Here is a 72,089-nt window from a genome sequence, read left to right as displayed (position 1 = left end):
TAAGTTATTCCTGTAATGAACTTGCAGGCTTAAAAGCATTGGTGAAGGGGCAAGAAAGGTGGTTCTGAGGTTAAGAGACCTGATGCTCTTCCAAAGGACCTAAGTTTTGTTCCTAGTGTCCATGTGACATGGCTCACAGTGACCTTCTGTAACTCCAACTCCACGGAATCTAACACATCTAGTCTCCATGGGAACCCATGCTCACAAGCATATACCTATCAGTAGACATAACCACCTACTTAAAAATCAAAATAATAAGAATAAATCTTTTTTAACCATTGGTATCTAATCTGGTTCCAATTTAGCATAATTATAAGGTATTTTGAAGACATTACTATAGGAGCATTTCTGCTGCAATCACTGTCTTCATTACCAAGTATTGTACCTCATTGTCATGTACCATGAGCTACCCCAACACCACCCATGAAAGTAATTGCTTTCTTTCTATTGAAACTATATCATCATCATCATCATCATCATCATCATCATCCTCAGAGGCAGGATCTAATGGAGGCAAGGCTGATCTTGAGCTCTCAAGTGGTTGAGGTTAGCCTCTAACTCTTGATTCTTCTTATTTATCTTTCCAAGTGCTGGTGTTACAAATATGTTCCATCATTTCTGGCCCTCATTTTGTCATGATTGCTCTGATTAGAAACAAGTAGTCTTTTAATTGAAATTTAGGATTTCTCTCTTCAAAAGTTTTATACTTTGAAAGTAGCCTTGTTTCTTTCCTTATATTGAAAAATAGTTATTTTTTCTGACATAACAATCCTGATTATGGTTTCTCCTCCCTCTATTCGTCCCAGATCCTTTCCACATCTCCTCCCATCTGGAGCCACTCCTTTCCTCTCTCTCATTAGAAAATAAACACGCCGTCCATGTGTGTCTCCTTTAAAATTCTGGTTATTATCTGCTTTATATCTAATATCCATTTAAGAGTGACTTATGGAAGCAGATGTAGTAATCCACTGCCAAGCCCTGAGCTGAGCTGATGGAATTCAGTTGAAGAGAGGGAGGAGGGATTATATGAGCAAGGGAAGTCAAGATCTTGATTGGGAAAATCAGAGACAGCTGACCTGATCTACTGCGAACTCGTGGATTCTGGACTGACAGCTGGGGACAGAAATTAGCCCACTAAATGTGGGTGAAAGTTATGTGGCATGATCTGCTGCAGGGGGGCCTTCTAACAGTGGGACCAGGACTTATCCCCAGTGCATGAACTGGCTTTTTGGAGCCCATTCCATATGGTGGGACACCTTGCTCACTCTTGATACAGGGAGGCAGAGCTTAGACCTTCCTCAACTTGGTATGCCAGACTTTTGTTGACTCGCAAGTGAGGCCTTACCCCCTCTGAGGAGTGAGAGGGAGTGGGATGGGGGAGTGGGGGGAAAGATGAAGGTGAAGGAAAGGGAAACTGGGGTTGGTATGTAAAATGAAAAAAATTATATTAAATTACTTTAGAAAGAAAACAAATATGCTTGTGATGGATAATAAAATAAATACCAACATGCCAGATTTGGACAAGAGAAATGAACAGAAGGAGAAGAGCCCAATAGAAGACACAAGAATAGAAACCCACTGGTTAACACACTCAGGTATCCCATAAAAATGCTAGACTGGAGCCGTAACATGCAGAGGACCTGGTGCAGATCCATGCAGGCCCTGTGCACGGTGCTTCAGTCTCTGTGAGTTCATAGGAAGCAGAAAGGGTGTAGAAAAAGAGGGGTGGAGGAGAAGAAAGGGCTTCCTCTCCAAAATTGTAAAGTCTTAATTGTATTGCTGAACTGAAAGTCACTTGCTAGCTTGTAAACACCTGCTTATGTAGTTTTGTGAGAGCCTAAAAGGATCTTTGTAGATCCATAGTCAGTTAGCTGAACTGAAAGCTTGGGTGATAGGGTAATAGTTCTACAAGAACTGATAATTTTCTCAATACCTCTGCTACTGTTACTAATTTTTAAGTGAATTCATGTCTGTATATCATGGAATTTTTGTGTTAAGAACAGTCTTTGGCATTTACTAAGAACTCAATAAATGTCATATTGTTGTTGTTATTAGTGTTATTATATTGTTTTACAAATGGATTTCTAGAAATGGAAACTTCCACAAGCACATACATCTTAGAAGGAAAAAAATATTGATTTTAAACTTCTGTTATTTGGTACAGTACAATTTGGTATACTTACTATGCAAAGGTTGTAGTTATAATTTTTCATTTTTTCCTAATGTGTAATTCATCTTTTACATCAACTATAGCTACAATTCCAACAGCCCATGCTATTTTCCAAGAATCTTATTGCACTCATCTTGGCTTAAGCATCTAGTCAAAACCACAGGGGAATATACTTCTCCCTTAAGCATGCTGAGCACAGTCCATTAAAGTAAAGATATCAAGAGAAAGAAAATTCAATAACAAGTTCTGTAATTGAGACATTATTATGGTAAAATGATTCACAAGATGTCTGAGTCTCTCAAAACTTCTTAAGAATTATTCTAGAATATTAGTGCTAACCCCACAGGAAGTTTTTCCTGTGAAACAATTCTTGAGTGATCCAGCTCTATTACTGAAGGATGATGTCTTTCTCACTTATCACTTATTCCCCACGCTCCATTCAATGCCTGCAAATCATCTGAATTCAAAAATCAGCTGTTAATAAATAAAGGAATGCTCACTGCTGCAAGAATTCACTGCTCTCTGTATATAGATTCTCTTTTGTCTGTTTTTATATATTTAATGTAAATATAATTATAAGTTATTTGAGATGAAACTTTTTAAATCTAAATTAGAAACAAGCTTGTTTTGCTTGTCAGTCCCAGTTCCCTCTCTCTCCCCCTCCTGCCCTGAACCCTACTGACTCCCTATCCCATCCCATTTATGCTCACCAGGGAGGGTGAGACCTTCCATGGGGAATCTTCAATGTCTGCCATATCATTTGGAGCAGGATATAGGCCCTCCCCTGTGTGTTTAGGCTATGAGAATATCCCTCTATTCAGAAAGGGCTCCCAAAGTCCATTTGTATACTAGGGATAAATACTGATCCACTACCAGAGGACACATAGATTGCCCAGACTTCCAAACTGACATCCGCATTCAGGGCTTCTGGGTTGGTTCTATGTTGGTTTCTCAGCTATCTGTCTGGGGTCCATGAGATCCCCCTTGTTCAGTCCAGCTGTTTCTACATCTTTTTCCAGCCTGGTCCTGACCCCTTTGTTTATCACTCCTCCCTCTCTGCAACTGGATTCCTGTGACGCCATGGGGGTAGGACGCCGGGAACTATTCTCCGGTAAGAAACATACTTAGATTAACAATTATGGGGTAATTACTTAAGGCAGAGCTAGCCAGTTAGAAACAAGCAAGGCCAACAGCTTCATAATTAATACAGCGTCTTGTGTGTTATTTGGGGACTACATCGCGGCAGAGCCCAGGCGGATGATGGGAGATAAACCAAAGCAGCTAGCAAGAAAAAGGCTTCTCTTAACAGAATGGTGGCAGCGGTGGGATCAGGAGCGGGATTGAATTTCCACACAAAACAACAAAAGCTTTAAAGGAATTTTAGAAGCAGAAGAACAGAGAGAAGCACAGATTTTGGCAGCAGCATTTTTCTCAGGTGTGCTCTGTTTTGCTATCGACAAGCCGAGATTCACGTGACTCGCTTACCGGAGTCTTCCTGACTCGGCATAAAAAAAAAAAAAAACCAGCAAGGTTGTTTTAAGAGACTCTACTAACGATTGAAAGGTGTGTACGTACAGCTGGAAGTGGCAGCTTTTGCTGGATGTCAGCATGGACTGAGGCGGTAAGCTGCAATCACACTTACGCCCGCCATCTTGAAACGGCAGTTTAAAACAGCTGCGGTTTTAACAGATAAGACACGTGGCCAGAAAAACGTAAAGATTTACAGTAAAGTCAGACTTGGATGAACAAACCTCTAAAGGTTTACAGTGTGTTTAAAAATATACGTGAGACTGAGAGAGAAAATGAAACGACAAAGTGGTAAATAAATAAAAAAGCCGGCTGTGGTGGCACACGCTGGTAGGAATTGCTCCAGAGGCAGAGGCAGGCAGGTTTCCAAAGAGAAACCCTGTCTCAGAGAAAAATAGATAAAAGTGAAAGAAATAAAGTAATAATAGATAAATAAATAAGCCACGTAAAGATGGAAAATACACAGAGAGTCTGGATACTGTACGCTATTATGTTTTTCAGTTTTTTCATTGCTAAGGAAGGAACAACTAAAGTACACTTGATTATAAATGCTGCTGAATTAATTCAACTTCTATCTTTTGAAAATGCCTTAACTTCAAAATTTAAGTATAAGGATATGTTACTCGGAAAAGGAGATTTTATTTATGTTTCTACAGAAAATGAAAAGCTGAAGATTCCTTCCAGGCTTCTGTGGTTTCACGAACCAAGACCCCCGGAAGCAGTGGACCAGGTGTTCCAACAACTGAAACAGCTAAGATGATGGAGCTTTACAGACCACGAAAATAAGGACTTATACAGGTTTCTGAGTTTTGTCATGATCCCCATGGTATAAACAGCGCCCCCTTCCAGCAGGAAGCAGTTTGGAATGAGCGACGTCCCAATTCCCACCTTGTTTATAAATCTTTGTTTTCATTTAAATGGGATTGTTTATAATTGGCTAGTGATCACAGCCAATCTTTTTTAATGGTAAAAAAGGGAATTATGTTATGGGTATTGTTTTTCATTTATTGATACAAATTCAAGGTCAATTTTGTGATATGTATATTTCTCCTCTTGATTAAGTATTGTGCTTATACTGATCTTTTAAAACGTAATGCATAATTGAATACAGACTATAGTTACTTATAACAGAATTTATAATTAGGTAAGTTAGGTTTTCTAGATATATAGAGATAATATTTGAGACAGATAGATAGTCTTCAAACCTTTCAAAGACCTTCAGAAAATGACATTTAAAAATGGTTTAGGGTTTTTCTTGACAATGAGAAATGTCTGCTCCTGGCAGCACCAATTACATCTGAGAGGAAGATGGGCATCGAAGAAACTCGTTATGGAGTTTGCTTTCAACATGGCAAGATTAGCCATTTGGGCAAGAAACTGCTCCTGCCTAGACTGACTGTTGTTGTATAATCTGGACATGCAGGACCCACAGGAAAGTGACTGCTGAACTCAGTCTTACAGGGTTCCTGCTTCATGGAAGAGTCTAGAAGACGTTCTGCAGGACACAGAGAAATGACTGACAGACTGCCAATGCAGATGGACAGTTTGAAATTTCCTGCTTTGCTGAGAAGTGTTCCAGACACATTGTGGCCTATGGGCTGAAGATGGATGCCCCAACGTTACAGAGGAACTTCGGGTGACTGTCCAGGCAGTAAGATGTCTCTGTCAATCCTAGTGTTTATATATTATCCTTCTGTGGTCTTTGATGGAGTTGAAGACAGATAGTTATAATTATAGTTTTCCTTAGTTATGATAAAAGATAAGCTACATATAGGACTTTGGACTCACAAGGATGGGATGGATGATATTTTCTTTAAATCTTGCTAAAATATTGTAACTATGTTCTTACTTGATAACTGTTCTGTCATATACAATTTGACTATGTTAAAATTAAGACCTTTCTTTTGTTTAAACAGAAAAGAGGAGATGTTGGGGAAGTCCTGTTATTTGCCTGTGCATTTGTCAATAAAGTACTGTCTGGCCAATAGAAAACCTAGATAGGAGGGACTAGGAGTCGAGGAGGATTCTGGGAAGGGGAAACACAAGAGAGTCAACATGTGACGCCATGGGGGTAGGACGCCGGGAACTATTCTCCGGTAAGAAACATACTTAGATTAACAATATGGGGTAATTACTTAAGGCAGAGCTAGCCAGTTAGAAACAAGCAAGGCCAACAGCTTCATAATTAATACAGCGTCTTGTGTGTTATTTGGGGACTACATCGCGGCAGAGCCCAGGTGGATGATGGGAGATAAACCAAAGCAGCTAGCAAGAAAAAGGCTTCTCTTAACACATTCCATGAGTTCAGTTCAGTGTTTAGCGGTGGGTGTCTGCTTCTGCTTCCATCAACCACTAGTTGAAGGCTCTAGGATGGCATATAAGGTAGTCATCAATCTCATTATCAGAGAAGGTCATGTAAGGTAACTTCTCTACTACTGCCTAGAATGTTAGTTGTGGTCTTCCTTGTAGATCTCTGGACATTTCCTTAGAGCCATATTTCTCTTTAAGCCTATAATGGTTCTCTCTATTATGGTATCTCTTTCCTTGCTCTCCTCTATTCTTCCCCTGACTCAATCTTCCAGTACCCTCATGTCCTCCTTTCCCCTCCTCTTCTCCCATTTTCTTTCTCGTAACTCCCTTTCTCCTCCCCTCATGCTCCCAATTAACTCAGTAGATCTTGTCCCTTTCCACTTCTCCAGGAGACCATGTATGTCTTTCTTAGGCTATCCATAGTCTGCCAGCATCTTTTGTCTGTTAACCAGAATTCACTGACTATGATTCCTCCAAATTGTGGAACTGATATTCAACTCTGCCTTCTTCTGGCAACTAGTTCAAACCAGGACACTAATTCAACACCAGAAAACTTGAACCCAAAACTAAATAGGTTCTCTGTTTGCATGTTTCATGAGTCAAGAGAATGTTAAGGTGTAGACTCCTAAGTGAAAAAGCACTGGGATGCATCAAAAGAAACTAAAATGTGTCATCCACATAGACTGCATGAAGGAGAACCTGGGAAGCTTGTAGTCCTTAAGAACAAATGGAGAAGGTAAATCCTGGGAAAGTCAAGAATGTTAGGGAAGAATGAGAACAGACGTGTCTGGGTCCATAGAGACAGATGTTGAGACAAATCAGAGGATCCCAGCGCTCCTAGGGAACTGGAATAGACATGGGGAGGCTCTTGTAAATGAGGTTCTGGATGGTGGCTTTGTGATGAGCTTCCTTTAAGTATTTATTGTGTTCACCTGATGTGCTCTGAATTCAGAATGTGCCTCAGAGGCTCACATGTTTGAAAACCTGGTCTACAGTTGGTTGTACGATTTGGGAATTTGGAGGAACTTTAAAAGGTGAAACCGCATTAGAGGAAGTGCGTCAGGAGGTCGGCAGCTCTATAGCCTGGCCTAATGCCTGCTTACTCTCTGTAACCACCTATCCTCCTGCTCTGCAGCCATCCATTCCTTGTCCCAAGCCATGTCCTCTGTATCACAATGGAACAATCCTTTCAAAATATGCTTATTAACCCCTTCCTTCCTTAAATAGCTTCTTGTCGGATACTTTCTTACAGCAATAACAAAATTAACTAAGAAATTACTATATAATTTTCTACCTTTTGTTTCTAAGTAAAACCACTGGTTACAGGTTCATCTGTCCATTGCAAAGCAATGGATGGCACTTTCTCGTGTCTAGCTTCTCGTAGTGTAAAGCTGCACCATGGCAGTCTCTGAAGCAACTGGCTAAGTTAACTATTTCAGGGTGTCTCCTACAGTCACAACCACTTCAGGCAATCTTCACAACTCCAGTCAACCAACCTGGTCTATGGAGTCAGCATCTCAGGCAATGCAAGCTATCTGTGTATTTTAGAAAACTCTGCAACTATTCTAACAAAAGATGGGGAGCTGAGTGTCCCCTCAGGATCCCAACAAGAAGCCAGTGATTGGTGGAACTGAAATTTGTACTCATTGTGTAGATTGACCCTAATCCACTGCTTTAAGTGCATGACATTCCAATCAAAACACCTTATGTGGGCTACATATCTAGGGCAGAGTGACAGTGGTGTGAAGGCAGATTAAGGAAGTTCATGTGTCTGAATAAAAGAATAACAGATATTTGTTTGGGGACCACTAACTCAATGAAGATAAATAGCCACTGCAGTCCTCTGCTCCTGAAAGTGCAGGATGCTGTGATGCAGGATTCTCAGCCCACCAATCAAGAAAGAGAGCAAGACCCCTCCTCTTCCTTATAAGGGATCACATTCCCACACAAAGCCACACCCTAAGACTGTTACCTCAAATCTGTTGGTGGAACAAGTTGCCACTACAGTGGTGTGTCATCAGCTATGTCACCAGCTGTGATAGAGCCATTAAAGGGCACCAGAGGGTGATTGAAAATATTGGCATTCAAGTTAATCAAGTTCATCTAACACAGAGGTGGGAAGGGATGGGAAGCTAAGACTGTAGGGACTATCAAGAAACTGCGAAGTCTCTTCCCCTGAAAAGCTCCTGGGAGCTGTGAAGTCTTGAGGCACAGGGGTCAAACACCCTGCTGCTACAAAGGCTAAAGCCCATTGGTTATAGTGGTTGTCCCACTAGCTGGATATGTAGAGTGTTTGCTGTCTCAAGTTGCTGCTTAGAACCCTGTATTGCATTAACTATTAAATCTTGGGCAACTAGCACTCAGATCCCAGAACAATCAATGCGGCTAGGAGTCTCTGGCTTTGCGGTGGCTTAAATGAGAATGGTCCTTTTAGGCTCATCATAAGTGAATGCTTGGTCACCAAGCACTGAGTGGCACTATATGGAAGAATTAGGAGGTGTGGCCTTGTTGGAGGAAGTGTGTCACTGGGGGAATGGCTTTAATGTTTCAAAAAGCACTTTTTAAGCCTAGACTCTTTCTTTCTGTTGCCTGCAGATCTGGATGTAGCACTGCAGCAATATTTCAATCTGCCATGATGCCATGCTACCCTCCATGATGATAATGGATTAAGCCTCTGAAAGTCTAACAAGTCCCCAGTTAAAGGCTTTCTCTCATGATAGTTGCTGTGGTCATGGTGTCTCTTCACAGCAATATATCAGTGTCTAAGCTAGCCTTCTAAGGTCTGTATCATAAATGTATGACTCTGAAAGCTTAAAAGCAAAAGTCCCTGAGTTGACCATCCCAGCCACAGCCTTCAGAACTCAATGCCCAGGATCAGAAAAAGCGTCAGAAGACATCTTCTTGGGTTCCTTATCATTTCTAATCAAGTAGAGCAAAAATACCAACCTTCTCATTCTCAGCACCTTAATGACTGGTTTTCTAATTGGATTCCTCCCTCTAAAACATGATGTAATTTCATTGTCTGTCCAGGTGTAGACACCGTTTGGTAGGTGATAAGAATTGCTGCATTGTTAAGCATTGTGCTAGAAAGTCCATTGTAGGCATTTGGTCTGTGGACCTGAAATATAGGTCACACCCCTTTAGGTGGGGCTTCAGGCACATGGAAGCAGAAAGAGAGGAGCTTGAGGTGTGGTTTTCCTTTGCCTGCTCTTTCTGGTAGGTCAGTGGATCAGGTAGGAAGAGCAGGGAAAGCCTCTGCAGTTCTTTGTATTTTTCTGTGTAATTTTCCCCAGTAACACCAGTTTATCATTTATCATGGGTAGTGATATAATTACATCCTTGCCTTCAGTCCATATGACTAGATATTTCAGGAGACTACATATTCCACACAGAATTCCAGGACATTACTTCTTTCTTTAAAATAACACTGGTTTATCTTAGGGACCAAGAGGAAGCAGTAACATGACAATGCTGCATGACTATAGAGAATCATTTACTTCTGTTTATGTTTTCACTTTTAATTCAGGCCCCATTACTTCTTGTCATTTCCCTTTTGTGTGTTTCTGCCATTTCCAGCAAATTGGCCCTGAAACTCAACACAGAGTGCAATAAATACATCCCACTTCCTGCAAAATCTCTTTAGCAGTTTCTTTTCTTCTAATTCAACTTCTTTTTGTTGGTAGTGGAAGCCAGTAGTGGGATGCATGCATACATGTGTATACTTTTTGACTGCCACTTATAATTTCTAATGTCCTGCTTCAGTTAAATTTTTCTTCAAGTAGATTCTCCTCCTTACTATCTTTTATCTTTATTAGTACATGTACTGGCTAGCCGTATGTGTCAATTTGACACAAGCTAGAGTCATCAGTGAGGAAGGAGCTTCAGTTGAGGAAATACCTCAGTGAGATCTCGCTGTAAGGCATTTCCTCATTGGTTATCAATAGGGAGGCTCCAGCCCATGATGGATGGTGCCATTCCTAGGCTATCGTTTCTGGGTTCTATAAGAAGGTAGGCTGAGCAAGCCATGGGATGCAAGCCTCCATGACCTCTGCATCAGCTCCTGCATTCAGGATCCTGCCCTATTTGAGTTCCTGTACTGATTTCCTTCAGTGATAAACAGCAATGCACTAAAGTATAAGCCTAATAAACACTTTCCTCCCCAACTTGCTTTTTGATCATGGTATTTCATCACAGCAATAGAAGTCCTAAATAAGACAGCATATGAATCTTATTATATTTATAACTTTGTTTCCCCAAATTATTCTTTAACTTGGTAATGTTTTTGTATTCAGCCAAATAATAACACATAGTCTGTCATCCAAGTCTTAGTAAAAATCATGTCTCTAATATTCTGCTGAATTTGATTGCTCCTTTATATCTAAATTGTTTAGGAAAGCCTTTTACATTTAGTTTTCCTATCACTCGTTTCTGCTTTTAACCAAAGTGTGCATTGCCTTAAACCATATTGATTCAATGTTCACATAGCCTATGAGACAGAAACTTGAACCTCAATAAGGTAACATCATATTACTTTGTATGCCTCATCCTTTATCTTCTAGGGCATGTACCTCACGGGAAAGTCAATATAGGATCACAATACTTTTCAGTTTAGAAATATTGAAAATCTGTGCAATATATTGTTTGGTTTAAAAAGATTGTTTTTACTATGACTAACTTTTTTTCTCAAGACCATATTTCATTTTCTAATAAATTTTTATTTAAATTATAAACACTCTTATTTTACATACCAATCCCAGTTCCCTCTCCTTCCTGTCCTCCCATGGCACACACCATTCCGTATCTCATCCCCCATTCACTTCCCATGGAGAGTGAGGCCTCCCATGGGGGTCATCAAAGTCTGACACATAATTTGGGGCAGGATCTAAGCCCTCCCCCATTTATCTAGGCTGAGAGAGTATCCTTCCGCAGGGATTGGGGTCCCAAAGCCCATTTGTGCACTAGGGATAAATACTGGTTCTACTTCCAGAGACCAATAGACTGCCCAGGCCTCCCAACTGACACCCACATTCAGGGGGCCTGGTTTGGTCTTATGCTCTTCCCCAACTGTCAGAGTGGGTCCCTGAGTTCCCACTTGCTCAGGTCAGCTGTTTCTGTGTGTTTCCCCACCATGACCTCGAACTCACAGAGATCTGTCTGCCTCTGTCTCCTGAGTGCTGGGATTAAAGGCATGGAGCTCCAACACCATCTGATTCCAACTCTTTCCTAAAGTAGGATTCGTTTTTTTCTCTTTCTTAGCCTTTATGAATTACCTCCATTCTGGAAATAATTGATAGGGACCTTCAATAGTTGTAAAGAGTTCTTCAAATGTGACAAGACATTGGGACCTGGGCAAAAGAATATATAATATAGCTAAAGTGTTAGTGCAGTCTTCATATAGGCCAAAATATTTACCAGCAGCCACTACTTGTCACCAGTACAAGTGACCAACTTTCACACCCAGTGGAACATAGACAACAACCAGCAAGTGAAGACGAAAAATACAAAGGTAACTTCTGAAGTCTTTTCCAAGTGATCTACCAAATCCTTTCTTGTCTGTGATCCCTCTTTGTGCATATTTACTCAGCTTATCTTTGGGATGAAAGACTTTTGTATATCCCTTTATTCTTTATATAAACGGCTTCCCACTCTGTTTTGTGTGCATACGCAGCTGTTCAAGGGATTCCACTAAACCTCTGAGAACAAAGATGTCAAATTTCTCTCATAAATAATGGCCAAGAAGAAGTCAAGATATTTAAATCCTGCACACCGCCCACTTGGCCAGATGTTACCCTTGATTACTTCCAATATATTCGTGTTTACTATGACTTAAGTGTACATGTTACAAAATACAAACACATGCCTTAAAAGTCAGCTCAAGTCTTTTAAATCGTGGAATTAAATTAGAGATTTCTTAGTTAGCCCAGTCACTTTGTTACTCTGGCCTCCAAATAACATGAAATCAAATTATTACAGGGTTGTAGAAGATTTACCTATTAATGGGAGTTTAAAAAGAAGTGAGAAAACCAGTAACTGTAGTCCAGGCATCTTACAGAAAATTGTTTGGGGATTTAAGAAATTTTTCTTGATCTATATGATCTAACAGTATGAAGCCAATTTTACTACTTCAAAAATAGTGTATTTAAAGTATGTTTGTTTCTTAAATAAATACAATATGCAGAATACTAACGAAAGAGAATATACAGTTAAAGAATGATATCAAAAATGGCTCTTTTGATTTCAAGATATTGTAGTGACAAATAACCTGTAATAAAGGAAAGACTTTAAATTTATTATGACACTATTACCTTTCTACTTTCATGAGCTAACATTGTCTGTGGAAGTGTGTGTGTGTGTGTGTGTGTGTGTGTGTGTATGTGTGTGTGTGTGCATGTGGTATGAATATGTATATATGCTATATTTAAATCTTACATATTAAATACTAAAGCCAGTAGAAAAGCAAGAATGTCAGTGATATTTTCAAAGGTGCAGTTTTTATGTAACTACACTAGGAACTCTACATATGTATACACTATGACCCATAAAGTTGGATTAGCAATATAGGCAGCACAATGTTTGAATATGCAATGTGTTATTCATTAAAACACATGTATAGGAACTGCATTTCAGGGCATAATAAATTTGAATAGCAAGTTAATGTCTCTAAATGAAAGTATAATCTTCATAGTTTATTTTGGGAATTCTAACTATTTAAGAGTAAAATATTTAGGTCATCTGCATCTGTGGGTTTCACCAGCCTGATCTTGATTCCTTTGCTCATCACTCCTCTTTGCAACTGGGTTTCAGGAGTTCAATTCAGTTTGGGGAACACATGGACCCCAAAGTGATGACTGAGAGGCCAGCAGGAGACTGATCCAGACACCCCCCTACACCGAACCTGGGTGTCAGTGAAGAGGCCTCAGCAATCTGTGGGATATTGGAGAGTAGAGCAGTGTTTATTCCTGGCATACAAATGGACTCTGGGAACCCATTTCACATGGAGGGATGCTCTCTCAGCCTGGATACATGAGGGAGGACCTAGGCCCTGCCTGGGATGATATGACAGACTCTGAAAATCCCTTATGGAAGCCCTTGCCCTCCCTGGGGAGCAGAGGAGGGATAGAGTGGGGTGGGAGATTGGGAGGATTGAGGGATTGGGAGAGGGAGCTGAGAGTGACATGTGTAAAAAGTTAAATAAAAAACAAGAAAAAAAGAGTAAAATATTCCAGAACTCAGAATAAATCGAAAAATGGATGTATTATTAAATATACTGACATATTTGTAAGGCATTAATTCTGAGTAGGAATTTTTCTTTGTTTTATCAACTGTATTGTTGCAAAAATCTTCACTAAGTGGGAGGCACTAGGAAACCTAACTGTCATTACAAATGTACTCTCCTATTTAACCAATTATTAATGTTAACCAAATTGCTATTTAAAAAGCAGTCTCTAAACACATGCCAGGAGAGTAAGCCCACCATTGCCACTGCCTGGAGCATCAGGACACACATGCTAGATGACCCAACAGACCCAGGATAGAACCACACACAAAAGGAAGAGGAAAAAAAATCTCCAATAATGGTGCTTAGCAATATTCTGCCGTACACACAAATTGATGTTTAGCCCAATTGTCATCAGAGAGGCTGCATCAAGTAACTGATGGAAACAGGTACAGACCCACAGTCAAACATTAGATAGAGTTCCAGGAATCCTGCAGAGAGGGAAGAGAGAGGATTGTGGGAGCCAGATGGGTCAAGGATGCCAAAAGACAACTCACAGCATCAACTAACCTGGTCTCATAGGGACTAGCAGAAACTGAACAGACACTCAGGGAGCCCGCATGAGACTTACCAAAGCAATCTGCATGTATGTTACCGTTGTGCAGCTTGGTCCTCTTGTGGAACTCGTATCAGCGGGAACAGGTGCTATCTCAGACTCTTTTACTGACCTTTGGGACCCTACTTCTCATACAGGGTTGCCTTGCCCACCTTAACACATGGTGGGGTGCATCGTCTTACTGCAACTTGATATGCCATGTTTGTTGATATTCATGGAAGGTCTACCCTTTCCCGAACAGGAATGGAGGAGAGGTGGATTGGGTGGTTGGAACAGGGGGTAGGGTGGGAGGAGAATTTGGAGGAGAGGAGGGAAACTGTGGCTGGGATGCAATGTAAATTAAAAAAATAGTAAGGAAAAAAGTAGTCTCTAATCCTCACATCTATGTTTTAAATATTCCTACATGTAGAAATTCAAATAAAGATACTGGCACCACCTTCATGTCCCATAAATTCATTGAAATCACCTAACTCGTATATATAACAACTAGAAGAATTGGAACCAGAAACCCTTAAGAGGATTTATTCAATTTTAGAAGTGGAAGAAATCATCTCTAGTGTCATATATCTCTCCCCATATTTCCTTCTCAACTCTAAAGACCTTTCAAAAGAGTAATGGAAACCTACTACTATAAATGCCTACTATATACATACACATAAATTAAAATTTTTAAAGGGATAAGTCTATTAAAAGGCAACAATGCCACTACTAGGAACCATGGTCCAAGACATAAAAGTTCTAATGCAGAAATAGATTACCTATTTTGCAGTTGTCAGCCTCAGGTCACACAAATCTTCAAAAAATACATTCTATTGGCAGTTCTCATTTTTATGCTACAGTGCTTTATGATGCTCTCTCAGCCTGGACTCTTGGGGGAGGGCCTAAGTCCTGCCCTGAACTAAATGGAAGACTCTGGATATCCCCTATGGAGAAGGGAATAGGGATAGGGTGGGAAGCTGCAGGGGAGGGTGTGGCACTGGAGGACGTTAATTCGAGGGAGCTGGGATTGGCATGTGAAGCAAGCTTGTTTTTAATTTAAAATGTAATAAATAACAATGATAATTTTTAAAAAATATCCTATTGCTGAAGCACCACATGTTTAAGTCATAGAACATGGTACATTCAAGATGGTACTGACCTGGAAACTTCATTCCTACCAGCTATCTTTCATAGTTTGGTAAGGTGTTATTTACACTGTTGGGACAGGGTAATATTCTTACCCAGCTGTGAATAACCCTAAATATGTCCATAGGTGTAATAGTCACATGAATGTCATGAAAGTAATCAACAACTTTCTGATTGGATTGAAGTACAGCCAAGTACTTATAGCTAGAAAGGTCATGGGACATATATAGAGAACTTACTACTGTTATTCTGCTAAGTGGACATGCCACTAAATGGACTCTTATTCATAGATTAATATATTTCTCTATATTCATAGATTAATATATTTCACATTCTCATAAAAACATGGATGCACACACACAAAATATGGGTAAATGGTGATAAACACAAAGAAACACAATTGGCCAATTTCTAGTAAATAAGAGACTGTTACATGTTACATAAACACAGCATCTTGTCAGAGGACCTCCTCCTTCACAGTCTCAGTAATGATTGTGTTGCAGGAAGCAGAAAGAGTTTAAGAGCTAGAGGTGGTAGATGACTACAAAGAAACAGTTTATTCTGGATGAAGGTCAGTGGGACCTATGACGTCAAAGTGTTTGTGACATTATACACAAGACTGGTACAACCTAAAGCCAGACCAAGGCCAATTATCGAGGGTGAGGTGGGCACAAAAGTCCTTCCCCTGGTAGAGGATGAGAGTCTAAGAGAGAAGAGACTCACTCTTTTTTAAGAATGTAGTCCCTCATAAGTCTTCCATTCTCAAGTAGGAGATCACAAATTCAAGTACATTTGATGTGGGAAGTCCTGTGATTATGTCAATAAAGCACTGTTGGGCCAATAGGGAACCAAGATAGGTGGGACTAGGAGTCCAGGAGGACTCTGGGTAGGAGAAACACAGAGAGTCAAGATGTAACGCCATGGGGTAGGAAGCCTGGAAACTTCTCTGGTAAGAGACATACTTAGATTAACAATATGGGGTAATTACTTAAGTCAGAGCTAGCCAGTAAGAAACAAGCAAGGCCAACAGCTTCATAATTAATATAGCCTCCTGTGTGTTTATTTGGGGACTACAACGTGGCAGAGCCCAGGCGACTGGCGGGTGATAAACCAAAACTGCTAACAAGAAAAAAGCTTCTCTTTACATACATTGATTCAAAAAAAAAACAGTGATGGAAAGAGAAGGAAAGAAGAAGAGGATCAGAGGCACTTGGTTGTAATCTTTGCCTTAAATTTCACACCACTGTTTTGTCACAAGCATTTGCTATTTTAATAATGTGCGTAAACATGGAAATTCTTAGAATGTTCATATTCAGTAGCATGAAAATATACAAACATTATTTTTGAAGAGCTTACACAGGCTCTACCTGCAAACCCACTGCCCAACTGTACAATTGCCCTGTCTCTGAGCATGACAGGATGTCTGAGATGAAGAACATTCATTTTCTGGATCGGGCCTCTTCAAAGGACCTCATGAACTGTGCTATTGCTCTAGGCTGTTCTGGTTCCCTTGGTCCATGTGGATGTCCACAGTCTGTGCTGCTACCAGAGGCCACGTTGATGTCCTTGGTCCATGCTGCCATCAGGGTCCATTTGTTGTTTCTCTGTGTGGTTCATGCTCCCATCTAAGGCAATCATGACCAAGGCGTCGTGGTGATGTCTGTGGATCATGCTAATGCTGGATTCCATGGTGCTGTCTGTGGTATGGACTGAGACCAAACTGATGTTCATGGTCCTTTTTACCACCAGAGGACAAATGGATGTTCAAAGCCAGGGCTGCCACCTATGGCTATATTGATGCTCTTGGAATATTCTGCCTCTGGAGGCCATGTTGATGTCCATGGTGTGTGCTTCTGTCAAGGGACATGTTTGTGTCCTTGGCCTGTGATGCAACTGAGGACCACAATGGTGCCTAAAGTAAGTGCTACAGCCCAGGGCCATGTTGATGTCTGTGGTCTGTTATGCCACTGGAGTCCATGCTCAAGTGGTCCATGCTGCTGCTTACTGTAAAGGGCAATGAAGGTTTTCTTTTTTTCTCTCTTTTTTATTATTTTAATTTTAAATACCTTGTTTTACATGTCAATCCCAGTTCCCTCTCCCTCCCCTCCTCCCGCACTCTCCCACCATCCCCTCCAGCCTCCCAACCTATCCCCACTTTCTTCCACAAAGGGAATATCTAGAGTGTCATTTCACTCAGGGCAGTGTCCAGGCACTCCCCTAAGAGTCCACGCTGAGAGAGCATCCCTCTTTGTGTTATGGACACACGAAGTCTGTTTGTATGCCAGGGATAAACACTGATCCACTGCCCAGGGCCCCATAGGTTGCCCAGGCCTCCTCAATGACATTCAGGGGGTCTGGATCAGTCCCATGCTGGCCTCCCAGCTGTAGGTCTGGGGTACAAGAGCTCTCCCCTATTCAGATCAGCTGTCCCTGCTGGCTTTGCCAGCCCATTCTTTGCCAATTTGTTCATCACTCCTTTCTCTCTGTCACTGGGTTCCTTGGGTTCAGTTCAGTGATTAGTTGTGTGTTTGCCTCTGCTTCCATCAGTCACTGGATGAAGGCTCCAGGATGGTTATAGACATCAAGTTCATTATCAGGAATGGGCATTAGAGGTGGTCTCTCCACTATTGCTTAGCTTGCCAGTTGGTGTCATCCCTTTAGATAACTAGAGGTCACACTGGTGCCTGGTCTGTCTTCTAACCTATGATTCCCTCTTCCCCCTATTCTACCTCCCACTCAACCTTCCTGTTCCCCCATGACCTACTCTCTCTTCCTCTTCTCCTTCTCTCTTATTCCCAGTTTTCACTCCCCACCCCACCCCTCGCCATGTTCCCCATCTGTTCAGAGGATCTTGCCTCATTCCTCTTCTCTGGGGTACCATGCATATCTCCTCTGTCAGTGGAGGTGCAGACTGGCTTTGTGACTGGGTTACCTCACTCAGGATGGTTTCTTCTAGTGCCATCCATTTACCTGCGGACTTCAAGATTCCATTGTTTTTTTCTGCTGAGTAATACTCCATTGTGTAAATGTACCACATTTTCTCTATCCACTCTTCAGTTGAGGGGCATCTAGGTTGCTTCCAGGTTCTGGCTATTACAAATAATGCTGCTATGAGCATAGTGGTGCAGATGCCCTTGTTGTATGAATTTGCCTCTTTTGGATATATGCCTAAGAGTAGAATAGCTGGTTCTTGTGGTAGATTGATTCCCATTTTCCTGAGGAATCTCCATACTGATTTCCAAAGTGGCTGTAAAAGTTGGCATTCCCACCAGTAGTGGAGGAGTTTTCCCCTCTCTCCATAAGTTGTCTTCGGTGTTTTTTATTTTAGCCATTCTGACAGGAGTAAGATGGTATCTTAAAGTTGTTTTGATTCGTATTTCCCTGATGGCTATGGATGTTGAACACTTTCTTACGTGTCTCTCAGCCATTTTAGACTCCTCTAGTGAGAATTCCCTATTTAGTTATGTATAAACCTTTTAATTGTATCCTTTGGTGTTTTGGAGACTTGCTTCTTGTAAATTTTGGAGATTAGCCCTCTGTCAGATGTGGGATTAGTTAATTTCTTTTCCCATTCTATGGACTGCCTTTTTGTCTTGTTGACTGTGTCCTTTGCCTTACAGAAGCTTTTTAGTTTCAGGTGGTCCCATTTGTTAATTGTCAATCTCAGTGTCTGTGTTACTGCACTGGTGTTACATTCAGAAAGTGGTCTCCTGTACCAACTCGTTGAAAAGTGTCTCCCACTTTCTCTTCTAAGAGCTTCAGTGTGGTTGGATTTATGTTGAGATCCTTTATTCATTTGGACTTAAGTTTGGTGCATGGTAATAAACATGGATCTATCTGCAGTCTTCTGCATACCATTAACCAGTTATGCCAGCACAATTTGTTGAAGATGCTTTCTTTTTTTTTTCCATTGTATAGCTTTAGCTTCTTTGTCAAAACTCAAGTGTTCATAGGTGTGTGGGTTAAAATCAGGGTTTTCAATTCGGTTCCATTGGTCTACCTGCCTATTTTTGTGCCAATACCAAGCTGTTTTCAGGACTATAGCTCTATAATAGAGCTTGAAGTCAGGTATGCTGATGCCTCCTCCTGAAGTTCCTTTATTGTATAGGGTTGTTTTGGCTAATCTGGGCCTTTTGTTTTCCATATAAAATTGATTATTGTTCTTTCAAGGTCTGTGAATAATTGTGCCAGAATTTTGATAGGGATTGCATTGAATCTGTAGACTGCTTTTGGCAAGATTGCCATTTTTATTATGTTGATCCTCCCAATCCAAGAGCATGGGAGATCTTTCCATTTTCTGGTATTTTCTTTTGCAATGGTATCAATGACTGCAGTCTCACAGTTTAGAATGAGAGATATGGACGCTTCTGTGACAAGCTCATTCCCCCAACCACACCCCCTACAAAATTAGTCTAGACAGGAAGCCTGCTTGTATGATGAGGGAAAGATGTGTGTCCATTTGTTTGGCAAACTATAAATGATCCATCAGGGCTTGCCATTCTACAAATTCTGGTGCAAGCTCTTCCAAATAGCCATGGCTGGCAATATGCTTTCAGGAGCCCTGGCAATGCGCTGTAGCGGTTTAGATAGTTATTGCAAGGTCTCTGTGTAGTGTTCAGAATGGCTGATACAGGCAGAAGGGTAACCAGCATGGATTAGCAGTCACTTTACTCACAGCAGCACCCATAGTAAGAGAAAAATTCAATGGCTGCTAACTAGAAAGTGAAATTCTTTCATACCCCTTGTCTTTTTTTGTCTACAGTAAAATGAACATCACAAAGAGTGCTTATAGATACAAGTTGAAGAAGGTATTATTGATATCAACAGTGCTATTAATCGATTTTAAGAGAGCATTTCAGCTGCCCAGGGGGAGGTGGACCTCTGATCATTCTCATGAGTACATGTATGTATGTATGCTGTGGAGTTACACATGGAAATGTTTATGTAGTGAACTCAGATAGAGCTGTCATTATCAGTGGTCTTTCCATAAAATTATGAATACCTGTCAATGTGTGACACACCAATTCCTTATATTATGATGAAGACAAGTTGAGTGTAGATTCTAATAAGGAGTTGCAGGCCATATTTTCTAAGAGAGCTGTGATTATCTCTGCTGTGGGGAAAGACTGGAACTATGTACCTTAGCTTAAAGCCATAGGAGGAGCCTTAAGTGTAGGTTTTGTAAGGCTTGCTGCATGTGACCTAGAACTAAGGAAGAGGTGCAGTTTGTGTATGCCGGTCTTCCCAAAAATCTGAGAATAGGGGAAAAAAACTATATAGGTCTGTATAAATGAGTATGTGATGGTAGTCAATTAGGTTCATCTGTATTTTCAAAGTTTGTCAGAAAAAAGTACAGTGATATTCCTTGTATTTATGAGAAGTGTCCCACTTGAGGTACATTTCAAAAGATCCAGTTAATTGAATTATGAAAGCACAGCAGATAAAACAAATGCAAGTTTTTAGGTTTATTGTTAGGTCTCATGTATGTGCTTGTCCTGTTGAGCTAAGCATTAAACAACAATAAGTAATAAACAAATAAAAGAAATATCCAGTAAAGCCTCAGAGTTTTAATAATTCCATGGAAAATTCCAAAAGAGATATGCTAAGCTGGAAAGGCCATGCATTAAATTCCATCACTTCCAGTTAGATATAAACTTTTTGTGCTTAATCAACTCTTTCTACTATAGTCATTGATTCAATGACAGAAAGTTATCATTATAGTCAATTAAACCATCCCTAATACATTGGGTAAATTGGGGGAAAAGCTTTCAAGAGAGAAGGACTTTTATCTGATTTTAAGCTTTAATAATTAATCCAAACCACACAGTAATTACAAACAAGTCTTAATTTAGTGATTGGAAAAAATACAGAAATAAGAATTTCCTGAAAGTTATTAAAATGATCAGTCTTTTAATGTATGGGCATAGAGTACTGACTGGAAGAAATAAGTCTGAGGCAAGTGCTGTAGAAAGAGTAAGCTGCTTTCATGCAATTCAATGAAGAACAGTTTGTATTTGAACACAATTTTACAATGTACAATATTTGGTATTTCTTTATGATCAAGGTGGTATTTTCCAAATTTCCCTGTTATAGTTTTACATTTTCTCCTTGATGATTAACATTATGTCTTGGAGAGTTATTTTGAAACCATGATTGTATCTTTAGCCATTGACTTTTATATCCATAGACGATTTTTTCTGAATCAGTTTTTATTATAATTTTTAATCCTGATTTTTTATTATAAATAATTACTTTCTCCAATCTTCCATTAACAAATTTATTTGTTTAGCTCAGTACCTTAATCATTAATTTGTCCCCACTCTTGTCTTGTGCCTATGTAAGAAGATCCCTATATTTTATTACTTTACATTTTTTATTACACAAAACAAGATATATGATAGATTATGCTTTTGTTGTATTTAGCTTTTCCACTTAATTCTTTATTCAAGATATTACTCCTTAGGAATTCTTAATAATTTCACAATTCTTTAGGTAAGTAAATAACAGTCCATTTTATAAATATCTATACCTATATATTCATCTATATGTGTGTATTTTGTGTGTGAGTGTCACCGTTTATTTAACTACCATTATTTGGGCAGCTATGTATACATTTTTCCAACATAATATTTTAATTGAGTATTTGGAAATGTCACATAATGACTCTCAATCAGATTTTCTTCCCAGTCCTCCCATGCTCAACCTCCCACTGTTGTGATCTGCCCACCAAAAAAAAGGAAGAAAAAGAAAAAAATATACCAAGTTCAATTTGTTTTGCCTAAATATTCCCTGGAGCATAGTTAAATTCTAAATAGCCAGTCCTTTACAGGAAACTGATTCCTTCCCCACCCCTACCCCCATCAGAAGTCATCAACAGAGAAGAGCTACACTTCAGCATCCTTACCACCATTTTTAAGAATTTATAGAATGGCAAGCCCTGATGGATCATTTGTAGTTTGCCAAACAAATGGACACACATCTTTCCCTCATCATACAAGAAGGCTGTTCAGGCCCACTGGAGGGTTACCAGGGTGACACACCACCTTCTACTTTCCACCATACCTGAGGTCTGCACGGGAACCATGCTATATGATACTACTGGCCACTGCTCCCTCCTTCTACCACCACCACTTGCTCCTTGGGGGCACTGAAAAAAATCAAACCCACCAAAGACCATCATTTCAGAAGCTTCTCACTTTGTCGCAGTCTCCACCTATGCAACAAAAGAAAAGCCCCAGCCAGCTGAGGGGAAACAGATGAAGAATATTTGCAGCCTCTGTGCTTTGTGGACAAGACAGAAGCAAACAAAAGTGTCATCCTGTGTAGAAGGTCCAAACATTTAAACATTACCTCCATGAGTCTTCGTACGGCTACACAACATACTGAGCTGCCATCTTCTATAGAGGGATCAGTAGACAGACTTGGTCATGAAATTACTTCAATGTGGTAGCAGTTTAGCATAAGGTTTCTACGTGCCTTTCTGTGAAGGCATGTCATGACTTTTTCAATTTGGACAATATCCTGAACAAAGCAAAGGTGTTTTTAAATCCCACCACACTGGAGAAGGACTCCTAGAGGAAGTAGGAAATGTATTTGAGGTTGAAGCTTTGCACATTCTTAACACCGATGACGGACAACAGGATACAATTTAAATCAGAGTTTAGTAAAACACCAGGGGTCAAGACCATGTTGGGGAAACCCACAGGAACAGCTTACCTGAGCAAGTGGGATACACAGACTCCAGACTGATGGCTGGAGAACTTGCATGAAACTGAACTAGGCCTCCTGAATGTGGGTGACAGTTGGGGGGCTTAGGCAGCTTATAGGGCCTCTGGCGGTGGAACCAGTATTTATCCCCAGTGCATGAACAGGCTTTTTGGAGCCCATTCCCTATGGAGGGATACCTTGCTCAAGCCTAGATACAAGGGGGAAGGCCCCAAATGATGTGACAGACTTTGATGATCCCCCATGTAAGGCCTCACCCTGTCTGAGGAGTGGATGGGGGAGGGGAGTGTGAGGATAGGAAGGAGAGCGAATTGGGATTGGTATGTAAAATAGGATTGTTTTAAAAATAATAAAATAAATAAAAACACCATGTCTATAAATAGTATTTATGATGTTAGTTATGTAGATAAAATATTATATAAAGATAACAGCTACTTTTTAAAAAGAAGTCCACTGGTGAATTAAAAATTCAAATGGCTTCTTTGTTAAACAATCCAGTCTGAAATTAGCGATATAATAACATGTGAAGAAATCATTTATAATGGCAAGATGAGCCCTTCCCAAAAACTATAGAGTTATTTGTTGTTCTCAAGAATTTCAGTGCAAAGAAAAAATCTAAAGATAATGGGAATTGCTCATGTTCTTTTGCATCCAGAGGAGGCATATCTCAATTTACTGATATGAAATTGCTGTCACTTGCTCTTCAAAAGGAGAGCAAAGGAAGGAAGGGGCCTTATGGTACTCATTGGTCTACAGTGAACCATCTCCAATCCATTGCCCTAAACTTTAAAGTTTCTCTTCACATATCCCTTGTTGTTCGAAGTTACTGTTATATTAACCATGAGTTAATAAATAGATCATTTAAAATACATTTAGGATTTCTGGAAACACTCAAGATAAGAATGTCTTGAAAAAGTTATACTGGTAATTAAACAGAAAGGAAATAAAACTCAGACACATTAAATGGCTGTTACAATTACAATAAACACAATTATAATAAATGCAACTTAATTTCACTTATCCAAACTGTATCACCATGCAATTTATGGTATTTAGAATACTGTTAATAATTTCCAAATGATTTCTTTATCAAAGGGGTTTTTGTTCCCTCTGCTATAAATGCCATTGCAATTTTGGTGCCCCAAAGATGTAACATTTCTCTTGAGGAAGAAACACCCCCTGCAGTGTTCTCACAGATTGAGGTTGATTATGTGTGCTTGCCTGGAGAAAAGCTGTGATGAAAATGAAAACCAGGGTTAAGCTTACAAAACCTTTGGAATACTCTCTTGAGGTCATGCAGAACTAGGAAAGTGCTTCAAAGTCTTCCAGATTTCAATATATTAAGAGCAAAGATACAAAATGTTTGATACACTGTTTATGTGGCAAAGGAGTTCAAAGGGAATATGGGGGTCAGAGTGAGAAATGGTGGTGGAGAAGAGGATGAAAGAATCTCACAAGTGTGTATGAAATGTCACCAAAACCATGCCAAACTATTGATATTCACTGATAAAATATTCAGGGCCACATAATGAAGCACATTGTGTTCATTTGAACAACAGAGAAGAAGCAATTCTGAATCAACATATACAATTTCAGAGAAGCTCGTTTGTATATTTTGTCATGAAGAGATGCATTGATTTCAGCTTTGACATAGAATAAGAATATAATAAATTATCAAAGCAGCGATAAACAAAAATTAATGATCTAAATAAAATATGTAATGAATTCTACAAAGAAATAATCATAAATAAGCAATCCATAGAGATGGAGAATTAAATGACAGGTGGGACAGCTTGCTTCAGAACTTTGTCACAGAAAGTACATAATAGGATCTAGAATTGCATGTTAACACCATAAGAAGACTGTCTTGTTATGTGCACAAATTTAACACAACCATATATGCTAGGAACTGTGGAAGTAATTTGTAAATTGAATGAATTCTAACATTGCCATGCCACTGTGAGAAAAGAATTTCAGAGAACGAATTTGTAACTCACATTTTGTATTTAAAAATAGTTCAACATTAGCTGATGTGTTATATCATGACTGTAATCCTCCTTCTGCTTGGGAGGCTAAGGTAAGAAAATCCAAATTTCGAAGTTAGCCTGGGATATATAATGGGTTCCAGCCTATAGATTAGGACTATGTTAAAAGCCATTGCAATCAAACAATGCCGAAACGTTTCAGCATTTCACATAGGAACTAATGAGTTTCAAGGTAATGTCTAAGGCAATATTCTGGAGAATATAGCTTGTATCCAGTATTCCTTTGACTTAATGTATAAGCTCTTTAAAAACCCTCCTAGCCTCATATTTCCTAGCGATGGTAATGGGCTTTCTACACTGACATGTAACTGTATTTCTTCAACATACTGTCAAAACATCTAAGTCACAGGTTTCTTCAGTCTCTAACCTGTTGTATATGTATTTTACATTCCTCATGCCCAAAGAATGCAAAATTCTTTGCTAATGTTTTAAGATGTGTTCTCTAAAATCCACTGTATCCGAGTTTGACATCAGAGCTCAAATTCACCAAGTAAAGAAAGGTTTTGTCTTGTTTTGTTTTTTAAAAACATGCATGCTTTACTTCCTATAAACTGGAGGCATTTTTTCCTAAAAAATTAAGGCACACCATGTTCCTTGTTTGGCTTGACGAGTTTACAACAGCCTAGATATAATACTCTACACACTTGCAGTGGGCAGTTATACAGTTAGAGTTAACCTAGCCTTCTTGAGGCTTTGGAAGGCTCTGACACACCAGTTCCTCTCACCATAAACTTATGTGAAGCTCATTTTTGTATTTTATCTCAAATGTGTATGCTATTCTAATAACACAATTTGGCAGCAAATACTGACACTGCTCCTCAGGTAGCCATAATGAAGCCTTCAGGCTGTCAGATCTTCTCAATCATGTCTTCTATATATTTTTCCTTTTCCACCACTGCTAGCATTTTCCTTACAGGGAATTTTACATCTTTATTTTAAATTAAATTTTTCTGCAAAGGATATCCCATGCATATTTTAAATTAATTAGCTTTCCTTCCTCTTTCATCTGTTTTTAATACTAAGAAATGATTAAAGTTGATGATGCAACTGGTGGTCCTAGATGTTGCATCGGATTGGCTCATGCAGGCTAAGCAGGTGAGCAATTTCTCATTCCTGATGATGTCATTAGGCGAAAGGCATGAAACGCACTTAAAAACCTGAGTCAGGATCTCATCTCTAAACAGAATTCATTTCCTTCAGCTAAGGATACTCCACACTCAAAGCTGGAAAATAAAAAGGTTTGACGGCAAAGATTGGATGGCTGCTCCCCTGATATCTAGTAAACTCTGAAGATGACTTTTGTTATTCCCACCATCAAGTTCGGAAAGTAGCTTATGAAAGAGGTTAAAGCTTCCTTCTGTGACTACAGATTAGATGCTCTAACCCTTCCTCTTCCTCTGGTTGGTCCCCCTCTCCAAGCCATTCACTTCTGATTAGGCCTTCAGAGCTAGAGTAGGGTATGGAATACACCCACGCTGGGACAACGTGTAAGTGTACAAACTGAAGTATGGCTGGTATGGGTTGCAAATGGGTTTGAGAATGCAGGCTGAATGTTGACTCCTAAAAGTAATGTATGTATCACAGCTCTGGAAACCTGTAAACAAGAACCTATTAGTTAAGAGTTATATCAGACTCATAGACCAAAAATCCTGAAGAAAGATTATTCTGGATTGTCTGAGCAGGTGCTAAGCCAAAAGACATTGTCCTGTGAGGAACAACAGAGAAAGTGTAGCTAGAAAAGGAGGGAGATGAGCCTGTGAAGACAGCAATGATGGAAGTCACACACCAGAGCCACAAGCAGACTAATGTCCGGAGCCTGGAACAAAGGGCAAATTCTCTCCTACAGTCGTAGGGACAAAGTGTAGTCCATGAACATCTTATTTGTATTTCTAAACTCCAGAAATCTGAACTAATAAACCTCTGCATCTTAAATCACCACATTATGGTAGTTTACTACATTTTCCCTAAGAAATTTTAGGTGCTAGACCTTATTGCTAGGTGTATACATGTGTTTCCAAAGGGCCTATTAAATAAGTAAGAGCAATGATTTTCTTAAACTATATAATTCTGTTGTACTGTATAGTTACTACCCAGAATCAAATTTTCATTTTTTAAAGATTGCTAAGGTAGAACAGAAATACTAAATTTTTTCCAATTAAATTAAATTTCCATATGTATAATGGAGTTATTTTTAGAAATGCATGGAATTTATTTATTTATATAAATAAAACTATCAGTGAATGGATACGCATGAGGCACTTTCTCAATTTCTAAAGAAATATCAGTCATTGATAAATACTCCATACTTTCCATAAAAATCCCATTGCTTTCTGAATATTTAAGTTAATTCTATGACTTCTAGTTAGATTTTTGGTGGTGTTGGTGGTGGTCGTGGTGGTGGCAGTGGTTGGTTGGTTGTTCTAATTATTTTATTTTAGAAGCACTCTTATTTACATATCCCCCCATTCCCTCGTCCTCCCATCCTCACATGCTCCCCACCATCCCCTCCAACCTACCCCACATCCACTCCCCAAAGATAGTGAGGTCCTCCATGGGGAACCATCAAAGTCCCTCACATCATTTGAGGGAGGGTTCAGACCTCTTTCTTGTATCTGGGTTGCAATGGTACCCCTCCATAGGGAATGGGCAGCCAAAGTCCATTTGTTCACTAGGGATAAACACTGAATCCACTGTCAGAGGTCCCATAGACTGCCCTGGTCTCATAGCTGGCACCCACATTCATAAGGGTTGGTTTCGTCCAATGCTGGTTCTCCAGCTTTACGACTCGGGTCTACGTGCTCTCACTAGGTCAGGTCAACTGTTTTTGTGGGTTTCTCCAGCACAGTCTTGCCTCCTCCTTCTCTGCAATTAAATTCCAGGAGTATGGCTCAATGTTTAGCTGTGGGTGTCTGTTTCTGCTTCGATCAGATCTGCTTGGGTCAAGGCTCTAGGAATAGTAATGAAGGTAGTCTCAATCAAGGCATCTCCGTTCTAGCCCTCCTCTATTCCTCCCTTCTCAGTTCCCCTGTTATCTCCTATTCTCCTCCCCCTCACCTTCGCTCTTTTTCCCCTTCCCACCTGCCTTCTCTCACCCACCCCATGCTCCCAATTTGCTCAGGGGTTCTTGTCCCCCTCACCTTCTTTGGGGGACCATGCCTTCTTCTCTTTGGGTCTTCTTTGTTTCCTAGTTTTTCTAATGGTGTGGATTATAGGCTGGTAGTCCTTTGCTCTACTTCTAATATCCATGTATAAATGTACCACATTTTCTCCATCCATTCTTTGGTTGAAGGCCATCTAGGTTGCTTCCAGTTTCTGACTATTAAAAACAAAGTTGCTATATACATAGCAGAACATATGTCCTTGTTGTATGATGTGCATTCTTTGTGTATATGCCATGAGAGGACTTGCTGGATCTTGAGGTAGACTTTTTCTCATTTTCCTTAGAAACCACCATACTGATTTCCAAAGTTGTCTTACAAGTTTGCACTCCCACCAGCAATGGAGGAGTGTTCCTCTTTCTCCACATCCTCTCCAGCATAGACTATCATTGGTGTTTTTTATTTTATTCATTCTACTTGGTGTAAGATGGTATCTCAGAGTTGTATTGAGTTGCATTTCCCTGATAGCTAAAGATGTTGAGCAATTTCTTAAGTGTCTCTCAGCCATTTTGGATTCCTCTACTGAGTATGCTCTATTTAGTTCTGCACCCCACTTTTTAATTGGGTTGTTTGCTGTTTTGGTGGCTAGCTTCTTGACTTCATTGTATATTTTGGAAATCAGCCCTCTGTTAGATGTGGAGGTGGGGAAGATCTTTTCCCATTCTGTGGGCTGCTGTTTTGTCTTGTTGACTGTGTACTTTGCCTTATAGAAGCTTTTCAGTTTCAGAAGGTCCCATTTATTAATTGTTGATGTCAATCTCTGTGCTACTGGTGTTATGCTCAGGAAGCAGACATCTGTCTAATTCATTCAAGGGTACCTCCCACTTTCTCTTCTAAGAGTTTCAGTGTGGCTGGATTTATGTTGAGGTCTTTGAACTATTTGCACTTAAGTTTTGTGCATAGCGATAGATATGGATCTATCTGCAATCTTATACATGACCACATCGGGTATACCAGCACCATTCATGGAAGATGCTTTCTTGTTTCCATTGTATAACTTTAGCTTCTTTGTCAAAAATCAGGTGTTTGTAGGTATGTGCGTTAGTATCAGGATTTTCAATTCGATTCCATTGGTCTACCTGTCTACATTTGTGACAATACCAAGCTGTTTTATGGACTATGAATCTATGATAGAGCTTGAAGTCATAGATGATAATGCCTCCGGAAGTTGATTAATGGTACAGGGCTGTTTTAGCTATCATGCATTTTTGTTTTTCCATATTGTTCTTTCAAGGTCTGTGAAGAATTGAGTTGGGATTTTGATGGGGATTGAATTGAATCTGTAGATTGCTTTTGGCAAGATTGTCATTTTTACTATGTTGATCCTACCTATCCAAGAGCATGGAACATCTTTTCATTTTCTGGTATCTTCTTTAATTTCTTTCTTTAAATACTCAAAGTTCTTGCAATACAAGTCTTTCATTTGTTTGGATAGTGTTACCCCAAAATAGTTTATGTTGTTTGTGGCTATTGTAAAGGTTGACATTTCTCTGATTCTTTCTCAGCCCATTTATTGTTTACATATAATAGGCCTATTGATTTTTTTGAGTTATTGTTGTATCCTGCGACTTTGCTGAAGGTATTTATCAGCTGTAAGAGTTCCTGTGTGGAGTTTTTGAGTCACTTATGTAAACTATCGTATCATATGCAAATAGTGAAATTTCGACCTCTTCCTTTCTGATCTGTATTCCCTTGATCTCTTTTGTTGTCTTATTATTGCTCTAACTAGAACTTCAAGTACAATATATTGAAGAGATACGGAGAGAGTGGAAAGTCTTGTCTTTCTCCGGATTTTAGAGGAATAGCATTGAGTTTCTGTCCATTTAGTTTGATGTTGGCTGTTGGTTTGCTGTTTTTTGCTTTTATTATGCTTATGTATGTTCCTGTTATCCCTAATCTTTCCAAGACCTTTATCGTGAAGGGGTGTTAGATTTTGTCAAAGGTTTTTTTTTAGCCTCTAGTGAGATGATCATGTAGTTTTTATTTTGCAGTTTGTTTGTATGATGGATTACATTAATGGATTTTTGTGTATTGAACCATCCCTGCATCCCTGGGATGAAGCCTACTTGATCACATTGTATAATTTTTGTGATGTGTGCTTTGAGTTGATTTGCAAGTATTTTGTTAAGTATTTTTGTATCAGTGTTCATGAGGGATATTGGTCTGAAGTTCTCTTTCTTAGCTGTGTCTTCGTGTGGTTTGGGTACCAAGGTAATTGTAGCCTCATAAAAAGAGTTTGGCAATGTCCCTTCTGCTTCTGTAATGTGGGACAATTTGAGGAGCACTAGTGTTAGCTATTCTTTGAGTCTGGTAGAATTTTGCACAGTAAGCATCTGGCCCTGGGTATTTTATGTTTGGGAGATTTTGTTGGTTGCTTCTATTTCATTAGTAGTCTATCTGTTCTTGATTTAATTTTGGTAACTTATATCTATCCAGAAAATTGTCCATTTCATTTAGATTTTCAAATTTTGTAGAGTACAGGTTTTCAAAGTATGACCTGATGATTCGCTGGATTTCCTCAGTTTCCATTGTTATGTCCCACTTTTCATTTCTGATTCTGTTAATTAGCATGCTCTCTTTCTGCTTTTTCGTTAGTTTGGGTAAAGGTTTGTATATCTTGTTGATTTTCTCAAAGAGCCAGCTCTTTGTTTCATTGATTCTTTGAATTGTTTTCCTAGTTTCTACTTTGTTGATTTTAGCCCTCATTTTGATTATTTCCTGGCATCTACTCCTCCAGGGTGAGTTTGCTTCTTTTTGTTCTAGAGCTCTCAGTTGTGCTGATAATTCTCTGTGTAACTATTCCCCGATTTCTTCATGTGTGCACTTAGTGCTATGAATTTTTCTCTTTATACAGCTTTGAAAGTCTCTCATAAGTTTGGGTATGTTGTGTCTGCATTCTCATTGAATTCTAAGAAGTCTTTAATTTCTTCATTGACCCAGGAATTATACAATTAGGCATTGTTCAATTTCCATGAGTTTGTAGGGTTTCTGCATTTTGTGTTGTTGTTGAATTCTAACTTTAGAACATGGTAATCTGATAAGATACAGGGGGTTATTCCAATTTTTTGTGTCTGTTGATGTTTGCTATGTTGCTGAGTATGTGGTCCATTTTAGAGAAAGTTCCAGGTATATTCTTTTGTGTTTGGATGGAATGTTCTACAGATGTCTGTTAATCCCAATTGGCTCATAACTTCTGTTAGTTCCTTTGTGTCTTTGTTAAGTTTCTGTCTAGTGGTCCTGTCCACTAGTAAGAGTGGGGTGAAGTCTCCCATTATAAGTATGTGAGGTTTTATGTGTGATTTGAGGTTTAGTAATGTTTCTTTTACGAATGTGGGTTCCTTTGTATTTGGGACATAGATGTTCAGAATTGAGACTTAGTCTTGATGGAGTTTTCCTGTGATGAATATGAAGTGCCATTCTTTATCTCTTTTTTTTTAGGAAGGCATTTTTATACTTTTAAATTTTTGACAAATGGGCTTTCTGTAAAGGTTTTCATCAGAATACTAGAAATGCAAAGCCACAATAAGCAGCAGTATTTAAAGACATATTCACACTCATATACTACATAACACTGGGTAGCACTGGGGACCCGCGCTCTTTTTTAAGCTGCAGAACTGTTAGTAGCTTCTCCCATTTCTTCCATCAGGGATTCTTGTGTGGGATTTTCAGCACTTTTCCCACACATCAAATATTCCCCACCTGGGTTTTGAGATGCAGGTTCCTGGACCAGCAGGCCAGATGTGTTTATTACCATCTTGCTTTTAGCTCTTAGGACATAGGCTTCCTGGGGTTTTGTTTTCTTTTGACAGACCTGGAGCATGTCTTGGAAACCACTGCGAAAATTTTCATTAAAGAAACCATAAATGATGGGGTTGACACTGCTGTTGCAAAAGGCAAGCCAGTGGGCGAAAGGGTAGATATAAATGTTGATGACACGCAGTTTATTAGGAGACAGGTCGGCATAGTCTGAAAGCATCATCAGAGTCCACAGGGGCAGCCAGGAAAGGAAGGCCACAATAAGCAGCATCTTGATGACTTTCTGTTTCTTCTTGGATACATGCCACTGCTCCTGGCGCTGCTTGCCCATGCAGTGTGCTGAAGTCTTGAAGAGGGAAGCCCCAATCCTTGCATACATGACCACAATGAGGGAGAGGGGAGCCAGGTAGATGGTGGCAAATAGCACAGTGGTGTAGATCCTCCTCATTTCCTGCTTTGGCCAGTCCTCCCGACACCAGTACACCGTGCTGGTTTTGTTGTGGGAGCCGAGTCTCACACAGTAGTATTTTTCTTCTTGTACATGTAACATTACTGCAGATGGAGACATAATGGCACCGGCCAGGCCCCAGATGATCACAAGAGTGACAAAGGCTGTCTTGACTGTGAGCTTTGGCTTAAAGGGGTAGACGACACACCAGAAGCTGTCCACAGCTATTGCAACCAAGGTGAAGACTGAGGCTGAAACTGATATGCCCTGCACCAGCCCACTGATCTTGCACATGTTGCTTCCAAATGGCCATCCTGCTATGATGTTGTCCAGCAATGTGATGCATGCAGAATATTCCAACCAACAAATCACTTATCGCCAGGTTTAAGATGAAGAAATTAGTGACAGTGTGTATGTGTTTGTTCCTTATTATAATGAAGCAAACTATAGTATTTCCCACCGTGCACAGGAAAAAGATCAGGAAGTAGGAACTAATGAAGATCGCTGCCACTTGAGGCTGGTGAAGATAATAGTTCACATAGGTGATGTTGATATCCGAATACCAGTGATGCTGTGTGTCATTGCTGCTCCAGGTGTGACTCCTGATTTCTGAAGAGCATTCTTTATCTCTTTTGATTTTAGTTTGAAGTCTAATCTGTTAGATATTAGGATTGCTACACAAGCTTGTTTCTTGGGTTCATTTGATTGGAAAATCTTTTCCTAACCCTTTACTCTGAGGGAATATCTGTCTTTGAATTTGAGGTATATTTCTTGAAAGCAGCAGAAGTATGGATTCTGTATTCATTTCCATTCTGTTAGCCTTTTCTTTTTATAGGCAAGTTAAGATCATTTTCACTGAGGGATATTAATGATTGTTGATTCTTGTTTGTTTTGAATTTGTTGTTGATGGTGTTAGGATTCCTCCCCACCCCCCTGCTTTTTTTATTTTGGTGTTTGGAAAAGTGGGATTACATATTGGCTATATTTTTGTGAATATAGTTATCATCATTGGGTTGGAGTTTTCCTTCCAGTACTTTCTTCTCCTTCTATACCTATTATTCTTAGGTTTGGCCTTTTCATGGTGGCCCATATTTCCTGGATATTTTGTGTTAGGGATTTGTTAAACATGATATTTTCTTTGGTCGATGACAGTATTTCCTCTTGTGAATCTTCAACACCTGAGAGTCTCTCTTCCATCTCTTGTATTCTATTGGTTATACTTACATCTGTACTTCCTGATCATTTACCCAGATTTTTGATTTCGAGCATCCCCTCATTCTGTGTTTTCTTTGTTGTTTTTATTTCAGCTTTCAAGCCTTGAACTGTTTGAATTGTTTCATTCACTTGTTTGGTTGCTTTTTCTTGTTTTTTTTTTAATATCCTTTAACAGATTGATTTATTTCTTGAATTTTTTTTGGTTTGTCTTTTCCTCCATTTCATGTAATTTTGTTTGTTTTTTGTTCTGTTTCTTTGAGGGATTTTCCCGTTTCCTTTTTAAGGGTCTCTATCATCTTCATAATATAGCTTTTAAGGTTCTTCTCTTCTGCTTCATCTATGTTGGGCTTTTCAGGTTTTGTTGGTTTGGAGTCCCTAGATTCTGGCAGTGTTTTATTGGTCTTTCTGTTGTTGAGTGTGTTCTTATACTATCGTCTTCCCATGGGTGCAGGTGGGGTCTCTTCCTCTCCTCTAGTCTCCCTGTGGTATTTATTGGTGGACCAATACTTCAGTATCTGAGCTCTGGATGATCTGATCTCTCCTGGTGTTTTCCTCAGTCAAGCAGAGGGCAGAGAGCAGAGGGGGAGGGCATACAGGGGCCAAGAGTGAGGTGTGGCCAGATTCAGTGTTGTCCATTCTGCTTGGGGCTGGTCCACTCTGTTCCAGAACCAGTGCCAGGAAGATCCAAGGAGTTGGGGATATGGGGAGTTGGACCCCTAGCAGAGCCCACACTCACCTTAAGCAGAGTGTAGGCCAACACTGAGCAGTTGTTTTAATTTTTATTTGTTTGTTTTTCTAATAAACTTTAAATTAAACCAAAAGCAAACAAGGATAGTGTTTATAATGTACATTTTATAGGTTCTAAAACATAGAATAGCAGAATAATATTTACAATGTGGGGGAAGGAGGCTAATTAGTATTTAATTTGAATCTCAAGTCTGTTTTCATTTAGTCATTAATGGAAAAATGCTTCCTCCTTCTAAATCCCTATGTGTTAACTATTAATACAGCACCCCAGGTCAATGAAGCAACACCAACTCATAAATCAGAAACAACAGATAAAACTGCAACAAGGATAGCAAAATGACATGTGTCCACATTGATGGCATACCCTCAACACACAGAGTGAGGGCAAACAAAAGAAAATGAGCCTTTTCCACCTAGAAGAAAAATATGGAATCATGTCAGTAGAGCATGTGTTTAGTGAAGTATATCCCTACACAAACCTTTCATCTCAGTTTGTCTTCTCAAGAGAAGTTTAAGAAGTATTTATCCTGCTAAATCAAAGACTCACACTTGCATTTTATAGTATTACATTCATCTTTTAAATGTGAGCTTTGGATATCAGCATATATGGCTATTTGTATGAATATATTCATCCGAATTATTGCTAGGGGAAATATCTGGACTGCATTTTTTTGAGATTTATTGAATGTAACTTCTTCACGGTGTGAGTTACAGGCACTGATGTGAGGTCAACTTGAACTTGAAACTCAAGTGCATCCTGACTGAGCTCTTGGATTTCAAGTCATATAATTCAACAGTGTTCCATTTTGTCTCTGAAGGAAGGAAAGCATTGTGCTACTTAGCACTCCAAATGTTTGATACAATTGTAAAATACACAAAAGCACTTAGCACAATGTGAGGAATTTATGAAGAGCTCAAAGAGTATTAGTTTCATCTTTCAACCATTATAACCTAAAAACAATTCATTTCAGAGAACTCCCTTGACTTTCCTGCTTGGGTAAGTACTTTCTGTCATATAACCAGGAGGTTATAGTAGCACCCCAAAAATGACATTGAAATAATATCTCATTCCCAGTGTGTCTCTCAAATGAACTCTGAAGCTCCATATCAGCATCTGTCCCCAAATATCAAAGAGTGACAGTCTCTCAGGAAACGCGTAATAGAATATCTGCTAAATGAATGAGAAGCTGTTATTCTTTTCATTTGCTTTTTTCCTCTACTTTCCCTTGTCTACCGTGTTTATTTATAACTACTGCAAGCTGCCTGATATTAGACCAGAACAAATCCAGTTGATGTGAGAAGTCACAGAATTTGAGGGAAATGTGTTTTCAACACCTTAATATTAGATGCAGTTAAAACTTCCCCTGATGGAATACAGAAAATGTCACTCTTTAAGACTTTCACACTTACATTAATTCTTATTGGACATAGATTGAATTCTATTCAACAATATTTTCTGCCTAAAGGAAAGTGCATCTGGAGACTTTAAACTGAAAATACCAAACATTACTTAAAAAGGAAACAGTGGAGTAGAATAAAGGGAAAGGCTGCAAAGGAAAACATGTTGAAAAGAACTGCTGTGACAGACAGACAGAGGACTGATGGGAGTTAGTGTGACTTCTAAGCACTCTGTTGGCTGAAGTATAAGCCAAGGTTAAACACCCCTAAAATGCTCTAAGTTTTTATTCAGTCTTCTTTTTTCTTTTCAAGTTTTTCCTTTAATAGTCTACAGGTTTATCCAAGAAGTTAACTCTGAGACCTGACTTGCCCTTTAGCTGGTGAACATGCAAACACTCACACACACACACACACACGCACACACACACACAAATACATACACTCACATAAGAACAAGGAGATAGAGAGAGGGAGAGAATTGTGACAGCTTCGGGTGAGAAGCACATACACAATAAATCTCTTTCTTGCTCTAAAATGCTCAGAGAATGTGCATGACTAAGACTTGACTTATAACTGCATCTTGTGCTTTCAAGTTTTCTATGCTGTTAGGAATTTCCTGTGTTAATTTTCAGTATATTAAATTCATGCTCACACCCAGGAAATCTAATCAGAAGGTTCCCAGCCCAAACAGGCATATGCGTTTTTCTCTGCTGCACCTGGTATTCAGCAATGTGGAGTGAGGAGCCCTGGCATATTGCAAGGAGATCAGTTCTCTAACAGGGCTGTCTGTTCCATTAGTTTTGCTGAGTGTATATCTGGAAACTAACTGATTAGTATACTAATTTCCCCCACTCCTTCTTTTTTATAGGTCCAAAACTACTAGTTAACTAACTATCCCATATCACACAAACATAAATCAGCATCAAGACCAGATTTGCTTATGTCTTAGTTACTTTTCTAGTGCTGTGACAAAACTATACAAACAAAGCAACTTACAAAAGAAAAGATTCTACCGGGCTTACAGTTTCAGAGAGTTAGAGCCTATGATGGCTCAGAGAAAAGGCATTGTGGGGGGAAACAACGGGAGAGCTCACATCTTCATGTGAGCTGGAGGCATAGAGGTACACAGGAGACAGTGCAGTTCTTTAGAAAGCTCAAAGCCCATCCCTAGTGACATGCCTCCAATACCTCCTCCAACAATACCACACCTCCTAACCCTTCTTTTTTTAATTAATTTCTTTCTTTTTCTTTTTTTAATCTTTAAATTTAAATTTAAATTAGAAACAAGGTTGTCTCACATGTCAATCCCTGGTCCGTCTACCTTTCCCTCCCCTCCTCCCATGCCCTACCACCAACTCCAATAACCCCTCATTTCCCTAGGGAGGGTGAGGCCATCCAAGGGGGTATCCATAGTCTGTCATTTCATCCAGATCAGGGCCTAGACCCTCCTCCAAGAATCCAGGCTGAGAGTGCATCTCTCATTGTGGGATGGGCACCGAAAGTCCATTTATATGCCAGGGATAAATACTGATCTACTACCCAAGGTCCAATAGATTGCCTAGGCCTCCTCACTGACACCCACATTCGGGAGTCTTGTTCAGTCCTAACACTTCTTAAACAGTTGTACCGACTGGGAACCACGTATTGAAACATATACTCCTATGAGTGTCATTCTTCTTCCAACCACTATAGCTTACAAAAACTCCCTTCTTTCCTACTCTCTGCAACTGTAAACATTAATGTCCATATTCTGCCCATTTTGTATCTTCCACTCCCTGTAAGCGTATCCTTTAAGAATTGCAGCTGGTGAGAGGGTTCAGAGGTTAAAACCTTTCCCACTTTTGGCAGGGGACCAGTTTTGCTCCCACAACTGACAGTGAGTGACTCACAACCACCTTTAACTCTCACTCCAGGGGATCCATTGCCCACTTCTGGACTCAGTGAGAACCTGCACCTATGTGTTCCCATGTAAACATAAACATTAGAAATAGTAAACATAAATATTTTTAGAAGTAGGTGCATAGTCAATGATATTATCTTCTGTTTTAACCACTAATAATTGTTTACAGAAGCATTTTAAATATTCCCTGTTGTTGAGTTTGTGTATCAGAGAAGACAATGTTTATGTCTATTTGATGTGTTTGCTTGTCTGTTCTGTATTTAGGTTTTGTGCAACGTAAAACGTTGAATTAATCAACTGCAAGGAACACAAGACAGCTGCATCAAGTTATATTTTTAGGTCGCCAACTTGCAACAGTATGTTAATGCAGACATAAAAGGAGACCTAGGATGTCTTAGAAAGAGGAGTTTGTCAAGAAAGGAGTGAGTACTAAAGAATAAGAAGTGAGTGGGGGAATGAGAGTCCAGTTCATAACATAGCTGAGGTGTAGAAATTGGGGATCTCATCAACTTTGTCCCAGAAGCAGAAGGAATAAAGTAGAATTAGGAAAACACTTGTAAGAAAGAATTCATCACTGGAAAGAAGAGAAATTTCCAATTCAGCTCTGGGCCAGTTGTAATTAGTAGAAAACATTGCCTATGTGCCTAAAGCCGTACAGTGTCTGAACTTCTTTAAATTATGAATATTCTAATCTGGCCATCATTGGGCTTCAAATGTACTTATTTCCTTAGAAAATACAAAGTAGCCAGAATGTTATTTCAAAGAGCAAATTGGAGCTCCTCTGAAACTCTGTAGATGTGTTAGAAATGGAAGTTGCTTTTCTGTATCAAAATGATGCTCCTGACTCTGGTTTCACAGAAAAGAATAGTTTGCATTTTCTCAGATTTATTTTTCAACTGAAAAGTATACTTTCTTATCATCAGTTATTTTAGAATATATTTTCTCTGCTTAGTATATTACAGGCTAATTAACAAAAGCCATGTTTTACAAGTTCACCACTGTATTTTTCTTTATTTTTTATTCATTTTATAAAGAAAAAATTAACTTTGTTTTTAATCATGTGTTAAAAAGGCAATAACTAGTAAAAAAACTTTCTGTTTTACATTTGAATTATTAAAAGCTATAATTCTATTATGCAAAAAGATTCTGCTTCGTTCTTACTAAATTCTCAGCATTTAATAATTTGCTTGCTATTTTTACTTAATGCCCTTAAATCTCTAGATTTTTCCTTATGACTCAGTAATGAAAAGTCTTACGATAGTTGTTGTAGTTTTCCTAATACTATAAAGCATATACCATATATTCTCACCTGGAATTATATCTGTTTATAGTTTGTTACATTGCCTAGATAAATGAGGGGAGGGGAAATTAAACTTTTGCATCTCTTTACAAAATAATAAGCATTCCAAACTTTGAATTCAATGAAGACATATTATCAAATATGAGCCTGCCAACACATAAGTCCAGATAGGTGAGTAGATGAACAAGACTTACTAGTTTTGCTTCTTGTCCATAGAGTGAATTTGAGAACCCTAAGACAAAATGTGATTCTAAATCTTGAAGAAATCACTATTTTATAATTACTTATCAGATTTTTATAAATCAAATTACTCAGTGGATTCTGAATCTATGTGTCTACCTATTAGTATAAAGTAATTTCCCTAGGTGCTTGTCAGGGAAAAAGAATGTTCCACAGCAGATATTTATATTCTTTGACAAAAAGCTGAGAGCAATTAATCAATAAGACTTTAACATGCATCTTGTCTTAGAAATCACAAGGCCATTAAGCTTGACATTGTCATGGAATTGTCTTTACTGGATTCACTAATTGATACACATATGAGCATACTTATTTTTGCAAAGATAAAACAAATATGGATTACTGTTTTTGCATTCAGAAAGCCTGTCATATAATATAGGCTCTACAGTGCACAGTGAAACAAATAATTCATGAGTTTAAATGTTTTATTTCCCCAATCCATTACTGACCACTACTTATTCTACATATTCTACAATATAAACTTTTAAAATAGCATGTTTAGATAATCATCAGTATTGTGCTAAGATGTATTAGACATATGTGGTTGGAACTAATATTTATTTATAAATAAGTTTGGAGACAGCAACAAATTTACTTTTCTCCTTTTCCTTGTTTGTTTCCTTAAGTGCTGCTGTAATCGATGTGCTTGATGTGTTTGTCCTTGAAAACATTTGATCTCCTCAAATTAACACTTTGCTTCAGAGAGGAAAGACACTCAACAAAAACACTAGATCCATAGTCATCATTGTGGGTCCTCAAGGCTGATTCGTCCTTGGTTCTCCCATACTTCACCCTCCAAAGCTGTTTTATTTCTAAAAGTTCAGTCAAATAAAGGCTTAATTTAACTCCCTAGTGTTGTACCTTATCCCTGATGTAAGGTTCTTTGAACCAGGAGGTTATTAAAGGACATTTCCTACCCATACTCAATAGCACTTTAGTAGAGCTTCAGCAACATCCAAAATCCATTTTTGCTCCAACACCCCCACCTACCAGTCTGGTCAAACCCATTTATTTCTTTTCAGAGATTATACAAATTTCTCATGGTATCTTTCTTGTTTCCATTTCTCAATGCAAAGTAATACTTTGCATATGTAAAGTGGAATGCATCACTTGTCTACTCAAAATTCCCACAACCAAAATTCTGCCCCCATACACACACACACACACACACACACACACACACACACAGCCTCTAAGGTTAAGTTGCAAGGTAACAAGGAGAGCTTAAGGTTAAGAGGGAACTCCCTGAGAAGAGAAAATATAATTTTGCCAGTGGACTGTGGGCTCATGGTGGCAGGTGGGGTTAGGAACAGAAGAGATCAGTTGTGAGAAGGAAGGACAGAAAGAGGAAGGGAAAGAAATACTGAAACAAACTCCTGGAATTTGGAGCATTTAGGAGGATAGGTAGCAACCCAGCGCATTGAAAACTCTACGGAATCTATGAGAATAACCCCAGTGAAGACTCCTAGTAAAGGGAGATAGGAGCCTGAACCAGCCATCTTCTGTAACCAGGCAAGGTCTCAAGCAGAGGGACTGGGACACCAACCCAGCAACAAAGCTGTCGTACTGTTTGTCCTGCCTGCTGAGTGTTCTGCTACCAGAACCTAGCAGAGTTCTCAGCAAAGAGACCAGAGAGACTTCATCCAGCAACAGATGAGAGCAGATGCAGAGTCCCACAGCCAAACTTAGGCAGAGCTCAGGAAGTCCTGTAGAGGAGGGAGGACCATGAGAACACAGCCTACAGAATCAACTGATCAGGACTCATGAGTCCCTGCAGAGATCAGGGAGTCTGTAGGGATCTGACCTAGGTGCTCTTCAAGCATGTTATGACTGAGCAGCTTGGTGTTCTTGTGAGATTCCTAACAGTCGGGGTGGGGTTTATCTGATTTTTTTGCCTGCCTGTGGGACATTTTCCTCCTACTGGGTTGCCTCATCCAAGTTTGATGTGATGGCCTGGTCTTGTCATGTCATGCTTGGTTGACGTCCCTGAAAGACCTGCTTTTTCCTGAGGGGAGCTGTGGGTGTGGATCTGAGGGATAAGAGAAGATGAGGGACAGAGTTTTCAGGTAAGGGAGGGAGGGAAAACTGCAGTCAGGATGTAACATATTACAGACTTGAAAAAAACACTCTCATATGACTCCTCTTACTTCTGGATGCTGCTGCAGCTAATCTCCCACTAACTGTTGTCAATTGAATGTGAAATGTCCCCCATGCACTTTGGTGTTTGAACACTTCATCCCTAGATAGTCGTGCTGTTTAGGTAGGAAGGTTGTGGAAGATTTAGGAATGACTACAGAAACCAGGTAAGTGAAAATGTACCAAGGGATGGGGAGCTGTAGACACAGGGTTGGCAGGATATAGGTGTTATGGGGTGAAAAATGGGAAATATGGGAGGCAGTTTTAACTGGAGAGAAGGGGAGGGCAATACAAAAGGGGAGGAAAGAAGGGGTTTCTTCTGTTTCTTTGTTTTTGCTTTGTCTTGTTTTTATCTTAGAGCACTCGGGTAATATCCTATCACCGGGGTAAGTCAGAGCAAGAGCTCAAGGCATGAAGCTGGAGGGAGGAACTGAAGCAGAAGCCATGGAGAGTTGCTGCTTACTGGCTTGCTCAGCATGGTTTGTTATATACGTCATGGCATCTGTTCAACCATAGTGGGTTAGGCCTTCCTGTATATATCCTTAATCAAGAACATGTGCCATAAGACGTGCTCACAGGCCAATCTTCTGTAGGCATTTCTGAGTTTAGGTTCCCTCTTTCCAGATGACTCACTTTGAGTCAAGTTGACAAAATAAACAACTAAGAAACTCACATGCCTATGTTCATGCTTATTCCATATCTTAACAACTGTAAATAATGTTAACATTAACATGAATGAATAGGTATCTATTGGATGCTGTCTTCATTTCCTTCAGAAATATATCCTGGAGTAAAAGAGATGGATTCCAAGGAATGTCTATTTCCAAGTTTTGGGTTTTTTCATTTATATCAGATAGATGGATACACAGAAACATAGACATAGATAGATATTTGTATGTATGTGTGTGATTTTATATATATATATATGTATATTTATATAAAACTTATTTCTAGACTCCTTCTTATAAAAATATTTTCCTGTTGGTTTTTCAACCATCTTTACTGTTATATTATCTTTCAGTTCTTTATCTCCTTCTATTTAAGCTTCCTAGTTAATTCCTACCTTCCCTTATTTTTTTCTCATCCACCCCCAAGCACTTCTCCTGAACCATAATCCCAAAGATGTAATAGTAGCATTTATACCTTGGTGGTATTAGCAGCTGTCTAACTGGATTTAAAGTCCATTCAATACTCTAGAACATATGCCTGGTACTACAAACCTAGTAAATTCCTGGTGGTTATAAATGTCATAGACTCTAGAGGAAAATCTAGTACTACCATGTGGGGATCTGCAGACTGGTAAGTTAATACAGAAGTGTGATGAGATACCAATTTTAAATGATAGAAGTGAAAACAAATTAGAGCTGACTTCCTGCTGCTTGGGCATTTTTAGGAGTTATTTATAAGGAAGTAAACAGCTATGAGTTCCCTTGTATTATGTTTCCTTGTTAATAGAATGATTCAACTGTGAGTAATAAACATATTGTAAGGGTCAATGTTTCATTAGAGTAAAACATAGCAGCAGTGTCAACTCATGCAAGGTCTGGAAAATAAGGCCATTAAACCCCACTTCATTAGCATCTGTATCACCAACAGATGATCCATGCACATTCCCCTATATGTTTATCATTAGTATTTCTATTTATTAATACACCTTCCTGATAAAAAACCCTAGTTACTTTAGATTCTGAAATCATTTTGCCATGTTTCAATGTACACTATCTTGGGCAGATATATTTATCTCATGCCTAGTTTCCTAAGTACTGGTGATTATTTCAAATCCTCAGACGATTCACCGAACCAAAGCTATGATGTATAGCAATTCCTGATTTCTAAATATTAACAATAATAATGAAAAATATTGTAGACTATTTTAGCATATATGCTGAAATTCCCAAAATTAATTCTATCTTTACATATTATCCAAATTTCCCAAAATAGTTTTTCAGTACCCAATCTTATTTTCCCAAATACATTATACAGACTAAAAAATACACCCATCTTTCTGATTTGAGTAACCAAATTGAAGTGAAACTGTATTTGTCATGATAACATAATTAATGAATGTCAAGTAAGTAGTTTCATTAAATTGAATCACCAAAATAACACAAAGTTGAGAAAGTATTTCTGGAGAGTTTGTGGAGATATATTAAATGAGGCATGCAATTCTATTATACTGCCATACCTATTTCCTGAAGCTCCCTGTAGGAATCAGTCTCATTTGCTCTCTCAAGGACTCTCCCAAAATTCAAGGTATGAGATAAGTAGTTTGGAACTAAAAATAGAGTAACAAGGGAAATCACCTGGATCCCCAGGGCCTGTAAAATAGAGACCTCAGGGGTATTTTCACTTTAATAAATATCTAGCCTCTCTCAGGCTCCTAACTCTTCAGTTGGTATGCCACTGGTGTTATATTGAAAAGGAAAAGTTAAATAGATGCCTGGCCAAATGTAATCCAGATAACTGGCCAATTAAGTCAGAGATTATTATTGTGGTTTGAAAATTGTCTTTCTACGGGCTTAAGTCATCCTCATTCGTTTACACAAGTGTCTGGAGATTAAGCAAATCAAAAGGTCTCCGGAATTAGTTCACTTCTTAAGGTGCTTCCTGGGCAAGCAAGAAGACCTCAGTTCAAATCCCCAGAATCCAGACAAAAGTAATAATAATAATAATAATAATAATAATAATAATAATAATAATAATAGTAATAATAATAATAATAAAGCCAAGCACATTGGTACAGGCTTTAAACCTAGAGCTGGGGAGCAAACACAGAGTCCTAGTCATTGTTCAGCTAGACTAGCCTAACACACGAGCACCAGACCAATCAGAGACCTTCTAAAATAGAGATGGACAGATCATGAGCACCAGGCCAATCAGAGACCTTCTAAAATAGAGATGGACAGATCATGAGCACCAGGCCAATCAGAGACCTTCTAAAATAGAAATGGACAGATCACGAGCAGCAGCACCAGTGTTGCGCTTAGCATTCCCCATCACAACTCTGCATGTATGAACACACAAATGATTAATTAATCTAATAATTTTAAAAGGTCAGAGAAAATCTAATCTTTTTTGCAGAAATTGCATGGGCCACATAATCTCAAGTATGATTTTCAAAGTCTCAAATACAGATCTACCCAGTATATCTAAACATCCTTCAAAACTCTGGCACTAGGAAAATGTCCAGGGATTCACAAAGATGACCCCATGTAAGAATCTAAGCAATAGTGGAGAGGCTACCTTAAATGCCCTTCCTCTATAATGAGATTGATGACTACTTTAAATGTCATCCTGGAGCCTTCACCCAGTAACTGATGGAAACAGAAGCAGAGATCCACAGCTAAACACTGAGCTGAATTCCTGTAATCCAGTTATAGAGAGAGAGGAGTGATTAGCAAAGGGGTCGAGACCATGCTGAGGAAACCCACAGAAACAGCTGATCTTAGCAAGTGGGAGCGCACCGACTCCAGTCTGACAGCTGGGGAACCAGCATAGGGCCAAACCAGTTTCCCTGAACGTGGGCGTCAGTTGAGAGGCCAGGGCAGTCTATGGGGCCTCTGGCAGTGGGACCATTATTTATTCTTAGTGCACAAATGGACTTTGGGAGCCCATTCCCTAAAGAGGGATACACAGTCTAGATACACTGGGGAAGACCTAGGCCTTGCTTCAGATCATGTGACAGACTTTGATGATAACCCTTCGGAGTCCTCACCCTCCACAGGGAGTAGATAGGGAGTTGAATGGAGGGTTGGTGGGAGGGAGAGGGAATTGGGATTGGTATGTAAAATAAGATTGTTTTTAATTAAAATAAAAAAAACAAAAAAGTAAAATAAAATAAACAATCCTTAAGACCCTAAACCCTCTGGTTGGCAGAGGACCAAAAAACATGACTTGAAAATTCCTTGAATATCCATACTCTGGCTGTTTCCTCAAGTAGTAAATCACAGCACAGAAACTTGCAGAGAGTACATCCCGTGACCATGGGAGGTGCGAAAGGGAGAGCTATACCAGAAACTGGAACCGGGAAAGCCTGGTACAGTGACTCATCAACTCTGTCCTCTGCATCCTGAGTTACTCAGAACACACAAGAGGACCCAGGCTGCTTAGAATCAGAACGGTGGAAGGAAAAGAATAAAGTGGGAAGACAGCGTGGCTGTGGAAGAGGGAGCCACAAAGTTGCTTCTTGTAGGTTTTGGGTGTCATCTTTCCTCTTCGTCCTAGTCTTCCTTCCTTTCTTCTTCCTGCACCTCCTCCTTCACTGTCTCCTCCTTCTTCTCCTTCGCTTGCTTCTCCCCTGGCTTCTTTGCCTTTTTAATCCCCTTGAGATGAGTATCCTACTTTCCATGAACTTGTTTTTTGTTGGTTTCTGCTTGATTTTTGACTAGGTTGGCTGGCCAGCAAGCCCCAGAGATACATCCCTACCGATACAGCACCTTGGTTACAAGGCAAATACACCAACTCCTGACTTTTATGCTTCTTCTGGGATCCAATCGTGGGTTCTTGTATTCACACAGAAAGGACTGTTACCCTCTGAGCTATCTCCTATTCCTGAATGTACCCTTTTCTACCAGTTGTCATCCAAGGCAAATCCCTGAATCAACATCATCCCTCCCTACATTATAAGCATCTGCCCTGCTACCCACAGATATGTGTAGTACTAATCTCTCCTCAAGGAAGCTTCTCTTTGCAACAGAGACCATTGCAGATGGAAACCATGACAGAAAACCCCAACCAATTAAAATGCAGGGTTGTAGAGCCAAGTTCCAACCAGTATAACTACAACACATTTCCTGCTCCTAAGGCTGAGGGACCATTGCAGAAAAGATGACAGAAAGATTTTAAAAACCAGAAGGTCAGAGAGTTTCATATGTTATTGTACCTCCTGGTAATGCCAGAAGCTATATCAATAAAGTATCGCCAATATTAATGCCTAAACATGAGCTAAACAAGGACAATAGAAATGCTAACATAGATAGCTCAAGAGATTTCAACCTTGTAGAAAACCCAAGATCACTAGGAAATTCTGAGAGCTGAAGGAATAGTCTTACCCAGGGAAAAGTACATCAATTGGTTATATGCAAAAGTAGCATTATACAGTCTAGCAGGTTATATATATCAACAATTATTGAAAACACAAGCCATGAATCTGAAAGAAAATAATGATGTGTATGTGGGAGTGTTTGAAGGGAAGAATATGAGGGGAAATTATAAAATTGTTGTATAATATTTAAAAAAAGGAAAGATCAAAACAAACAGATAAGGAACACAATTTACAGCAAGAGCCACATATTACTCCTATGAAGCAACAACATAACAAGTAAAATTACAGGTGTTCTACAGTACTGTGGTTGTAAGAAATCTCTAGTGGTTTTTCGTAGGAAACAGTTCATATATACACCATTAACTTTCAACCTTAAAAATACTTAGTCCTCATGCAAAGTCCTGAACACGTCAATAGAAGATGCAGCCTACAGACAAGAATAAACTAAACTTTTAGGTGGCGAAATGTCAGATGGTAGGAGGGCACAGTCTGAATCTTAAATGGTAGCAGAGAAATGTAAGTCAGTCACATTACTAAAAAAGCATTCATTTAATTGGATAAATAACCAAAATAATGTATTTTGCTTATAAATACTATTTATATTAAGCCTATAAAATGTTTAAGTTAATGTCTTGCAATGTCAGGCCACTTCCAAAGTAAAAGAAAAAAACTACTTAAATCAGAAAGATATTTAGGTTTTATTATGTGCCTGGAGCACCAAATCTTCTACCTCAAAAAGTTGTGACATTTGAAGTTTTGGTTTCAGGAAATTGCCATTAAAATTTCAGTCTATCCTATATTTATTTAATTATAGGAATAAAGTTTTTAAAAGGACCATGACTGTCCTTTTGACCTGTGTTTCATTACAGCAATCCAATTGTGAACTAATTGAATTTCTTTTTTCAATGTTCTTAATTTGTGAAATTCAAGAGAATTCATGAGCCACAGAAATTCCCTTTTTTGCTGAAAAGCAGTGACCTTATATATTACTTCTAAATTACTTCTAACTACTTCTTTCCTGCCACAAATATGTCAGGTAGCTTCACCTGGTACAACTTAGTGATATCTAGGAATAAATCATGAGACTCTATGGAGAAGTACTCTCTGATCCTTATTAATTTCCACCAGTATTCATAACAACATTTGTAGTATCCTTTCTTAATTAAAGACAATTAATGATTAACACTGGCCAATTTGCCTCCAATTACAATCATTGAAAAATTACAGGTGCATGAGAGGCTGAGTAAAGTGATTCATTCAGTAATGAGTGCTATCGGGAGTAACTGTGAAGCACTGGATAGTTCCAAGATCAGTCTAAGGTTATGTTCTTGGATGAAAATGTGTAATAGGTAGTATAGTAGCTGTCCTGGAAAATACAAAGTGATGGTCTCATTATACTTGTGGTCTGCATTTCCCTAGTGTAATGGCCTGTCCATTGTCTTTGCATAAATATCATACTCAAGGGTTTTCATGTTTCGAAATTAGTATGTGTGCTATATATTCTTACTTTGTTAGAATTTTTCACATGTTCTTGATGTGTCACCAACAGCAAATGTTTCCTACTATTTTTCTGGTTGAAATTCAAATTCTGGATACTGGTCTTTGAAGCACAAACTTAGGCTTTACGGAATGTTTCTGTGTTGGATCTCATGTCATTACAAAGATATGCCTTAGACCAATGGTTATCAATCTGTGGGTCACAACTCCTTTGGGGGTCACATATCAGATATGTATATTATGATTCATAACAGTGGCAAAATTACAGTTATAAGAAACAAGAAAATAGTCCCAGCCCCAAACCCCAGCGAGCCCAGCTTCAGGTGAGATTGGGTCTCCGGGTGGGATCCCCCGCCCGACACCCATCCCCTTGATCTTCGGGGCCACTCCTGGCATCCAGAAGACCCGCCCACACAGGAAAGACATCAGCTCTTCCAAGTCCCAAACCCCAGTGAGCCCAGCTTCAGGTGAGATTGGGTCTCCGGCTGGGATCCCCCCCACTCCCATCCCTTGATCTTCCAGGCTGATCCTGGCATCCAGAAGACCCGCCCACACAGGAAAGACATCAGTCCTTCCAAACCCCAAACCCCAGAGAGCCCAGCTTCAAGTGAGATTGGGTCTCTGGCTGGGATCCCCGCCCCACTCCCATCCCTTGATCTTCCAGGCCACTCCTGGCATCCAGAAGACCTGCCCACACAGGAAAGACATCAGCTCTTCCAAGCCCCAAACCCCAGCGAGTCCAGCTTCAGGTGAGATTGGGTCTCCGGCTGGGATCCCCCCCCACTCCCATCCCCTTGATCTTCCGGGGCCACTCCTGGCATCCAGAAGACCCGCCCACACAGGAAAGACATCAGCTCTTCCAAGCCCCAAACCCCAGCTAGTCCAGCTTCAGCTTCAGGAAGGAAGGAGAGCAATGGAGACAGAAAGACCCCACCAGCATCCACTAGAAAAAGAGATGTGAAGAAGACAGAATAAGAGCTCACTCAGCAATAGAAAGACCAACATGACCCCACCAGAATCTAGGGATCCAACACCAGCAAGACCTGAAAAGGACTACATAGACGAAGGAGAGGAGACAGACCTTAAAAATTATTTCATGAAGATGATGGAGACCCTCAAAGAAGAAACAAGGAAATCCCTTAAAGAAATTGAAGAAAAAACAAACAAAAAAATCCATGAAATGGGGGAAAAATTCAAGAAATAAACAAATCTCTCAAAGAATCTAAAGAGCACCAAGAAAAAACAACCAAAAAAATGAAGGAAACAACTCACAGTTGAAGGATTGAAAGCTGAAATAGAAACGATAAAGAAAACACAGAATGAAGGGATGCTGGAAATAGAAAAGCTGGGTAAATGATCAGGAACTACAGATGCAAGTATCACCAATAGAATACAAGAGATAGAAGAGAGAATCTCAGGTGTTGAAGACTCATTGGAAGATATAGAGTCGTCAACCAAAGAAAATTTCAAAACCAACAAATCCTTAACACAAAATATCCAGGAAATATGGGACACCGTGAAGAAGCCAAACCTGAGAATAATAGGTATAGAAGAAGGCGAAGAAGTACAACTCAAAGGTACAGAAAACATATTCAACAAAATCATAGAAGAAAACTTCCCTAACCTAAAGAAAGATATGCCTATGAAAATACAAGAATCTTACAGAACACCGAATAGGCTGGACTAGAAAAAGAAGTCACCTCGCCATATAATAATCAAAAAATCAAACCTACAGAGTAAACAAAAAATATTAAGAGCAGCTAAAGAAAAAGGCCAAGTAACATACAAAGGCAGACCTATCCGAATTACACCTGACTTCTCAATCGAAACGATGAAAGCCAGAAGATCATGGGCAGATGTCCTACAAACGCTAAGGGAATGGTGATGACAGCCCAGACTACCATATCCAGCAAAGCTCTCAATTACCATAGATGGAGAAAACAAAATATTCCATGACAAAGCCAGATTTAAACAATACATATCCATGAATCCAACTCTACAGAAAGTGCTAGAAGGAAAACCTAGAGCCAAGGAAGATAACTACATTCACAAAGACACAGGCAATATATAATCATACAAAACACCAAAAGAAAAAGGGAGGAGAAACTACACAAAATAACTTCACTAACAGTAAATCAAGCACAAACAAGAATCATCAATCAATGGTCATTAATATCCCTCAATGTCAACAGCCTCAACTTGCCTATAAAAAGACAGACTAGCAGAATGGATACGAAGACAGAACCCTTCCTTCTGCTGCATACAAGAAACACATCTCAACATCAAAGACAGACGTTACCTCAGAGTAAAGGGTTGGGAAAAGATCTTCCAATCAAATGGTCCCAAGAAACAAGCAGGTGTAGCAATCCTAATATCTAACAAACTAGACTTCAAATTAAAATCAATCAAAAGAGATGAAGAAGGACACTTCATATTCATCAAAGGAAAAGTACATCAAGATGAAGTCTCAATTTTAAACATCTATGCCCCAAATACAAAGGCACCTACATTCGTGAAAGAAACACTACTAAAGCTCAAAATGCACATAAAATCTCACACACTAATAGTAGGAGACTTCAACACTCCGCTCTCACCACTAGACAGGACCTCCAGACAGAAACTTAACAAAGAAACAAAAGAACTAATAGAAGTTATGACCCAACTGGGTTTAACAGATATCTATAGAACATTCTACCCAAATACAAAGGGATATACCTTCTTCTCGGCACCACATGGAACCTTCTCTAAAATTGACCACATAATAAGAAACATTGCTAATCTCCACAGATACAAAAAAATTGAAATAACCCTCTGTATCTTATCAGACCACCATGCATTAAAATTATAATTGAACAATAACACAAATCGCAGAAACCCTACAAACTCATGGAGATTGAACAATGCACAATTGCACCATCCCTGGGTAAAGGAACAAATAAAAAAAGAAATTAAAGACTTCCTCGATTTCAATGAGAATGAAGACACAACATACACAAACTTATGGGACACTTTGAAAACAGTGCTGAGAGGAAAGTTTATAGCACTAAGTGCCCACATGAAAAAACTGGAGAACAGTCATACTAGAGAGTTAATAGCACAGCTGAATGTTCTAGAAAAAAAAGAAACAAACTCACCCAGGAGGAGCAGATGCCAGGAAATAATCAAATTGAGGGAGGAAATCAATCAAGTAGAAACCAGGAAAACACTGAGAAGAATCAATGAAACAAAGAGTTGGTTCTTTGAGAAAATCAAAAAATTGATAAACCTCTGTCCAAACTAACCAAAAGACAGAGAGAAAGCATGCTGATTAACAAAATCAGGAATGAAAAAGGGGACATAACAACAGACTTTGAGGAAATCCAGAGAATCATCAGGGCATACTTTGAAAATCTGTACTCCACAAAATTTGAAAATTTAAAGGAAATGGACAATTTCCTGGATAGATATCACTTGCCAAAACTAAATCAAGAGCAGATAAACAATCTAAATAGACCTATAACCCCTAATGAAATAGAAGCAGTCATCAAAAGTCTCCCAAACAAAAAAAGCCCAGGCCCAGATGGCTTCAGTGCAGAATTCTGCCAGAAATTCAAAGAAGAGCTAATTCCAATACTCCTCAAAGTATTCCACACAATAGAAGCAGGAGACTCACTGCCAAACTCTTTCTACGAGGCTACAATTACCTTGATACCCAAGCCACACAAAGACACAACTAAGAAAGAGAACTATAGACCAATTTCCCTCATGAACATTGATGCAAAAATACTCAATAAAATACTCGCAAACCAGATTCAAGAATGCATCAGAAAAATCATCCACCATGATCAAGTAGGCTTCATCCCAGGAATGCAGGGATGGTTCAACATTAGAAAATCTATCAATGTAATCCACCATATAAAGAAACTGCGAAAGAAAAATGACATGATCATCTCACTAGATGCTGAAAAAGCCTTTGACAAAATCCAGCACCCCTTCATGATAAAGGTCCTAGAGAGATCAGGGATAACAGGAACATACCTGAATATAATAAAAGCAATATACAGTAAACCAACAGCTAACATCAAACTAAATGGAGAGAAACTCAAAGCAATTCCTCTAAAATCAGGAACAAGAGAAGGCTGTCCACTCTCTCCATATCTCTTCAATATTGTACTTGAAGTTCTAGCTACAGCAATAAGACAACAAAAGGAGATAAAGGGGATACAAATAGGAAAAGAAGAAGTCAAACTTTCACTATTTGCAGATGATATGATTGTTTACATAAGTGACCCAAAAAATTCCACAAGGGAACTCTTAGAGCTGATAAACACCTTCAGCAATGTGGCAGGATACAAGGTAAACTCAAAAAAATCAGTGGCCCTATTATATACAGATGATGAAGTGACTGAGAAAAAAATCAGAGAAACATCACTCTTTACAATAGCCAAAAACAGCATCAAATATCTGGGGATAATGTCAACCAAGGAAGTGAAAGACCTGCATATCAAGAACTTTGTGTCTTTGAAGAAAGAAATCAAAGAGGATACCAGAAAATGGAAAGATCTCCCATGCTCTTGGATTGGAAGGATCAACATAATAAAAATGGCAATCTTGCCAAAAGCAGTCTACAGATTCAATGCAATCCCTATCAAAATTCCATCACAATTCTTCAAGGACCTGGAAAAAACATTAATCAACTTTATATGGAAAAACAGAAGGCCCAGGATAGCCAAAACAACCCTATACAATAAAGGAACTTCAGGAGGCATCACCATACCTGACTTCAAGCTCTATTATAAAGCTATAGTCCTGAAAACAGCTTGGTATTGGCACAAAAATAGGCAGGTAGACCAATGGAACCGAATCGAAAACCCTAATTTTAACCCACACACCTATGAACACTTGATTTTTGACAAAGAAGCTAAAACTGTACAGTGGAAAAAAGAAAGCATCTTCAACAAATGGTGCTGGCATAACTGGGTACTGGTATGCAGAAGACTGCAGATAGATCCATGTTTATCGCCTTGTACAAAACTTAAGTCCAAATGGATCAAAGATCTCAACATAAATCCAGCCACACTGAAACTTTAAAAGAGAAAGTGGGAGATACTCTTCAACGAGTTTGTACAGGAGACCACTTCCTAAACATAACACCAGTGGCGCAAACACTGAGATCGACAATTAACAAATGGGACCTCCTGAAACTAAAAAGCTTCTGTAAGGCAAAGGACACAGTCAACAAGACAAAAATGCAGTCCACAGAATGGGAAAAGATATTCACTAACCCCACTTCTGACAGAGGGCTAATCTCCAAAATTTACAAAGAACTCAAGAAACAAGTCTCCAAAACACCAAGGGATCCAATTAAAAGGTGGGGTATAGATCTAAATAGAGAATTCTCAACAGAGGAGGCTAAAATGGCCAAGAGACACTTAAGATACTGCTCAACATCCTTAGCCATCAGGGAAATGCAAATAAAAACAACTCTGAGATACCATCTTACTCCTGTCAGAATGGCTAAAATCAAAAACACTGAAGACAATTTATGCTGGAGAGGATGTGGAGAGAGGGGAACTCTACTCCACTGCTGGTGGGAGTGCCAACTCGTACAGCCTCTTTGGAAATCAGTGTGGAGATTCCTCAGGAAAATGGGAATTAATCTACCACAAGACCCAGCAATTCCACTCTTGGGCATATATCCAAATGAGGCAAATTCACACAACAAGGGCATCTGCTCCACCATGTTCATAGCAGCATTATTTGCAATAGCCAGAACCTGGAAGCAACCTAGATGCCCCTCAACTGAAGAGTGGGTGGAGAAAATGTGGTACATTTACACAATGGAGTATTACTCAGCAGAAAAAACAATGAAATCTCAAAATTTGCAGGTAAATGGATGGCACTGGAGGAAGCCATCCTGAGTGAGGTAACCCAGTCGCAAAAAGACAAACATGGTATGTACTCACTCATATATGGTTTCTAGTCATGGATCAGAATAGTGCCAGACTGCACTTCCACTGATAGAGAGTCTGGGAAACAGGAAAGAACCTAAAAGATATGCATATATGCATAGTACCCAAGAGAAGAGGATTGAGACAAGATCCTCTGAATGGATGGGGAACATGGTGAGGGGTGAGGGGGAGTGGGAGCTGGGAAGAAGAGAGGGGGAGAAGAGAAAGAGAGAGTAGGTCATGGGGGAACAGGAAGTTGAGTGGGTGGGGGTAGAATAGGGGGAAGAGGGAATCATAGGTTAGAAGACGGATCAGGCACCAGAGTGACCTCTAGTGATCTAAAGGGATAACACCAATTGGCAAGCTAAGTAATAGTGGAGAGACCACCTCGAATGCCCATTCCTGATAATGAACTTGATGTCTATAACCATCTGGGAGCCTTCATCCAGTGACTGATGGAAGCAGAGGCAAACACACAGTTAAACACTGAGCTGAACCCAAGGAACCCAGTGGCAGAGAGAGAGGAGTGATGAGCAAATTGGCAAAGAATGGGCTGGCAAAACCAGCAGAGACAGCTGATCTGAACAGGGGAGAGCTCTTGGAGCCCAGACTGACAGTGGGGAGGCTAACATGGGACTGATCTGGACCCCCCAAATGTGAGTGTCAGTGAGAAGGCCTGGGCAACCTATGGGGCCTTGATCAGTGGATCAGTGTCTATCCCTGGAATACAAACAGTCATTGTGTGCCCATAGCACAAAGAGGGATGCTCTCTCAGCCTGGACTCTTAGGGGAATGCCTGGACCCTACCCGGGGTGAAACGACAGACTCTAGATATCCCTTATGTGGAAGGAATTGGCAATAGGGTGGGAGGCTGGGGGGAAGGGGAGTGCGGGAGGAGGGGAGGGAGAGGGAACTGGGATTGACATGAAAAAGAAAAAAGAAAAAAGAAAAAAATCTCCACATATAAAAAAAGAGAAACAAGAAAATAATTGAGTGATTGGGGGTCACCACAACATGAGGACTGAAATGTCACAGCATCAGAAAGTTTGAGAACCATGGTTTTAGACAACTCATGTGTTTCCTTTGAAGAATTCTCTAAGTTTTTGTCTGATGTGCAGTTTTTTCTTGGTCTTTTTATTAAACCCTCAAATGGACTTATTATTGTTTAATATTTGCTTTAAATATTTGAGCTTCATTGCTTGTTAGCCAAGTGTAGCTGTCACCCATTAGCATTTATTTTTGAGGTCCGCAACTGTTATCTTCAGCTTTGACACTTTCTTACCCATTTTCTAAAACTCTTTTTATAGTGATTATTTATTTGGTTTTTAAATATATTAGTAAAAAAATTCATAGGATTTGAAGTTGTCTATTTCTCTGCTGCCAAGCGATGCTGAAGAGAATGAAGCGAGACACCTATAATATAGTGACCTAAGTGAGGTAAATCCTGCGTCAAATGAAAAAAAAATCTTCCCCCAGAAGCTGGAAATCCACAGAAAGCTGAGAAAGATCAACTAGCATCTTGGCTTTTGCTCCCTCAGGGAATGAAAGTTACCAAATTGGTGCTCATAAAAGACAAACTTCATAAAAGTTAAATGAAGAAAAGAGGTACCCTGAAACTCACAGACAACAGAGTGCCTCTGCCTCCAGAGTACTGAGATCAAAGACAAGCAACACTGGGTCTAAAGACTTTAATGTGAAATTGCACATAGTACCCAAAAAGGTATCGATCTTGAAAAACTCCTTTCTGAATAGGACTTAATTTGCCAGGAATTAGAGCCAGCAACTGATAAATGGATCTTCGCAAACCTAAAAACCTTTTGTAGAGATAGGGAAACAATGGAGTGAAGAGGAAGCTCACAAAGGAGGAGAAAATATTTGTCAACTGTACATCTGATAGAAGATTAGTATCCAGAACATATAAAGAACCCAAAATAAAAACAGACTCAAGAAAATATAAAACCCAATCAAAAAGTGGGCTAAGGATCTTATGGTGGTGGCTTGGATGTTTAAATACTTGGTCATACTCAGTCCCTTTTTGGTGGCACTGTTTGGGTGAGTTTCTTTCCCTACGGTTATCAAACGTTTGAAAGGCTAAGGAGGAGCTGGTGAGAGGGTTCAGCTGGTAAATGCCTCTGATATCAAACCTGATTGATGGCATGAATTTGAGTTTGAGGTGTGAGACAGCCTCACTTGGTTGAATGAGAGAGTTGTCTCCTTCAAGTTGATCTCTGATCTTCACATGCAATCTGTGCAATGCATGTTCCCCACAAACATACTTCTCTCTCTCTCTCTCTCTCTCTCTCTCTCTCTCTCTCTCTCTCTCTCTCTCTCTCTCTCTCTCTCTACACACACACACACACACACACACACACACACACACACACACACACACATGCACGAGACATAGTATATAATTTGTTCTAAAAAGAAAGCCTCTGGTGCCTGACCTAGGCCCTCCACAAATGTGTGATGGTTATATAGCTTAACCTACTTGTGGGCCTCCTAGTGGCACAAGCATGGCTTGTCCCTAATGCTTTTGCTGACTCTTAACAACCTATTCATCGTACTGGGATGCATTGTCCAGCCTTAATACAATGGGAGGATCTTAGTCCTACCTCAACTTGATATTCCATCCTTTGTTGACACTCATGGGAAGACTTCCCCTTTCTGAACAGAAAAAGAGGGAGTGGATTGGAGGATGAGGGTAGGGGAATGGGAGGGAAGGGAATGGGAGAAGAGGTGGGAGGAGAGGTGGGAGGAGAAACTGTGGTTGGGATGCAAATGAATAAATTTAATTAATAATAACTAAAAAAGAAAAGCTAGGAAATACTGTTAAGTAGATGTTCCATAAATGTATTCTTTTCTTTTAAATTATGTGTATTCAAGCATAACAGAAAATGATAAGCCACTTTGGAAATTAAGTCACTTTCGTAAAATGAATTGTATTTTCTATGCTGGAAGAACAAAAGATGTCACCATAAACACTAACAAATATTTACTCAAACCCATGAGGAAGCAATAATTAGTACCAAGTACTTTTGTGACAAAGGAGCAGCCAATTCATTTCTAGAGCCTACCACTACTTACAAAACTGACCTTGTACAGAAGATCTGCCCAAATCCCAGTTGAATTATTATTAATGCTTTGAAATATTTGTAATTTTAGTCTTCAAATTAAAAGTTTAGGAAACAAAGGTTTGGAAAGCTACAGATAATTGAACTATGTTAATTCTTTATCAGGAACCAAACATGATAGATTTAATAACAATACACTGGTTGGTCTTCCCTTACCAAATAAACTAAACACAACACAAGGTTCGAGCTATTACCATAAAAGGATGATTAGGTTTTATTGTGATTAGTAAGTCAATTAATTTTCTTTTCATAATAAAGTGTAAGTAAACTAACAGAGTTTAAAAGGACCTTCTTATGAAACCTGGTAGAATAAGAACAAAATGAAAAATACAATGATATACTATAACAATAAAATTTTAATAGCAACATAAAATGATACTTATGAAAATGCAATATAAATCTTTAAGCAGGATATAATTACACCGATTAGAGAATACTGGAATATTATTCAAATGAATCCTCACAAGGACACTTTAATACCAAGTGTACAAAATTAAAGGGAAGTAAAAGTTGAAAATGATCAGAAAGGGTCTTCAATTAATCTGGAAAAATGGACACCTAAGCCCTCCCCTATTCATTTTACAAAGCATACAAAGCAATAGAAAAGTATGAAGTGGTGAAGGAACCTAAAATGTAAATCTCCTATTAATTTTTCAATGATCAAGAAGAAAATCCTCACTTCTTACCTTACGTACAACACATGTAAAATCAGATGCAGGGGCCACAGAATCCCAGCACGGACTCCCCAAGCCCCTTCATTTCAGCAAGTTACTTCATATAGATTTCTAAAATTAAATACACCTCTATGGAGGTAAGCAAGATGCGACTTAATTTTCCCCTCATAATTACCTTTTAAAGAGACTCTTCTGTTCTTTAAGCTGTTTTTCTGCAACACATAGTAAATAGGAAGAAACTGAGACAATGGGGTAGGGAGGTGTTGCTCTTTTGTTTAAGTTATAAGTAGAGTGGACTGAACAGCAAATCATGCTTCAGTCATGGGTAGATGGAAACAGGAGCCAGGAGACTCAACAAACTCATGTAGGGTTTATTGGAGGAAGGGGTGAGGGGACAAAGGGGACTGGGCAGAAGCAGAGGAGAGAAGGGGGGAGGGGAGAGAGAGAAGAGAGAGGAGGCGAAGGGAGAGAGAGAGAGCAAACATGTGAAGTCACTCATTTGCACATGCATACTGAGTCTTACACAGACCCTTAATGCATGACTTAGCCATGACATGGTCATGAAACACAGGACCCTTTGAGCTGCCTAAGTATCTGCCTGAATGCCAACATGCATGTCCCACCCATTGTCAGGGGATGGGGTCAGCATAATTTTGGGTTCCAAGGGGTGGGTGGGGAACACTTAAGCAATGTCAGGCAGTGAGATGACAAGCTGGAATTAAAACTGATGAAGTCTGACCCTAAATATTTACTATCAACCACAGAACTGTACTGCACATGAGTGTAAAATCAGAGCACCTGTGCTACATTTAAAACATGTAGATGAGATTTATTTTTCACATTAAATGTTTACAATAGAGCAGCAAGGCAGGGAGAAGGGATCTTGCTAGGAGGAAATGCTGTCAAAGATGTATACTAGCAGTAGTATTAAAAAAATAGTTTGATGCCAAAATGTTCCCTCAACTGACAGATGAAAAATAGTTATTTTTTGAGATTTCTTCAGTTTTGTTATTTTCTTATTTTGTTGCAGTCAAAAGCTGTAGATTTTAATAACACAAATACCAATATAATAGAAAAAAAAAACAAAAGACCAATGGATTTTCAAAAACAGCTGTGTATCATTAACACGAACTTTTTTAGTGTTTTTATTATTTCAATATTAAAATTATGGTTATAACAATAATATTAACACCCTGACAATTTTAATACTGTTTATTAACATGATAATGTATATTAGAGTGAAATTTGAATAGTTTTCTTAAAAGATAGCTTGCAAATATTTTCTTAAATTACATTTGCAATAAAGTTCCAAATACAAATTTTATAGTCTCACTGCTCTACATTTTCTTAATTTTTATCTTAATAAAAATAGAAGACCCCCTGAATGTGAATGTCAGTGAGGAGGCCTAGGTAATCTATTGAGCCTTGGGCAGCAGATCAGTACCCATCCCGAGTATACACACGGACTTTGGACTCCCATCCAACAATGTGAGGTGCACTCTCACCCTGAACTTTTGGGGAAGGGTCTAGGCCCTGCCCTATATGAAATGATAGACTATGGACACCCCAATGGAGGGCCTCACCCTCCCTGGGGAAATGAGGGGATAATGGGAGGGGTTGGGGGAAGGGCACGGGAGGAGGGGAGGGAAAGGGAGAGGGACCTGGAACTGACTTGTGAAGCAACCTTGTTTCTTATCTAAATTTAAACTGAAAAATAAATAAATAATAAAAAATAGAATTACACTACCTCCACCTCTTCTTTCTAACCTCCAACTCCCATGTCCTGTCTCTCCAACCCTCCCCATGTCTTCCTGCCTTATTCCCTCTCAAATTCATGACCCCTTTTCTTTGATTATGTTCATTAAATAAGTACATGAGAGCACACACATGTGCATACACACACACAATCAACTTGTTGAGTACTTTCAGTATTGCTTCTACACACAATATTTCAGGGATATCTCTAAATATTGGATAATCAGGTAGAATACTCATCCCTGGAGAAAACTAACTCTCCCCCTCTAAGCAGACATTAGTTATCTATTGTTCTTTATCCAGGAGAGGAGAGCTTTTAGATTCCTTGCTTCCACATTAGCATATCTATTAGCACTGTTGTCATTGTTTGGTCTTATATAGACAGCCATACATTTACCTGTCAAAGGAAACACAACCTCAAGTAGACTTCTGTTCCTCTGGCTTTCACTCTGTTTCTGCCTCCTTTCCCTTAATGCTTCTTGGGCCTCATGTACAGGGGTTGTGTTGTAACTTTATCCACTGGAAATCCCACGAAAAGTTTTTCTCTGCATTTTGATGAGTATAGTTTACGGTGGGTCTCCAGCTGTTGCAGATAGAAATTTCTTGGGTGAGAAATGAGAGATGTATTTACATGAAAACATAAATATTTAGAATACAGTTGGAAATTATGTTGATCGATTAATGTGGTGGTTGTGTGTTCTCTAAGATCCATGATTCCAACAGCCTTAGATATTTGGGTGCGTTTCTGCTACCAGGAAAAATATCTTTCCTGTTGAACAGGCCATGAATTCAACCAGAAATCCATTGGTTATCATCAAGATAGGAACCCCAGTGCTAGACCTTTGAGATAGCTTGCCATGCTGGGAGTTGTTGTGTTTCACAAGCATCACAGCTGGGTATTAACTATTAATTGATTTCCCATTGACAGTTTGCACAGCATCTCTGGTACTATGAAAGCTAGTCCTTGGGGAGGAAACTTTCAAGTCTGATCCTTCTGAGCTCGATGTCCTGATAACATGGTATCATGCCAGAGTTCAAAGTTTTACTTAAAATGTTCATGCAACGTATTTGGATTATATGTTCCCTCCATTACCTGCTTCCAGATGTTACCCACCCAACTTCATGTTCTCTTTCTCTGTGTGTCTCTCTTTATCTCTGTCTGTCTGTCTATCTGTCTATCTATCTATCTATCTATCTATCTCTAGAGAATATATTTCTTCCACAGATGTTGTATTAACAGAATTCATAAACTCATAAGAAATACAAGGGATTAATAGTAAACAAGGTGGTAATTTATGAAATATAAGTGAATTTCATATGATATTTCAAAAAAGAGAAAATAAGTTAGTTGGTGTGCCCGAAGCAGAACTCACCAGACACATTAAGGACAAATGTTATGCTAGTAATGTATAAAGGGATACAGAATAGGTATCTCATATGAACTATCAGGAGGCTACTTATAAATAAAAAGGGATAAAGAAGAGAGTCTGTAATCACATCATCTCAAGGCTGTGATCTGTTTGCTGTAAACGAGCATACATAGTTGGTACCTAACAAGAAATTATTCGAGTGGCATAATACTCTACTCTACTACAGTCCTAAAATAAGAGCCATGACTCTTCAGAAGACTAACAAGAAAAGTGTAAATATTCATACTTCTGCAAATGTTCACCATTGACATTTCCTTGCCATACCCTCTGCACCATTCTGCTATTCACATTATTATCTAGATCATATGACAAGGCAGAGAAAGGAAAGAGAAGACAAAAGCATTTCATTCTCTGAGATTCTACCGGCTGTACATTATCTGTATGCTAACTTCCCCACAAATTTGTTTTCAACCTTTGTGATAATTTCTTTTCTTTTCCTTCCCATAAGATTATAAGAGAGAAAAAACAAAATTTAAGAGAGAAAAGGAAAAACTTAAAAATCTCATCATGAAATACATATTGAATAAATAAAAATAAAATAGTAAAAAAAGAGCACAAAAACAGTGTAGAAGTGATATATTAATAACATTTTCCAAGAGAACCAAAACCAATTAAAGGATATCTGTGAAGGGGAGGGAGAGTGACATGGGGAGGGAGAGAAGAAAGGAGAGATAAAGGGAGGAAGAGAGAGAAAGGAGGGAGGGAGAGCAGTCCATTTATATGCAGATGGTCTCAGAGATGGAAGAGTCTTCTTTACCTGACACCATTATGTGCAGTAGTGTGATTCCGTCCATGTTCACAGGCCTGAGGACTAATGAGGCTGATCATGGGACTCCTATTCCAAGGGTAGGGGATGACAAGTATGGCAGCATCCCTAGCAGCAGGGCAAAGAAAAGTGGGAAGGGTCAGATCTTTCTTCTTGGGTGTTTTGCTCTGCAAATTAGGTGATTAGAGGATGTACAGCCACAAAATTAGGAAACCTACTTCTCTGCTCCCACTAATCGATTGCTAATCTCAGGCATACCCAGAAATAGTGTTTCAATTTGGCACCTCCCCAGCACCCCAAAATAGGCACAAAATTAATTATTTAAATAAAAACATAATTCTACCAGAAGTTATAAGAGTTCAGATGTCATCAGGCAATGGAAGAAAACAGGTAAGGTTATTAATATATATTAGCAACAACATAAATAACAAAAGCTATCAATATTATATAAACTTTATTTAATAAAACAAAAATGAGAACCAGGTATGTGTGGATACTTATAATCCCAGCAGTGGGGAAAATTCGGCAGGGAAATAGCACATTCAAGATTGGTTTAAGCTCTACATCAAAGATTCCTTTATGAATTAGAGGAACAGAAGTGTGCAAAGAGATTATTAGAAATAAAAATAGTTCACAGATTTATATTTTATGGTTTATTTGCTCTATGGAACTTCTAAAACTTCTATACTTGTAATTATAAGTAGTTCATAATTGCACATAAGTAGCAGCAAAAATTGCCATAGGAATTTTGGTTTGGTTTCTTAAACATTCATTTCTAATAAGTGCAGCAGGCTTTTTCTTTAGGGCCACCAACCAGCACCCAAATCATGACACAGAGACATATTATTAGTAATGAATGCTCGGCCTTAGCTTAGGCTCCTTTCTGGCTAGCAGTTTTTTTTTCTTTAACTTAAATTAATCTTCGTCTATGTTTTGCAAGCAATACGTGTGTGTGTGTGTGTGTGTGTGTGTTTCTGCATGTGGCATGTGCAAACAAGTGTGTAAAACAATAACAATTAAATAATATGAGGACAAGAACTCGAGAAGGAGCTGGGGGAGGCATGGAAGACATTGGAAAAGGAAAAGGAAATGAAGGGAAATTGTGTAACTGTAACCTAAGTTTTTAAAAAAGCACAAACCACCAACCAGTGTTTGATTTCTGATTACTAAACTAGCCAAGTTAAAAGGTAAGCATTCTCAGTAGTTATTTCCTGTAGCTAATCTTTTGCAACTACCTGCATGGGATTGTAAACAGCTGTATCCTGTATGTTCTAATCATTACCTCAGTGGTTAATATAAAGGGAAGGAAACGAACTCTGTGTGGTAAGGAATAAAAGAGGCAATACATAGACAAAGATGATATTTTGCTGACTATTCTAAGCACAGACTAGTCAAAGCAGCTAAAAGTTAACCATTGCCATATAAATTTAGTTTCTGAGTATTTTTTGAAAGTCCAGTTCCTGAATGTTTGCAGTTTCATCTGTGACAATACCGGTAATAAATGCAGAAGGGATCCTTTCTAATTTCCATTTTATATGATATCAGTCAGTTTGAGAATAGATTCAGGTCTAGAGTGGACAGAGAAGAAGAGAAAGGGGTTCTGGTATATACTGCAAATAAAGAATTATTTTGTTTGTTTTGTTTTTCAGACAGGATTTCACTGTAGCTTGGAGCCTGCCCTGGAACTCATTCTGTAGACCAGGCTGGCCTCAAAATCACATAGATCCTCCTGCCTCTGCCTCCTGAGTACTGGGATTAAAGGCCTGTGCCACCACTGCCCAGCTGAATAATTTTTTAAAGGATACTAAACGATTACCAGGAGGGGATTAGAAAGAAAGAAAGAAAGAAAGAAAGAAAGAAAGAAAGAAAGAAAGAAAGAAAGGAAGGAAGGAAGGAAGGAAGGAAGGAAGGAAGGAAGGAAGGAAGGAGACAGCAAGGGAGGGAGGGAGGGAGGGAAGGAGGGAGGGAGGCAGCAAGCGATGAGGATTTAAGTAAAGAAATATGTAAGTGAACGAAGAGAAAAGGTGGTGAAGTTGACTCACCCAATAACATAATAATCATATATGGGGGTGTGGTTCTTACTATGTATCCCAGGCTGGAATCAAACTTATCCTTCTGCCTTAGACACCAGAATAGTTGGGATCACAGGTGTGCACCACTGCTTCTGACATTTCTTAAGTAATTTTCCAATGGACACAGATTACTTTGGTAAGATTATTTTTTTCACTTAATAGGCTTCTGTTTTGGACCCAGCACCACTTTGACCCCAGGATTATGTCAGTCTTAAACATAGTACTGTCTTCAGTTGAGATTTTCAGACAGCCATTATATTTTTCCTTTTTCTACTTAGTCTTTATTTACTACTATTCTATAATTATCAGATGTGGTCATATCTCCTGAGCCAATTATAAAATATATTTTCAGTCACAAATATATTTATCTTTTAAATTCATCCTTACAAAAATAGTTATTCTGATTTTTGAGTAAACTTTACAATATTTTTCAGCATCATTCACCAGTATAATACTCTGTAATTAAGCTCAATGGTTTGAAGCCAAATATAGCATTGCTTATGGAGATTTGTCAAACATGTGTGATTTTCCTAGATTTGGAACACAGGCCACTAAGATATAACTTGATTTTTGTTTTAAGTTTTTCCCTTCCAAATCTCTAAAACACAAAGTAACCAGCAAAAAGTATATGCTTTTAATCACAGTAGTGGGAGAAATTGAATGGTCGCTATAACCTTGTGTACTAGTAATCCCATTATGATAGCTCTTCAGGATCTTGTAACCTCAGTGAGAGCAAAAACTTGTAATGAAGATTTTAAGTTGCAGCAAGAGTCTAGGCAGGTTTGGATGTGGTATGAAAACCACTATGAGTAATAAGTGCTAGCGACCAAAGAACAACTGTAATGTTTTTGTTTTCAAAAGCTATGGGATCTCAGCATATGGAGCTAGAAGGTGCATTTTTGATGTTATTGAAAGTTGCTCTCTGAAGTAAATGGAGGGACAATTTATGTTGAGCTTCTAACAGTCAGGAGATCTGGGTTGTGAGGAGCCCTTAAGACCTGATGATGCGAGCAGTGGTGAGAAAAGGATACCGGTTTCTCCATGTGAGAATCAGTTCTCTGAGTCGCTGACAATGAATGCTACCATAGATAGCACCTGTAGAAGAAGTTTCTTGTGGTCCTCTGTGGGAAGCCACCAAGGAGTCCTGTCCCAAGGAAAGAACAGGCATCATGTGAGGAGGCCAGCTTCTCAGCTATATGGACTGGTTCCTGGTGAGTAGTAAGTACCCTTGAGAGCAAAAGAGGTCATCAACCTCTATGAATCTCATTAGAGTGAGAACTATTTGTTTATGTATTTATTTATTTGGTTTTTCCAGAGAGGGTTTCTCTGTATTGTTTTGGAGACTGTCCTGGAACTCGCTGTGTAGACCAGGTTGGTCTCTTCTTACAGGACTCAATGAGTGGATCAGTATTTCTAATAAGTTCCTGATAGCAGAATCACAAAAGCTAACATGAAGTAAGGATTCTTCAAACTAACGGTAGGAAATTCCCAAAGCACTTCAGCTCCTGCCTTCTTATTTGCAATGCACACTGGTTGAACATTTGTGGCAGCAAGCACTGTGTAAATTCTGCTTTGTGCCCATGCCTCTACCTCACCATCACTCATCTCTGAGCTGCCCTTTAAACCTGAAATTCCAATCCCCTCCTTTCTTTAAGGACCTGCTCCTTTCCTTAGCCCTGGGGCAAAAGGCTATCTCCAAGTCATCCACAGATTGCATGGCTGGCAAATTGCATCTATTGCTAAGTCAGAAGTATAAATCTTATTTAAAGTTTTCCCAAATTTGGAACCCATGGGAAAAGTGTTTGTCAACTCTCCCTGAAGAATTACTGTCCACTAATTATTACTTTCTCTAGTTTGCCAGTGATCCATCTATTTTAGCACCCCTATGCAAATGCAAGTATGTTGTGACTTATTCATAAGCCTTTGAGGGATGCTTGATCAAAAGCACTGCTAAAATCAAGATAAATTATGCCTTTTCATAAATTACATGAGTTACCTCATCAAAAAATTCAGATTAGTGCGACATGATTTATTTTTAGAGAATCCAGTCTAGCACCTGCTCAACCACCCAGATAATCGATTCCATTATTTTAAGAGGTTTAAGAGAATAATGCAGATGCCCTTTTTAATGAAATAATTGACCAATTACCTTCTCTACTAAGAGTGGGGAGCACTGGTTTATCTATTCATTGTGTGCAAGGACAAGTTTTTCCTGATTATTTTCACTTATCATCTTTAGTGTCCTTTGGGTGATAGCACCACATCTTAGCGGTTTTGAGCCTTTTGAAATTTGTCACATAAAGAGGTAAGTTAATATAAGGGAAGACTTGATATTTCCTTGAGTCATTCACAGGACTGGAAATATTTGTTGATTTTGCAAAATTTCATTTATGCCTAGGTCTTAAAGAATTGGATGTGGAGGGCAGGGTTGGAGTTCTGTGTGAGTAAATAATTTATGAGTCAATTTGCATATGTTTTGGGAGCCTGAGGTGATGCATGAAGTGTGAAATAGCATCAGAGCACATTTTGTAACATTTGATGGAAGCATACTGTTGCTTTAGTGGGGAGGTGTTCTCTTGCAGGAGGCCAATGTATACAAAGATGCAAAGAGATCGACCAACCCCTTAAGAAGCTGAAACCAGCAGATCCCACAAAAACATCCTCTAGACTTTCTGTATTGTTTTATTCTTTCAGCCCAGAGCCTTCCAAATAAAGACATGGCCTGCCTTATATTTCAGACATCATAGCTAACTACATCTATGACAAAAGTTCATTACTAATTCCAAGTTTACAAATTCACAAATATTGGAGCTGGAGAGGTGGTTCGGTCCTTTAAGAGTACTTTTTGCTCTTACAAAGACATGGGTTCAGTTCCAAGAACCCACTTAGTGACTCACAAACATCTTTCCAGAGAATTCAACCCTTTCATCTGACTTCTGTGGGCGTTGAGCACACATAGCACACCTGCATAATACATGCCCATATACATAAAATAAAGACATCTAATAAAATACAAATTTTAAAAAGATCATTCTAGAGTCTATGGTGTGTGTGTGTGTGTGTGTTGTTGTTGTTGTTGTTGTTGTTTGGCACTGAACTGAAAGCCTCATGCATGAAAATCAAATCAAATTCTTTACCCCTGAGCCCTGAGTCCTACATGGAGTCTACTGTAAATCATAATTTGCAGCGAAAGATCCACCAACTACATCACACACACACACACACACACACATACACGTTATCAATAAAATACATCATAAATAATTTCCATTGTCCTTATGAGAATCAAAATATCCGTATATACTAATGATAAAGTTAGAGAGCTTTTATAAGGGCATTAAAATGCTTCCATCATTAAGGTTTATGTAACATTTGGAACGAACTTTCAGTTCAAGGTGCCAGAAAAGGTTCATGTTTTCTCTCTTATGGTCCTCTCCAGATTTCTTTGAAATCTGATAATGAAAGCAAATTTGGAATAAGAACAAAAGAGTGAAGAAAGTTAAAGGTAGAATCATTGATGTTAAGGTTATTTCAAAAATTTCGGAGAACTAGTGAGAAGGTGGGATAGTTAGCAAAAGTGGAGACAGACAGGAGGAAACCACATACTCACTGAGAGGGCTGCTGGCCAGGTCACTGTAGTGTACCGATAATGAGAGCAAAAACTCTAAAAGGGAGTAAAAGGCAAAGCTTAAAATATGATGCATAACCATTCAACAGTACACAGATTCATCAGTCCTCTGACTTAGTGGAGAGAGGAGCAAGTGGGGTTAGGTACAAACCAAGCCATATCTAAGACAGCAAGATGTGTGAACTGGGAAGACCGTAGGAATCTTGTGAGAAAGGTGACACAGCACCAGGTTCCTCCTGATGCTGCTCCTCCTCCTATTTTAATTGTGTGTATGTGTACAGTTCCGTATGTAGGTATGTGCCTGTGAGTGCCCATGCCTTTAGAGGACAGAGCCATCTGATCCCATGACATGGGGTTATAAGTAGTTGTGAGTTAACAGATGTAGATGCTAAGATTTGAACTTGGGTCTTCTGTAGAAAAATCATCTCTTCAGTCTGTACACTCAGCTTCTTAAACAATAAATCAGGACCCCATGTAATAGACACACACACACACACACACACACACACACACACACACTACCTGACATCATGAAATAACCAAAAACTAAACAAATTGTGAATCACATTTGGGACAGCCTTGAATGTGCTGCATTTGATTTTGTTGCAGTCTTGATTGTAAACATAGAACATACATTCCTTGCACTGTGTTTACCACTATAACACACAACATCAGTAACAACTATCTTGAATACCTTGACTCGTAGTTGAGACTATTTTATTTTATATAATTTTTACTGTGCATGAAAACTTTTCAGTCTTATGAAATCCTAACAGTCTAATTATGGAAAACAACGTTGTTTCAATGTCTCTAGTATCATTCTCCAGCTATAAGTAAGAAAGTGGCATGGCCTTGGCTTGTATTTGTCTAGAAGGTTTGAGTTTTTAAAATTCTACTGGACTTTTTTAAAGTCACTGAATTGAGCTTCTTTGGTGGCACACACCTTTAATCCCAGCACTTGGGAGGCAGAGGCAGGTGGATCTCTGTGAGTTCAAGACCAGCCTGGTCTACTGAGCGAGTTCCAGGACAGGCTCCAAAACAATACAGAGAAACCCTGTCTCAAAAAAAAAACCAAAAAAAAATTAAATAAAAAATAAAAAATAAAGAAAGAGAGAGGGAGAGGGAGGGAAAAGGAAAGAACGAAAGAAGGAAGAAAGAAAGGAAAATATGCAGATGAGTTTTGGCTTGGGATTAGTACATAATTGCCAACCACTTCTGAAATGACCCTAAACAGACTTTGGCCATCTTTGTAGTGTGTATTTGCAAGAAGCAGCAGTTTTAGCAAAGAGAATTAACAATAAAATCAAAATATTAATGAACATGGAAGAAATGTTGAGGATGTTTCATTTTCTACATTAGCAAATATTTGGCTAAATATTAGCAAATATTCATGTAAAAATAAGCACACCCCATTTAGTTATTATACAAATTTGCTGTCATCTTTAAGATAACAAATTTACTAGGTTGTATTAAGTAATATGTGTGTGTGTATATGTGTGTGTGTGTAAAGAATTAATTGAAAATAAAGTCCATTATGGATTGTTGTAAGTCCATGTTTATTTCTGTTTGTGTTTATTTGGGGTCATATGGAAACTCTTCAGATGAGCAGGAGCTGTGAGTAGAGACTACTTAAGCAGCTTCCTGAAACAGAGCAAAGTCATCCTGGAATTGAAGCCTGCATTCAATAATTCTGACAGTCTATGTGATCTAGGTAACTAAGAACTCCACTCAGGGAGATTCTGTGATGGACCTTACAATAAGTGTTTGCCAATTATATAAGCTTTCATTCTTTAAAGATGTGGGAACAGCCAATGATAACCACATGTAGAACAAAAAACTGTGAAGGAGAATTAACTATTAAAACAGAGAGAGAGAAATGGTGACTCCCTTAAATGCCATCACAGAGCCTTCATCCAGTAACTGATGGAAGCAGAAGCAGACACCCACAGTTAAACACTGAACTGAATTCTGGAATCCAGTTGTAGAGAAGCAGGACTGATGAGCAAAGGGGTCAAGACCAGGCTGGAGAAACCCACAGAAGCAGCTGACCTGAGGAAGTGAAAGCTCAGGGACCCTAGTCTGACAGCTGGGGAACCAGCATAGGACAGACCCAGGCCCCCTGAATATGGGTCAGTTGGGAGGCTTAGGAAGTCTATGGGGCCTCTGGGAGTGGAACCAGAATTTATTCCTAGTGGACAAATGGACTTTGTGAGCCCATTCCCTATGGAGCAATACTCTCTCAACCTAGATACATGGTAGGGTGGGGGTGCCTAGGCCCTCTCCTCAAATGATGTGTCAGACTTTGATGATCCCTCATGGAAGGCCTCACCCTCCCTGGGGAGTGGGATGGGGGGTTGGTGGGGAGCTTGGGAGGATGGGAGAGAGGGAACTGGGTTTCATAAATAAAATAAGATTGTTTTAACTTTAAAAATTTATTTAAAAAAACAGAGAAGTAGAGGAAATTAAACAAAAAAAAAAAAAAACAAAAAAAACCCCAGGTGAAAACAGGTTAAATAAAAGTCTACACAAAGTGCCCAAGAGAAGTAAGGTATTTGATTCACAAAAAAAGCCAAATTTGATGAGGAGTAGGCATAAACCAGTAAGTAATCATTAAAAAGTTAAAAATAAAACACACTCATAAAGTGACCTAGTCAATGAACTTCACTGACTTCTCTGAAATTTAAAAAGATGAAGATATGCAAAATGAGAGCTATATTATTATCAAATTATATAAAACTCTTTATGGATTTTTAATATGCATAGGTAACCCCTTAGCATAATGTGAAGTCTTAAGTAAGTGTTAATGTCCCTAAGAAGGTCAAATTAAATTAAAACTGTAGTTGCCAAACAGGTGAATAAGAAACCTGAAGACTCACTAGAATCAACAACTCACTGAAAATTGTTTCAGTTGGTAAGAGTGTGAGCACAGAAAGTACAACTGTTTGCAAATTAACAGAGAATCAAGACTAATTAACATAATAATAAAAATAACCTACAAAGAGCATGGAGAAGGGCTTCAGGTTAAAGAATGGGTGGGCTGTTCTCTTGAGGAGTGGAAGAGCACTGGGGTGTGAGAGAGGTTTTTGAAGCAATTAAGGCAGAAACAGTAGCATCAAACACAGTGTCGGTCGCGACACCCATGACTTTACCATAGAAATATGAAAGATATGATCAGAATTTACAGCCTCAAGGAAAGGAAAACAAGTTCAGAAAGCAGTTCCTTTTATCTACAGCCATTTATGCTATACAAAGGATGTTGTCCCATGTTCCCCTGTTTTTCAAAAAAAAAATTACAGGTAAATCTTCTTCACACAGATAATCAATTAGTTTTGTGGATGTTCAACCTTGAAGGGGTCTGTGTTGGTTCCACATCAAATTCCTTTATAAATAATTGGAAAACAATAGTTAATAAAGAATTTGCTTTCAATCTGTGGAGGAGAGAGGGTAGGAAATCCCATAGATGATAATCTCCAAAATTAAAAAAAGGAAAATCTGAAAATTCTTGATCTTTGGAAGCATTCTGAGACTGTAGTCATCTAGAGTTTCAGGATATTCCAAATGAATAGATCTATCACATGCTCACATCAGAAAATAAACGTGCTTGAGAGAGAGTACAACACAGGCAAGCAGAGCTGGTCAAGATTTAAGATCTCAGGAACAGCTGCAATTAGTAGAATGTCACTCAGAAGATATCATGGGAATGAGGCAACCCAAAATAAATGCTCTCCTACATCTACCAGTCAATTCAAAACTCCTTTCTCACCTTTGTTGACAAAATTTCCTCATTCTTTAGGACACCATGAATTCCTTCCCTGAGCCTCACTTCTACTTCGAAGACCTGAAGGGGCAATGTCCTCCATTGAAATGTTGTGTCTCTACTCTGAGGGACCATCATCACATTTACTCTCAAATTCTCTATGTGCTGAAGTCAATCCTCTCAAAAGAAATTGAGAAATCTCTCTGATGGGTGGCTTTGGGAGACAATAGGGACAATAATGATACTTGGCTATTAAAACAGCTTAGTTAGATGACAGTCCCTTGGAACACAGAAAAGGGAACAGTTACTTCCGTGCCTTTCGACCAAGCCCCTATCAAAGGCTTTGCTGGTCACCTCAGCATTTCTTTGTTCCTAGACTGTCCTTTATCCAGAGTTCCTTAAGAACTAATATTTTCTTATACTACTTTGTCCAAGCTCATAAAATTGTGTCTTCTTTCCCTCATGAATGATTATTCTCATCAGCACATTTAACATAAATTACTGATAGTATGTATTTTAAATGACCAAATAATATCATCATACTAAAAGTTAAATGCACTGTCTCAATCATGCAAATCCAGAAATGAGGTGATTCTAAGAAGTCCTTTGGAAACAAAGATTTATAAATGAAGAAAGGACACCTTTCAAATTATACCAGCACAGGCAATTAACTAGCATGTATGCATCTCCCCATTTGTGCCCCAAAACTGTGGCATTCAGAAACTGATATGGCAATGAGCCACACAGAAAATGCTGATCACACACATTTTGAATCCTCTTTTTATCAAGAAGGAAGCTTTTTTATTAATGGACTAGGTAGCAACTTCAGTATTTAATTAGATCTGATTTAATCCCTTTTCACTCCTCCATAGAGTCCCACCTCTCAGGCAAAGAGCAAGCTTGGCTTAATGAAGCTGCTATAGGAGGAAAGTCAAGTTTCAAAGGCAATAAAGCTTTCAGCTGATACTTATTTCACTGAAGACACCTCAAGGAACCTTTGGATTGAAGTTCTTTAGGAAGAAACATTCAGGATTCTGACCTTGTGAATCTACTGCTTGCCTTTGATAAGGAAAGAAAAGAATATTCTATTACCATGCTCTCATCCGTCACTTATATTCTTTCTGGTGAGAAAGTGAGCAGGGAGGAAACAGGATGGTAGACTGCAGAAAAGCCGTCCACAGAACAAAGTGAAAATGGGGCTTAGATCAGTTCACAGGAATGGAGAAAGCTGTCAGGGTGATGCTTTCACTCTGTGACCGGAAGAGAGGGAAAAACCCTGAGGAGGAAGGAGGGTGGGGAGGCCGCCACAGTGCAGAGAGCTTTGGTCCTTCTCCTGGGGTTGTGACCTTGTGAGGGATTAAGAAACCAGT

The 72,089-nt window shown here is 39.0% G+C and overlaps 1 protein-coding gene across 1 annotated transcript; it reads right to left on the bottom strand.

The window, feature by feature from the left end:
- Positions 1–31,493: 31,493 nt before the first annotated feature.
- LOC101823739 (neuropeptide FF receptor 2-like) lies at positions 31,494–61,290 on the bottom strand. Its single transcript, XM_040742284.1, is given in 3 exon segments — positions 31,494–32,439; positions 32,441–32,705; positions 61,254–61,290. Coding segments are annotated over 3 exon segments (1,248 nt in total).
- Positions 61,291–72,089: the final 10,799 nt, after the last annotated feature.

This window comes from Mesocricetus auratus, unplaced genomic scaffold (genome assembly GCF_017639785.1).
Source record: "Mesocricetus auratus isolate SY011 unplaced genomic scaffold, BCM_Maur_2.0 Super-Scaffold_6731, whole genome shotgun sequence".
Taxonomy (NCBI): Eukaryota; Metazoa; Chordata; class Mammalia; order Rodentia; family Cricetidae; genus Mesocricetus; species Mesocricetus auratus.
Note: the sequence above shows the minus strand (reverse complement) of the source record. Positions and strands in the feature narration are given on the sequence as shown.